Source organism: Lotus japonicus, chromosome 6, assembly GCF_012489685.1.
Source record: "Lotus japonicus ecotype B-129 chromosome 6, LjGifu_v1.2".
NCBI lineage: Eukaryota > Viridiplantae > Streptophyta > Magnoliopsida > Fabales > Fabaceae > Lotus > Lotus japonicus.
The window spans coordinates 9,914,394-9,980,911 of NC_080046.1; the positions used below are offsets into that span (position 1 = coordinate 9,914,394).

Here is a 66,518-nt window from a genome sequence, read left to right on the forward strand (position 1 = left end):
AGTGGATAGAATCCCTGACTGTCACTCAAGAAATCCTAATAATTCCTACTAGATAATCCTATCCTAGAGAGGTGAGTATCCCGACTTATCACTCGGTATAGATCTCTTTTCCAACTCATGATATTCATACCTAAGAGTTAAGGTCTCCTATTGTCACATAAAAAACCTTAACCCTACCTAAGACATGTCTTTCTTAAGATGACTCATGCAAGGGTGATTTCTCTCATAAACTAAATTTACACCAACTTCTCAATTGTCATGTAAATCCTAAAAAGCATCACATTGATAAAAGATACATGAACGAGCAAAGAGAATTAATAACCTAAGACATATGAATTTTTCCCCTTTATATGAACTAAGTCTACATTAACTCATATCAATTTCCCAATCTATTTACGAATTAATATAAACCCTTAAAATTATCAATCGACCAATAGAAGCGTTAAGCATAAAGAAAAACACCAAATAATGAAAATACATAATTATAATTGCATAATAGTATATTGAATAAGAGAAAAAATCAAATTATGTCATCACAAATACTAAAAGAGAGACAACACAAATATAGGTAAAGAGAAAAACAAAACCCAAAATAGAACGGATTCATGGACGTCCGGAGAAGCTGTCACCTCCTCCATGACCCTGACACCGGCCCTCAAGGGCCTAGCCTTCCTCTCCACCAAGAAATTGCCTCCAAGTCTCCCAAAGGTGTTTATTAGGTTTAGGAGAAAAGAAAAGATGAAAAAAGATCCCAAAAAATAGGTTTAAAACTGATTTTATTGTGATTTTCGTAATCTGGGCCTATTTTGTCTTTTCTGGCGCAGAAAATGATCCTGTGCAGTCAGGTTCATGCTAAAGCTGTGCACCCTCGCGAGCATGGAACGTTGGATGCGAATATGGCAAATCTGGCGTGTCTTGTGCATGATAAGCGGTGTACCGAGACACACCCTAGTGGAGCTTCATGGATCTCGTGAAGCTTCTTCCAGCCCCTGACACGTGTCGCGATCTCAGCGCAGGTGCATGGTAAGTTCGTGCACCTGCGCTACGCAGGATTCCAGCGTCCAAAATTCTTTAAAATTTCCGTTTTTTCCATTATATCTTCTTTTTTCTCCATATCTTCTCCTAAAATAAAGCATATAAAAAATAGATAAGATATAAAAATAAGATAACACCTTAAAATAACTTATCTAATCCTAAATTAAAGTAAGTAAATCCTAATAATAATTAGAAAATAATATAAAAAGTGGAAAAATACTAAAACCAAACAAAAATAATAAAATCATGAAATAATCCTAAAGTGTTCTAAAATGGCTGAAATATCCTAAAAAATATATTAAAATATATGCAAATAAACTAGGAAAATAGCCTTAAATCCCGGGTCATCATACCCCTATACTCAACAGCAGCTTGTCCTCAAGAGTAAACTTAAGGTTGCTTGTCCTCAAACTCAAGAAAATAGTTCAAAGTAAGATGCTAGTATACATATTTTCACAAAAGATACATGAGATGAGTTCCTCAAAATAGTTCATGCAGAGAATCAAGCTTTAAAAACTGAGTAACCATTAGTAAGGGCAAGTAAGAATTATAAAAAATACCAAGATGTGGGGTTTCACATTTTATTCCTAATTCCCCAACCCCATATTGAGAATCCACTAATGATGACCAACAGTCTTATTTTATTATGAGCACACACATGTTCTTTCCTTTTTAACTTAGCTTTGTCTCAACCCTTCACAGTTATTACCAACTCAAGGCGAAATTATTTTCTTTTATTTAACAATGTCAGAATATGATTGGGGGTATGCTCAGTGGTGCAAATACTTCCCATTCCCTTACTCACATTCTTTCACTATTTTTTCATTTTTAGCACTTTAGTTTTACTTTCACATGTGTGCCCTATTTTTAACCTCACAGCCAAAAAGAGTGTAGACTCAATATAAAGATTAAAAGGAAAACTACATATTTTATGCATTATCCCCATTAACCTGCAATCTTAATAACCTTACCGCACTTTCCAAAAACTCACTGAAGTCTCTATTACCTCACTCTCCACATGTTCCACAAGTTTCACTCACACTCATGCATCAAACACTTTTTATTATAACTACTAGCCTCAAACCCAGAACATATATTAAAAACAACAAGCATTATTCAAGCATAAAAGAGTGAATACCAAGAATTCAAGGCATGTGCATACTAGTGTGTGCAATCAAAATAACTAAATGCTAAATGCATGATGATGAAATTAAATGAGAGATGAGTGGTTCAGTAAAACTCCCTGTACTCAGATTAGGTGCAAACTTGAAAGCACCAGGACATGGTCAGCTGGGCCCTCTAACTCAAATTAATTTCTGTGAAATCACTTAGTCCTTGCAAAAACGAGCACACAAATTAAAATACCACAACATAACTCAAATAATTTAATGAGACACTATGACTCAAAATCCTATGCATCAAATCATGAATTCATGACTAATGAACTTAATTCTCATTAAATCCACTAGCTGATTCATTCTATGTCAGGTTCACAGAATTTCAAACCTCATATCATGTTATAGTTGATTAGGCCACAACAAACATTTTAGCACAAGAACAAATCAATTGAATTGGCATATAAGAAGCATAACAAAAAAATACATACTATAATAATGCTCTAAACAACACCCGACTAGCTTAACTAATAGAAGCGGAAGCACAATCCCCGGCAACAGCGCCAAAAACTTGATGTGCCAAACTGCAAGTGTACAGTTTCGTCCGGGGTTTTAATTATCGAACACAAGGATTGTGTTTGTTTACTTCTAAATTTACCAATTTAGTTGTAAGGACTAAAAAACAAAGATAAAAATAGAGAATTGATTGATTGTGATTATTGCGAAAAGAAATCAAGAAAAACAAAGAAACAGTTGTTGATTTGTAAACTTAGGGAGAAAAGCTGCACTAGGGAATTGAATCTGTTACCCTCGTTATGCCTGTATCCGCTCCAGTTACATATGAATTCGACTAAACCCGTTCAAGGCGTTATGTCTATGTGATTACTTACTAATTCCTTAGTCAAGTTCCCATTCTAGTTAATTAGTGATAGCTAATCCCTTAGTACCTAATCCTAATTAACTAGAGATTCAATTCAATATCAGACAATCACAGATTTATTGCTACCCTTATACCTGAGGCGTAGAGACCAAAATCCAATTTCTCTCTAGATCCCTAATTCCTATCAATTTCCCAATTATATAGAAACAAGTAAAACAATCTATGCGCAGTAGATAACAATCAAAGCAAGAGAGAAACTCAAGAACGAAATATAGTCATTCATATAAAAACCGAAACGAATCCAAACATAATCAAAGATGTAACTTCGTCTATCCCTAATGCAAAAGAGGATTAGTTCCTCATAGTCATGAAGAAAAAATCAAGAAGAAGATGACAAAACATCCAAATTACAGTAGAAACCTGTAAAGGAACTTAAAGAATTCAAAGCTCTGCCTCCAAAGAGTCTCAAAAGTGTGTAGCACGTCCAAGAATCCCCAAAATTAGGTTAAAACCGTGTTTTTATAACCTTCCAGCCGAGCTTGGCGCAATTGCGCCATAAAACACTGAAAATAGCATGGAAATTCGGGCAGAATTGGAAAAGCACGGAAATTGCGCGAAACAGGGAAGGATTTGCACGAGTTTTCGTGCAGAAAATTCCAGCAACCATGAAGCTCAAGCATTTGCACGAGAAACAAAGCTGAATTTGCACGGTTTTGATGCCAAAATCTCCAGCCACTCCAAATCTTAATCTTCTCTTGATTTCCTTCAAATCTTCCTCTAAAACAAAGCAAATAAAAACAGAATAGAGATAATTATAAGATAACAACTAAATTAAACTTATCTTATCCTAGAATAAAATCATTTAAATCCTAACAAAAACTAGAAAGATATCATAAAAACTAATAAGATAAATTAAAATAACAAAATACTAAAATAATGCAAATACCCAACTAAAACTAATGAAATCACTCAAATAAACTCAACAAAACATGCAAATTACCACACTAAAGACACATAGAACCTAGGGTTATCATTATTCTTTTTTCATTGAATTATATCTATAAATTATAATAATTTGTTGTAAAGTAAAGCCAAAATATAGGCCACAACGTAAGTGGCTTCTAAAACGGTGCTGTTTTGTCCCTTTGAAATTAAAACGCACCAGATCTGTTCTTCCCTTCTTCTGTTCCAATCGCTTGTGCTTGCTGCTCGCTGGAAAACGCCGCCGCAGAGGCCACCACGGTCGCTGGAAACCGCCGTTGCAGGAGGGTGGAAGCCGGCGCTCGAGGTAATGGTATCTGTTGCAGATCCTCTGTTCTTCACTTCTGCTGTTTGAACCGCTTGTTGTGCTTGCTTCTCGCTGGAAAACGCCACCGCAGAGGCCACCATGGTCGCCGGAAACCGCCGTCGCAGGGTGGGTGGAGGTCGGCGCTCAAGGCAAGGGTTTTAGTGGTGTTCACGTTGTTGTTCCCCTCTTTCAACCTTTCTATTTTTTTACTTTTGTTAAACAAAACAAGGATCTAAAACAACATCGTTCTGTCCCTTTGAAATTAGGTTTTGAATTTTTTTTCCCAAAATGACGTCGTTTGGCTTGGTTCAACAGAACAGAAAAAAACCGGGTGGTCCGCGGTTTTGACCGGTTTGGCCGGTTCTGCTTCGGTTTTTCCGGTTCAACTCCGATCCCCTATGTAGCCGGTTTTTATATTGTTCCGGACCGGCACTGTGCCTGGTTCCTGGTCGAACCGGTTGGACCGGCCAGTCCGGTCCAGTTTTCAGAATATTGGAAAAAAGTATTTAAATTTTGGCATGTGACTAATTTTTTGAGCTCTGAAAAAAAACTACAGTACTTAATTATACATTGATTTTGTACCACATTTTAGAACAATGAAGAAATAATAACGGATGCCAAGAAAATATAGGATTGGATGATTGGAGTTTAAATGACATTTTTATTTAGAGTAAAATTGGGGGACGTTGGATGTGTCTCATGGTGATCACGACATTTTTTTGGAAGGCCAAATAAAATATGCATTAAAAGAGAATTACTAGGGGTACTTCAACTCAATACACAAGAGAAAGAAAAACAAGAGAAGGATGAACAAGAAAAGAATAGAAAACATATTTACATGGTGATCACGACATGCATTCTGTTTCCACAAATCAATGGGTTCAGCAACCCATGCTATTGGATGTGGCAGAACACCAAAATCACAGTTGCCTTCTTTTACTTGGTGTGGTTTCCCAGCAAGGGCAAACTAGGCCTTTGAAAGAGAGCAATGACGCATACGAGGGTTGGAGTGCTTGATATGGGTAATGATATATGGAGTATCGTCTCCGGGTTTGGTAGAGGGTGGTGTTGTGGATGAAAGAGAGATGGAGTCGACTCATGTAGATCTCGTAAAGCTGAGACAAGGGAGGACTAGAACGAAGGGGTTTCATGAGATTTTTGCATCCGCGAAGAAGAGAGGCCGCCCAAAGGGGAGAAAAAAAAGCTAAAGGTGTTGGTTGTTGATTATAGTGGGGTTGAGTCGATTGATGGTGAGTCTAAGGTCATGCCTAAGCTGGTGAAACTTGGCAGCTTGGGAAGCATTTGGGATGGGGGAATATTGAGGTAGTAAAGATGTTTACATTAAGGGTTTAGCGGAACAAATTAGGCCAATCACCCTAGTTGGGCGTGGTTTTATTTCGGGGGGGGGGGGGGTCTTTCTAGTTGGTTGGGTTTTTTCCGGGGTTGGGTGTGGTTTGGCTTTGTTGCTTATCCAACTCACTTAACCAACTTGTTTAACTTGTCAGATAAGACATGCCGGGTGAGTCAAACAATATATTTCGTGAACCCGCATAATCTGTCTCGCTTAACTTGCCAACCCATGATTATATTTCTTTTTGAAAGAAAATATTTTAAATATTTTAGGCGATTTTAGTGTACAAACTTGAGGGTTGACCAGTCAAAAACATTCTTTTAATGCTTTTGCATTATAATAATAATAATAATAATAATAATATTATTATTATTATTATTATTATTTTGTAATTATTATTTGAATTGATTGCAATTGTTGACCAAGTCTCACCTCGTCCGATATGTTACTAAATGAAGAAAAAAAGTAGAAAAGTTATTGCAGAAGTATCAACATGGTCAAAACTTGTTTCTTATATGGATGCTGACTGGGGGGATGTCCTAACACCAGACGCTCTACTTCTGGCTACTGTGTTTTCCTCGGTGACAATCTCATCTCTTGGTCATCCAAGCGGCAACCCACCCTTTCTCGCTCTAGCGCTAGAGCTGAATGTCGGGGTGTTGCTAATGTTGTCTCCGAGTCATGTTGGATCCGCAATTTACTTCTGGAGCTTCACTTTCCTCTATCTCAGGCAACACTAGTCCATTGTGACAATGTTAGTGCCATCTACCTCTCTGGAAATCCAGTGCACCATCAGCGTACCAAACATATAGAGATGGATATCCATTTTGTTCGGGAAAAGGTCGCAGGTGGCCATGCTCGCGTCATTCATGTTCCTTCCCGCCATCAGATTGCGGACATATTTACCAAGGGCCTTCCTTAGGTCCTCTTTGATGATTTTCGTTCCCGTCTCAGCGTCGGTGAACCTCCCGCTTCGACTACGGGGGTGTGATAGAATAGAATATTCTTGTATTTATTCTTATGTAATTATGCCTATAATTAGGTTTAGCTTTTATTATTAGTCAACCATGTAATTGTATAAATAGAGTGTTTACCCATCAATAATATGGATGGAATGTAATTCCTTCAATATCGACTAGCTATAGTATATGCTGGAAATTAACACTATCGTCTTCCTTGAAAAAGCAAGGTGCATGGTGTGGAGTGATCGAGGAGAGAAATTCAAATTTGAAACTCGAATGGGAGATATAAATAAAGAATCTTGAATGAAAATTGAAATGCAAAAATCTTTTGTTCAAATTTTATTTTAAGACAAGTATCTATCTATAGGAGACAATTCTATTTGAGCCAGAAATTTTTATATCTCACACGATTGAATAACTCTTTTATTAAAGGTTTTTCTCATTCACAAAACAGCGTGAAACCTCACTTAGAAGACTCAAACAGACACTACTTTTTATTACGGTAAACATATACTACTTGAACTAAGTATCTTTTAATAATTTTGTTTAATTTCGTGCGCGAGAAAATGACATATTAGTTATGACTTATGAGCAGTGTTATTAAACTCGGCTCGAACCGGCCGGTTCGACCAGTTGAACCGGGACCGGACCCCTGGCCGGTTCGAGTCGAGCAACGGATTGGCCATGCAATCCACTCGGTTTGAACCGGATAGACCCGGTCGGTTTGGTAAAAAAACCGGCGACCCGACCTTCCACCGGTTGGACCAATGAATTATTAAAAAAAAACAAAAAATGTAAACGACGTCGTTAAACAGAAAGGAGGAAAAGCTGCAGCGTTTCACAGGCTTCTAAGGTATTCTTTCATATGGTTTCTAATTTTGCTCCAATCCCCTTCAAAGTTCAACCGCTCCGTTCTTCCGGCCGTCGTCCATCGCCGCTACCCGCTGGCCGCCGTCCGTCACCGCTCCGCTTCCGTCCACCACCACTTCGTTCTTCTTCTCCTTGCAAGGTAAGCGTAACACTTTCATTTGATAAACAACTTATATGATGATATTATAAAATTTACTTTAAAAAAAGATATTATAATATTTATGTTTGATTAGTTAGTTGCAAATAGTTTCATGATATTGTTTTTAAAATCTCATTGTTTTTTTATCGTTTTTGAAGTAGGCCCAATTATTTTCATTTGTATTGACACGGAGAAAACCCTTTCCTCTGGTGAAGCGACGGGTAGCGCACAGGGACGGCCGCCAGACATGACGGCGGGGCAACCACGCTCCTCCTTTCGAGATACTCTCATGGAAGAGGGCCAGAAGTCTCAACCTAAGGTATTGGAGAACCTGTGGGATACTGGGAAGATGAAGGTCACATATGTGAATGACAACACGCAGCTTCCTCAACTGCATGTTGACAAGTCGGTGATTGACAATATGTGTTCGCCATGGAAGGATGCTTTGGTGGTTGGGCTCTTGGGGAAGAAGCTTGGGTTTCGCACCATGAAAGATAGGCTGAGCAACATCTGGAAGTTAGTTGGAGAGTTTGATTTACTTGATATTGATAATGGCTTTTTCATGGTCAAGTTTGATCGCAAGGAAGACAAAAAGAAAGTGATGGATGGGGCACCATGGCTGATTTTTGATCATTACTTGGCGGTGGCTCCTTGGAGCAAAGAGTTCATTAGTCCTGCGGCAAAAATCACTCGAACTTTGGCTTGGGTTCGTGTTCCGGGACTCAACGTCACCTTCTATGATGAGTGTTTCCTCATGTCGTTGGCCAAAATAATTGGTACGCCGGTAAGAGTGGATGTCAACACCTTGAACGCTGAGCGGGGAAAGTTCGCAAGAATTTGTGTGGAGCTTGATCTTACAAAGCCAGTTGTGGGAAATTTCTTATTTGAAGGGTTTTGGTATAAAGTGGTCTATGAGGGACTCCATATTATTTGCCCAAAGTATGGGTGCTATGGGGATCGTGGGAGAGAATGTACTAAGCCACCCCCCACGCCGTTACCGGAGCCAACGCCGACGCCGAAGCCAGCGGCGACACCGGCGAAGGAGGCATCTTCTAATGCTTGAAACCCTAATTGCGACGCCCTCTCCATCTCCAGATTTGGCAAGTGCGGAAAATCAGGAGCAGCCAAGTCAAGCGATTAATGGGACTGCGGAAATTCAGGGAAAAACGGCTCAACCAATTATTGAGGTGGACCCCACGGTGCTTGAAGTGGCTGGTGATTGGATGACCGTGACTAGGAAACAAAAAAAGAAAAAAACAGCAGCAATCAAAGGGAGGAACCAGGTATAACTCCAAGAATCATGGAGTAGATAAGGTCAACATAATTATTAAAGGCCAAGGCAATATTCCTCCTAGCAATTTGCAATCTGGTACCATGGTTTTTGGCACAAAATACAATGGCTCCCAAGTGGCTTTGTTTGGTGGGCCCGCAACAGATTTCAAGTCCCAAGGGGGGAAGAATAGACTAAAAGGGGAGGATCATGTGCGTAGCCCACCCATGAGAGATAACATGGTCTCTAGTAATAATAAAAGGAAAGGGGGGCCCAGTACACTCATGGAAAAAATGCAAGCTTGAAGGATGGAATTTTTACTGCTAGTCCCGTGAATGCTACTAGCCAGCCGAAAATGATCCTGATGACGACAATGGCAGGAGCGTCTCATGTCAAGAAATTGGGTTCCAACCTGGAAGGTCCCTATGAGCCCTCCGGGCAGAACTTAATTTCCAACTAATCACCTTGGTGGTTACGGCTGGGACTTGTTGTGTATGGTTGATCATGTTAGACACAACTAATGTTTCAATCCTCTCCTGGAATGTTCGAGGGGCAGCCAACGCCTCTTGCAAGAGAAACCTTAAGGAGCTTGTTCGTCGAATGAAGCCTGATGTATGTTTTATCTTTGAGCCGCATGTTCAGTTTGTGAGCGTGTCAGCGTTCTAGCTTCGTCTGGGTTATAAACCTCTAGCTATTGAGGAGGCTCATGGACACTCCGGTGGGGTGTGGGCCTTAGGTCTTATTTCCTTACAGTTGCAGGTAGCGGTTGTAGCCTCTCACCCGCAAGCTGTCAGTCTCCGCTTCAGCTCAAATACAGCGTCTTGGGTGGGTACCGGCGTGTATGCTAGCCCGACTCCTTCCCTTCGCCATAGCTTATGGGAGCACCTTCTTTGGTGTTTCCAATCTTGTGCAGGGGCCTTGGGCTTTGATTGGTGATTTTATGATGTTGCTAGCGAAACAGAGGTTCGAGGTGGTGTGTTCAATCCGTCTCGGGCACGGGTTTTTGTGAAGCCCTATGAGTCATGTGGGCTTCTAGACATTGGGTCCTATGGGCTCTCCTTTACTTGGTACCGGCATGCTCAAGGGTGTCCCCCTCTTCATCGGAGACTTGACCGAGCTCTTGCAAATATGGATTGGAGGCTTGGTTTTCCTCATGGCTCCGTCGAAGTGTTAGCTCGCCAACATTCTGATCACAGTCCTTTGTTCCTTCGTTTTTGTCCGAGGAGGGAGGTCATGACTAATAAGCCTTTCCGCTTTGAAGCTGCGTGGATGGAGCATCCTCAATATCACCAGGTGGTTGCAGAGGCCTGGAGTAAAGGGACTCCTTGGTTGCCGGCGTCCCTCAGACATGTGCAAGAAGACTCAATTGCCTTTAATATAAATGTGTTTGGAAACATTTTTAAGCGAAAGCGTATGGTGGCAGCGAGAATAGCGAGTACTCAACAGAGGCTTGAACAAGTTGATTCTTCTTTACTTGCTAGGAGACTCCAGGACCTGAGGAGGAAGCAAGAGGATATCTTAGCGCAGGAAGAGATGCTCGGGTACCAAAAGTCCCGTGAAAAATGGGTGAAGTTTGGGGACCGGAACACTGCTTTCTTTCATGCCCAAACCGTTATTCCCAGGCGGCGCAATCATATTCAGGGGCTCATCTTGGAGGATGGTAATTGGTGTACTGATGGTGAGCGATTGAAGGTGGAGGCTTCTAGATTTTATGCGAATCTTTTTGCTACTTGTGAGAACGTGGATCCTTCTTGCATTTCTACTCCTCTCTTGCCTTCCTTTCCAACGGTTGGTATGGAGGACCTAGTGAAGCCGATCACGAAGGAGGAAGTGTCAGTAGCTATCCATCAGATGGGGTCATTCAAAGCTCCGAGGCCTGATGGGTTTCAAGCTTGCTTCTACAAGAGATATTGGGAGGTAGTAGGTGATTCTGTATTCTCTTTCATTTATGATGCTTTTGAGCTTGGTTATTTTGACCCTGTTATGGCAGAAACCCTCATTGTCTTAATCCCTAAAGTGGATAACCCCAAATCCTTTAAGAAGCTGAGACCGATAAGTTTGTGCAATGTCCTTCACAAGCTTATTTCCAAAATCATGGTGAACATGATCTGGCCTTTCCTTGATGACTTGATTAGTCCTTTTCAGAGCAGTTTTATTCCTGGGAGGAGCACCACAAATAATGCAATAGTGCTTCAAGAGGTTGTGCATTCCATGATGAAGACCAATCGCAGGGAGGGAGACGTGATCTTTAAACTTGATCTTGAAAAGGCCTATGACAGACTTGACTGGAGGTTCCTTGAGAGTACTTTTGGTTGAGTTTGGTTTACCTGCAAAGTGCATCTGCATAATCATGTTTTGTATAACTTCAACCATTCGTTCTGTGCTTTGGAATGGGGATAAGCTTCTAGGGTTCAAGCCGAAACGTGGTCTGAGGCAGGGAGATCCTCTTTCCCCTTACCTTTTTTTTCTTTGTATGGAGAGGCTTAGTTCGCTTATCTCATCAGCGGTTCAGGATGGCCGGTGGAAACCCGTGACAGTGAGGGGCTCTAATTTAAAACTCTCTCATCTTCTTTTTGCTGATGATCTTTTGCTTTTTATTCGTGCTAATGTGGAGCAAGTTACACTTGCCAAGGATATTCTAGCTTCCTTTTGTAAAGCTTCAGGGCTTCGGGTGAATGAAGGTAAGTCGAGGGCCATGGGTCAGAAGAACCTTTCTCAAGTAATGAAGAGCAGGTTGTCTGATCTCACTGGGATTAGTTTCTCTTCCAATATTGGTAAATATTTGGGCTTTCCTATATTCAGTACAAGAGCAACTATAAGAGACTTTCAATTTCTGGTGGATAGAGTGAATTCCCGGGTGGCTTCTTGGAAGCATCATCTTCTTAATAGAGCGGGCAAAACTACTCTTGCTCAATCTGTGCTCTCTTCGATGTCAACGTACTGCATGCAGCATGCTTGGATCCCTACTGGTGTCTGTGATGACATTGATGCAGCAATCAGGAGGTTTGTTTAGAAGGGTCAAGGGAATCATGGTATTCATTTGGTTAATTGGGACACTGTGGCTCAACCAAGGAAATTGGGTGGTTTAGGATTACGAAAGGCTAGAGATCACGTTACTGCCCTTCTTGGTGAAAATGTGTGGCAAGTTATTAATGGGGAGAGGAAGCCATGGGTTTCTTTGACCCGAGAAAAATATGGTGTTTAAGGGAATTTTTTGTCTGGTACTGTCAAGGGTGGCTCTACGGTTTGGCAGGCAATTCAGAAAGCTAGAGATGTGATCATAGAGGGTTTTTCTTACAAGCTGGGGAATGGTAGTTCTTCTTTTTGGTATGATGAGTGGCTTGGGAATTATAAAATTTGTGATTTGGTTCCAGCAGTAGATATCCATGATTTGCAACTTGGTGTGCGAGATGTTATTATTGGTGATGCTTGGAATTTGGACAACCTTTACACTAGTCTTCCAAGTGCTGTTTCTGAGGAAATTGTTAAGCGTGAGAGCTTTCTTAGTGCCGATGTGCCAGACTGCATGGTTTGGTCCTTTGATTCGTCTGGTGTGTATTCTGCGTCCTCGGGGTATCACTGGTTGATCCATCAAAGACGGGTTCAGGCAGCTGATGGGCTTCTTCCTCCTCCAAACGCCGCTGGTTGGCAATGGATTTGGCGTCTCAAGAGACCCTACAAAATCCTTTTCTTAATATGGTTGGGCTGTCACAATGCGTTACCAGTGAATCATCTTCGTTTTTCCCGTCATATGGCAGCGTTGCCGGTGTGTTCTAGGTGCAACCTATACCCTGAAACGGTTATGCATTGTCTTCGCGATTGCTGGTTTGCGCGCAGGGTTTGGCTTCATCTAGGGCTTTCCCCGAGACATGACTCTTTCAGCATGTTGGCTCTGTGTGACTGGCTCAAGCAAGTTCTTGGTGAGGCTGAGGCGACGTCGTTAGCTGCTATTTGGGAGATTTGGCAGCGCAGAACATGGCGATGTTTGATCAAACTGTGTTGCCGGAGGACCGCCTCGTACAGAACATTCTTGAGTTCAAGCGACTGATTCTCCATGCTTGGCCTGTGGGGCAACGTCCTTCTCAGCCGAGAATGGTGCCGTGGATATCGCCTAGTGCTGCTGAGATTGCCATTAAATACGATGGTAGCTCGCTTGGGGTCCCGGTTCGATCTGGTTTCGATGGTTATCTTAGGGACGAGCGAGGTAGTTGGCTTGCTGGTTTTATGGGCTATCACGGGCAAGCATCGGTGTTGCATATGGAGCTGCTAGCCATGTTTCATGGTTTGGAGCTCGCTTGGAACCTGGGGCACCGTCGTGTGGTGTGTTTTTCCGACTCAATGTTGGCTATTTCTCTAGTGCGTGCTCCCCCTACGCAACATCATGTGTTTGTTGTCCTCATTAGCAATATTTGTGGGCTGTTGAAGCGCGCTTGGGTGGCTCGAGTGGAGCAGATCCTTCGTGAAGGGAACTCTTGTGCTGATTTTTTTGGCTAAGGTGGGTGCGTCCCAATACTTACAGCTCCTCCATGTCCAGGATCCCCTCCCTGGCATGGAGGCTTTGCTCCTGGCCGACTCCTTGGGTACCATGGTAGTTAGGCAGTAGAGGATTTTTTTCTGTTTTGTTTTGCTTTGGTTCTCTTTGTATTAAGCATAAAAAAAAATATAAGTTGTAGTCATATAATTAATGAAATATTTTTGTCCTAACTTTACTTATAAAATCCTAATTTCATCATATAATTTTATTTATATAATAATTTTAATTATATGCCGAGTTAAGCGGTTCAACCATTGACTCAGTGGTCAGACCAGTGACTCATTGACTCGGTGCCCTGACCGAGTCGATCACCGAACCGAGTTTTATAACACTGCTTATGAGTATAAGAGTAGGTGTGGTTTGAGGTAATACACTTATGGGAAATGGTCTGATTCTTGGTCTCGGGTTTCTAATTCAGTACTAGTTGTGCATTATACTTTACTGCAATGCCAGCTCTGCTTCCAGATTTTTCTTACTCTCTCATCAAAGTCATCATGCCTTTGGTTTTTTATTATATGGACCTTCCTTGCTTTACCCTTTAGTTGTTACTTGGTTAGGCAATAGCTAGTCAAGTAAAAGAGGTAAGGAAATTAAATTACTATACTTTTCCGGAGCAAGGTGTTAAGCTAAAGTGAGATTTGTAAACCAAAGTCTGCTGGAGGACTTGGGGTGAGGGATTTAGATTTGTTTAATTTGGCCTTATTGGGCAATTGGTGTTGGTGCTTTCTTCAGGGTAAGGAGCAGGATTTCAAAAAAGGGTAAGGAGCATCTATAATGTCAGATTTTATTTGCAAAGTATGGTCATGGTAATGCTGTAAAGGCTTCTATTTGTTGGAAGGATTTAATCGGTTCCTGGGTTGGGGAGGATGCAAATCATTGGTTTGAGGGTAGCATTTGCCGGAGGGTAGGGTAGGGGAATGATATACGGTTCTAGTTGGATGTGTGGCATGGAGGAGGCCGATGTAAAGACAATTTTACTGAGTTATTTGACATGTCCGAACAACAACATAACCGGGTAATAGAGATGGGGTCGTGGATAGATAACAAGTGGGTCTAGGATCTGAGATAGGAAAAGGAGATTACGGGGAATCTTGTTGCTCCGAGGAATGAGTTGATGAGAATTATCTCATCTACTACTCTGATTCGAGGTCGTAAAGACTCTTGGTTCTGGACGCGAGAAGGAAGTGGAGTGTACACAGTTAAATCTGCTTATGAGGTATTGTTGGATTCGACTGTAATGAGGTTGATTGGATATTCAGATATTTGTGGTCTACCTCGGCTCCTTCAAATCCTATTTGCTTGAGCTGGAAGGTTTTACTTGACCGTGTACAGTCGAAGGTTAATTTGGTGAAGAGATATGTTTCTCTTTCTAGTGCAGTGTGCTCCCTATGTGCGACATCTCTGGAGTTTACTGACCATCTATTTTTTCCATGTCCTTTTGCGTGGCAAGTCTGGGCAAGGATTGTGAATTGGCTTGGCTGGTCCTGCGTCTTTCCTAGCACTGCCAAGGACCATTTGAGGCAATTTTTTGGGGACAGGACTGCTCACGAAACCAACGGGTTGTATGCAATTTGGGTTGCAGTAATCTGGCAACTTTGGATCGCTCGAAATTCTTGTGGTTTTTTTGGCCAACCTGCTGCTGTCTTAACTGCCGAAAAAAGTGCTGATTATAAAAAAATTACAATAGTGAGTTGCTTCCTCAATAAGCATAACTAAACGCCAAATAACTCCATAATTCCCTTAACATTTTTACATACTTCAGAATCAAAGATGAAACACTCACCCTCTTCCTTCTTAAACTTCGAAAAAGAAAATGAAAATAAAGACTGGAGAAACGTGGAGGACAAAAAAAATCACTATGCATGAAATGAGTGCACAACCGTGGTGGCGGTGGTGGCAGAGGAAGAACATTGATCAACCTTCACCTCTCCATAATGGTCTTGAAGCTTATCCTTCATAATAGGCCACATTGGCTGCGTGAATCTAGCATAGGCGTTGAACCACAAGTCCAAGTACACTTGTATACTCACATGATGTTATCAATCGACGTGCACTTGTTGGATCAGAATGAAACAGATCAGACTCTACCACTAGGACCTAGAAGGTTATGAGAGAGTACATGGTGAGGAAGAGTGTGAAAAATATGGTTGCAATTAAGGTAGAGTTGGAGAAATTTGAGAATAAGGCGTGAAACCAAAGCCAAATGACCTTTATTTCTATAGGACCAAAAACATATTTAAGCCTTCATTTTGTTATACATTATATTAGATACTATAGTATTATTTTTAATTTAAGGGATCGAGATTGATTAATGTTACATAATATCGAACAATTTTCAAAATATTCTTTTCCTCTATAAAAGACAGGGGACATTCACTTAGTGACGTATTTAGTGATGGAAAAATTAGATAAAATATATTTCATATGTATAGAAAAAAATCATTGCATCATGAAGAAATACAGAAATAACAGAATTAACTAGGAGCACATGTTTTTTCTCTGTTCTTTGTGCTCTTGTTTGCAACCATTTTCTCTCAGTCGTGGATGTTATGATAAAGCACCCCAAAGTGCAGAAGGTTGATCTCCTCAATTGAAGCACAGAAAAACTTAAGATCCTTTTGGATGATTCTTTGATGGGATATGGAGGACCTATCTCTAGTCCTTTTGATGAAGGAACGAGTAGAAATGATTTCTCGTATTAGGAAGCTTGCTTCAGTGTTAATGGTAATTGTGATTCAGATGATTTTAATGTAGTAGCTAAAGCCTAAAGTGATTGAGAATGTGGTCCTAACAGAAACAGAAAACTGAAGGAGAGAGAGAGAGAGAAGAGAGAGAGAGAGAGAGAGAAATTGTAACTGATTCAGTTATGAGAATGATAGGTAACTACAACTCTGTGTTGGTCATAGTATATATAGTACAAATATTGTATACTATTACTTATCTACCCTTGCTAACAAACTTGTTATACTTATATTCAAGTTCTACATGTTTTGTGCGAGCATGAAGAATGGGATTGTGAGCCACAGAGACAGTTGAGAGATTATCACAGTATAGGACTGGTATGCCATTAGGGACTGCTAAGTCGTTTAGAAGAGATTGAACCGAAAGGATTTCAGCTGAAAGTTGGGCCAAGCTTCTGTACTCTGCTTTTGTGCTACTTCTGGCCACAACCTGTTGTTTCTTGGACCACCATGAAAAGAGATTAGGACCTAAAAATATAGAAGCACCAAAAAATGATCTTCTATCATCCACATCTGTGGCCCAATCTGCATCTGAAAATCCTCTGAGTTGCAGGGAATGAGTTTTTGCTGGCTGAAGATGGAGACCACAGGAAGTGGTGCCTTTGAGGCATGGTAGTCAGTATCGTGCGTATCGCACGATACATATCCCGATACGATACGAAAATCAACCAAACGATACGTATCCCATGTATGTATCTTTTTGTGTTCGTATCGTGACCTGTATCGCACATATCGCATGAGTATCGCACGATACGTATCCCGATACGATACAAAAACAGTTTTTCAAATGTCGTTTCATCTTACTCTCCTAGAAAAATTAGGGAGTGGACATTTAATTTCATTAAAAATTAGTAACTTGCTCTAAAAAGTGATGTTTTCTTTGATTCTTTCACCCTTTCACGTTCAACTTCACTTCAGCAGCCCTTTCATGTTTCACGTTCAACTTCAACAGCCCTTTAATGGCTTGAAATTAGGGAGTGGGCATTTAATTTCATCTCTTTGATGTTTAGTACTTTAGTTTGGCTTATGGCTTGGAATTAGGTTGAACTTGAACTTTGTGAGACTATTTTTCTACTTATGACTTGGATCTTTGATTATTTTGAACTATATTTAGATGATATATTAGTATATTATTTAATTTATGACTTAATTTTTTTTGTGTCCGTATCTTACGATACACGTTACGATACGATACACGACACGGAATTAGGGTCTAGCGATACACGATACGTATCTCGATTTGACTACCTTGCTTTGAGGTATCTCAAAATCCTCTTGACAGCAGCCCAATGAGTGTCTAGGGGATGAGACATAAACTGGCACACCTTGTTTACTGGAAAACTTAGTTCGGGTCTGGTGATTGTAAGGTATTGCAAAGCACCAACAGTGGACCTGTAAAGAGTTGGATCAGAAAAGGGATTCCCTATATGCTTGGACAGCCTTGAAGTGCTAACCATTGGTGTGGAAAGAGGATTGCAGTCAGTCATCAGAGTCTTAGCAAGAAGATCTCTAATGTACTTTTTTCTGAGTGAGCAACAAAGAACCATCCTTAAGTGGCTGGACTTCCACCCCCAAGAAAATAATGAAGATCACCTAGCTGTTTCAAAGAAAACTGTGCATTAAGTTGATCAATAAACTGCTGAATAAGAAAGGAGGAATTCCCAATTAAGATAATATCATCTACATAAACCAAAAGATATACAACAACACCATCTTGAGTGTAGATGAAAAGTAAGGGATCACACTTGCTTGGTCTGAACTTGAGATAAAGGAGAGCTGAGTGGAGCCTTTCAAACCAAGCTCAGGGAGCTTGTTTGAGGCCATATAAAGCCTTATGGAGCCTGCACACCAGGGATTTGTCTGCTAATTGGAAGCCAGGGGGCTGGTCCATGTAGACCTCTTCTTGAAGAAAACCATTCAAAAATGCATTGTTCACATCAATTTGCTTAAGCTGCCAACCATGAGTAAGAGCCAAGGTTAGAATAACCCTTATGGTGACTGGTTTTACTACGGGTGAGAAAGTCTCAGTGTAGTCAAAACCAGGTTGTTGATGAAAGCCCTTGGCCACAAGTCTGGCCTTGTATTTATTTATTGAACCATCAGGATTTTCCTTGGTCCTAAACACCCATTTGCATCCAATTGAGGTTCTGTTAGGAGGTAAAGGAACAAGAGACCAAGTCTGATTCTTGAGTAAAGCATTGTACTCTTCCTCCATAGCTTTATGCCAAAGAGGACTGGTCAGGGCCTGCTTGACACTAGTAGGTTCTGTATGTGTAAGAAGGACTGAAGGATTGATCCTAGGTTGTACAATACCATTTTTGGATCTAGTTATCATAGGATGAGTATTAAGAGAAGGTTGTGGTGGTGCAGGGGCAGGTGACACTAAAACAGTGGGAGAAGAATGAAGTGGTTCAGAAACAGATGACTGGGAAATTGGGGCAATGGGTGATGGGGAAGGAAGGGAAGGCTCTTGAAAATAAGAAGGTGGAGAAGGATCAGGTGGTGGGGGTGTTTGTATGGATGGACAAAGAGGAATAGAGATGGTACTGGTGTAGAAAGAATTGGGGAAAGTATACCAGAAACAGAAGGAAAAAGTGTGGGATAAGGAAAATGAGTCTCATTGAAAACTACATCTTTAGAAATCAGTAGTTTTCCCTCAGGAGTAAGGCATTTATAACCTTTATGAGAGGGAGAGTAGCCCAAGAAAAGGCACTCTTGAGATCTAAAGGCAAACTATTGAGCATTATAGGGTTTAATAAGTGGATAGCAGGAACATCCAAACACTCTTAAAAAATGGTAATCAGGTGGTCTTTTAAAAAGTAAGGTGTATGGCACTGAATTTTGAATAGACTTAGAGGGTAATCTGTTTATGAGATACACAGATGCAAGGAATGCATGATCCCAATAAACAAGAGGCATGGATGCATGAGCTAAGAGAGTGAGGCCCAAATCAACAATGTATCTATGTTTCCTTTCTACAACACCATTTTGGCGGTGTGTATGAGGACAAATGACTCTATGTAGAATACCTTGGGTTTTAAGAAAGGTAGAAACTCGTCTGAATTCACCTCCCCAATCAGATTGAATGGCTTTAATTTTATGGTTATATTGCAATTCAGCCTTGAGCTTAAATTGTTGAAAAACAGATAGAGTTTCAGATTTTTCCTTAAGAAAATATATCCAAGTAAAACGGGTATATGCATCAACAAAAGACAAATAGTATTTAAAACCATTAGTGGATACACAAGGGGCTGGACCCCACAAATCACAATGTACTAATTCAAGAGGAAAAAAATACACAGTAGTAGAAAGAGAACTAGGTAGTCTATGTGACTTGCCTAAACAACAAGCAGAACAGAAATCAGTCATATCTCTAGAAGACAAATGAATATTACAAGATTGAAGAACAGCTTGCAAAGCATCCTTGTGAGGATGACCTAACCTGCTATGCCAGATTAGGAACTTATTAGTAGTAGTAGTAGTTATGGTATTGACAATGGGGAAAGATGGAGATCTAGCAACCCTGGAATGAGAAGCAAGTAAGCCAGGAAATGAGTATAGACCATCAGCTCCCACATGGCCTTGGAGAAGGACTTGGTGAGAAGCCTGAGATTTGACTGAACATGTGTTAGGATGAAATTCAAAAAAGACTCCATTATCTTTAGCAAATTTGCTAACACTAAGCAGATTTTTAGTGATTTGTGGAACATGTAATAGCTTGGTTAAAGACAATGTAACTCTAGAATTTAAAGGAGAAGGGAATAGAGTAGAACCACTAGAAGCAAAAAAATAAAAATAAAATAAAAATCCAAAGTAAAAAATCCAAGTAAGTTTGGGGATTTTTTACTTGGGTTTTTTACCTAGGGTTTTTATTTTTTTCAACCCTAATTTACTTACGTGACACCCTCTTTAATTTAATAATTTTCACAAAATATAATCCACGTCAGCGTCGTTTGCAGAATCATCAGAAATTAAACGGAACCTCACAGCAGGGGCTTATCACTATATATTATTTTCACATTAGGGGCTTATTCCACCCAAAATAATTTGTAGGGGCCTTAACCAAATGACCCATATTTTAGAAGGACCTCCAACATCTTTAGTATTTTAAAACATATAAAGAAGAAAACTCCATTTACTAAATCATATGCCTTCTCGTAGCTTAAAAAACAAGGCTGGAGATTTTCTACACATTTCTTCATGATATGCCTCACTAGAAACGACTACGCTATCAAGCATATTCCTTCCCCATCAATAAGTTTTATGAGTAAATTTCTGTATATCTTCTTTTTTGTTACATCGGAAAGATAAATTGCACCTTGCAGGAATTGATCATAGACCTCACCCTTAACCCATATGTCCCCCAGTTCCTACCCCTTGAACTATCAAATGGGACGCATATCTTCAAATGTATATGCGGCGTATTAATTTTATTAGTTAAACTCTCTTTTTTACAAGGTTAATTAATGAAAATTTATGGACCTCTTCAATTAATAACGTTGTGTACCATTAAAAAGGGTGGACATTGTATATTTTACCATAACGATAGGTTTATATTTCATTTTCTCTTCCATATTTTAACAATACTGATAGCCTTACATTTCATTTTACAATGTGAGGGAGGTGAGAACAAGAAAGAAAAAAATGTGAGATTTGATATGTGATATGATATAAAATGAAAAAAGAGATAGAAATATAATAAAGTAAATGAACTAAAAAATATTTAGTGTGAAGAATCAAAACTAATAAGTACAATATCTATCTTTGCCAACTCATTACTAACTTTGCAAACATGGGTGTGCTTAAAAGCACTATTTGCACGCGTCGGCATGCATACATTCCTTAACTGCACGCATATGCGTGCTATAACATTTCTATTTATAAACTATTATATTGTGTTTACAAAATGATCTCTCCTTCTATTATATAAAGTGTGTGGTACATTGTCCTATTATCACAAAAATATTAACTAATTATTACTTGTTACTCAAGAAATAATTAGATTCTTAGCGAGCTACGTGAGTAAAAAGAATAAGCCCAGAAAGTTACTATTTGTTACACTAGTATTGGTCAGGATGGGGATGTCGAGTTCTCGTGAAAAAAAAGACTATTGGTGTGAGGAATGTGAAAGGTTTTTCAAAACTAGAGGAGCTTATGGAAAGCACAAGCTTTCCCATGATGATGTTGAAGCTCTTCAGTGTGATATATGTACCCAAATCCAAATAGGCAAATCAGCATTGGCTATCCATTAGGCTAAGGTTCATGGTGTGAGGCGAAATTAAGGTGGATCCAGTAATGCATAACACCTAGATACATCGAACTCAAGTGCTTGAAGAGTGATGAAATCACATGAATACCTTATATGTAGGATATATTTATAGTTTTTTTTCTTTTAGGATAGTTTAGGAATTTAGTTTATTCTAAATTAGTGATCTAGTTTCATGGTTAATTTTCAATTGCAATGGTATTGGCTCTATGTATCTATGATGGTATCTTCAGCATTGTTATTAATATATTGTTTCAACTTTGTAATCTTTTAAATATTAATTTTGGATGAAGCTATTACCATATTTCATTATGGGTTTTCGTTGCACACTGACGTGTTCTTTAGTATTTCTCTAAAATTAGGTTCGTTGATTCAAGTTTTAAACAATCTCTTACACTCATAACTGCAATAATTAATAAATTTTAATGTATGATCCAAAATTTTATGGACAAGTAACGGTAGCATGAACACAATTGCATTTACAATTATTCTCTTATTTTTTAATATGTTATAGGATGCAAGGTTCAATCGTAGTTTTTAATTTATAGGAATTCGATGGATTCAAATTTTAAACCTTTTGTTAATACCTTCTTTTATAAGAAATTTGAAATTTTATTTTCACCCTCCCCCCCCCCCTCTACGTAAATTATTCATGATTCTCCTACATTTCTTGATGATCCACGAATGCATTTTAAACAAAGACACAAAGTATAGGGGAAGGGCTGATTGGTCAATTTTGATAAGGCAAATTCTTCCCCAAAAAAGATAAGGACTTCAGCCTCTAGATTGACAGTTTTTTTTCAACTTTCGGATGATAGGGTCCCAAAAGCATAGGCTTTGCAGGTTACTCCCACTGAGATCCATAAATAAACAAATGATACTATCATAAATCTACAGTGAAGTAGTGTTGCAAACCTCCTTACCTCGCTTTCTGCCACTGAAACGCCCGCAATCCTACTCTTACAAAGTTACCTTCAATCCAGACACTGATTCAAAACATCGAAGAATACAATTCAGGACCATTGCATTTTGAAGATTGACATCTCAAATGAATAGAGTATCGTCAGCAAATTGTAACAAGGATACATCAACCGCACTTCCGCAACCATGAAATGAGTGAATTTTTTTAAGGAGATTGCTTGTTTTAATATTCAGCATTGTTACTAATATATTGTTTCAACTCTGTTATCTTTTTAATATTAATTTTGTATGAAGTTATTCACATATTTCATCCTGGGCTTTTGTTGCAAACTGTAGTGTTCTTTAGTATTTATATAAAATTAGGTTCGTTGATTGAAAATTTAAACATCTTCTTACACTCATAGCTACAATAATTAATATATTTTAATATATAATCCATAATTTTATGGACAAGTAGGTAGCATGAACACAATTGAAATTGCAATTATTCTCTTATTTTTATATATGTTATTATAAGATTCAAAGTTCAACCGTAGTTTTTAGTTTATTAAAATTCGATAGATTCATATTTTAAACCTTTGTTAATACCCTTCTTTTATAAGAAATTTAAAATACATTTCTCTCGGCACTCTCGCTCTCTCTGCTTACCTTGATATCGTAGAAAAACTTGAATTTCATATCAGAATGTCATAAAAGCAGCTAAAACTAGTGGATACGTACATAAATTACTTTTCTCTTCAAATTCTCATCTTTATTTTTCCTTCGTATCTTCTTCATTTGCATATTCTTTATATCTGTCATTCTTTTTCTTTTATGCCTTTTAGGAGACTAGTGAAGATACTTTAGTTTCATAGAAGCAAGATTTTGGAGAAGCCACTACACTCTCACAACAATATAATTTTCACTCATCCATTTCATAACAAAGCATCAAGAGAAAAAACATTGACAAATAACCAATAGTTTACAGCAGCACATGCAAAAGGGAGAATGAGATAGCATAATCCCTTACAATGGCTCAGGGGCGGACCCACTCTAAGGCTGGGTGTGGCAGCCACATCAGTTTTTCTTTTCTTTTTTGAAAAAATTTATATGCTTGACAAAACTGGTTAGTGCTATCCTCTATAATGCTAGGTCCCAGGTTCGATTCCTTTCTTGTTGCTTTTATTTTTCATTATTTAAGATTTAACCAACCTAGTAACCATTGTAGACAAGAGCCTTGTTTTATTTGCTTTTCTTTAAGCATTTATTTAAAATTTCATATACATCTTTTTACTTATCCTTATTTTGATTATAATTTTTATACTATTAGTTATTAGTACATCTATCATACCAATTTAAAATGAATTGCATTGACATTTTTTAATTTTCATAAAAAATTCAAGAGTTTGAAATATTCCAATTTTAGAATTAAAAATTATAATTATATATAAATGCAATATGTTTAATTTTTACCAAAGATTACATCATCAGAAGGAAAAAAAAAATCAAATAAAAAGTAAAACAAATATTTTTTTAAGAGTCTTGTCAAAATAATTAAAAATGATTTTTAAAGGTAAAAAAAATATGGAGAGTACATTTTTTTTAAGATTACAACATTTGAATGTGATAAATTTCTTTGAAAAATTAATAACTAAGAGTAAACAATTACATTCTCTTTTAAATAAAAAACTTGTGAGAACAGTTATAAAAAATGTTATTTAGAGGTACAAGAATATTAAAAGAATCAAAAAATTTATAAACAGAAATGTAAAATTTTAAGATTATTATTCTAACTTATAATAAATTCTCACTATTTTTCACCGAAAACAAATCTCAATATTCATGTATATTAATTAGTTTATCTTTATTTTTATGTTATATATACATGAATTGAAATCTTATTTATTTTGGCCCCCGCAATTTTTATATTCTAGTTCCGCCACTGCTTGCCGGTAGCAACTACAAGCGTGGAACGTGTTTTTTCAGCTATAAAGTTTGTGAAGAGTCAGTTATGTAACAAAGTAGGTGATCAATTTTTAAATAATCGCCTTGTAACTTTTATAGAAAGAGATGTTCTTGGAACAATTAACAATGATGCTATTTTAGCTCATTTTAAAAAATTGGATAGTAGACGATTTTCATTGTATTTTCAATATATTTTAGTCTATAATTTCTTTTATGCTTAGTCACACTGATATATAAGGTCTGGATCCGCCCCTGCAATGACTATACAATATTCCCGGAAGAATGAATCAGAATCATCAAGTAGAACCTGCACAAAAAATCACACAATACCCACCTTGGTCATTAGAAACCAACAAATCAGTTTGCGATCTCACTTTATCCTCTAATTCAGTTGTATCTCGTTGCCTATCTTGCAGCTTAGTCACTGTTAGTTCAAGTCAAGTAATACTAATGCTATCTTTAAGCAGTACACTACCACAAAACCAAGAAAAATGATTTATACTCGGAGCAGAAGGTTTTAAAACTATTAATCTATTAATGCAGTAAACAAAATTCATTGTAAAACTCATACACAAGGATTCTATTCTTGCAAAAGACGCACACAAAAAATGCATAATCAAATTTTGAAGTTCCAAGAGGCAACCGTACTTAACATCCTTTATATCATAAATCACAAGTATTATTGAGAGTCACATCATAATTAATCAATATCTCTGCCACTTTAGTACAATGGGCTCCTCCAGTGGCACAGGAATGCAATACCTGATTTAGCATGAAAGTGTATCTTGTCAAGCAACAAATGAGTAAAATAAAACTAGTACAAATTTAGAGTAAAAAGAAATTGCCCAGGCTTCACGATTAGCAAAAATTAAAGACCATAAGCGACACCCATGTGAGAATACACTGGACAATTTGTTTGTGAATCCAGCAACCCCAAAGTATGACATTGAATTCAAGTTCTTGAAAGGTGCAAAATTATCAGTTCCCAATAGGGGTCATTGACAAATTAAAGAACAGAAGTCAAAACATAACCGAGTCCGCGAACATTCCATGAAACCCACGTCCTCCTCATCACAAACACAAATCTGAGCTGCTATATCAATCATCGCTGCAGTTGAAGACCATACCCAGTCTTTGCCCCATGAGGACTGTACTCCTGATGACCCTTGTCATGATGTTCCTGAAAAGCCTTCGGTGAGGCAAACAGGCCCAACTTCCAAGTGATCTTTTTTGTACAGCCCAACCTCAAGAAATCCTCCACTTCCAAGGCACTTCTTTTTTTATATAGAAAATTGAGTTTCACAATGAAATGAGTGTGGACAAATTTACGATATTCTCTTTTCTAAAATAGTGGACACTAAAGTATTCATATTAGATATAGATATGTTTTATGATTTTTTTTTATATAAAATTAGTGAAGATGCTTTATTTTTAAGGATTAGTGTATTAGAAAGATATCTCATGTTATTTTTATTATATCTTAGAGTATCTTATAATATTTGAATTTATATCTTAGAGCAATAAAGGTAATTTAGATTATTTTCTAAATTGATTTGTTACCTTATTTTTTTTAATCGAAAATCTCCTTTGATACCATATTTAATTAAGATTGGGAGTCAGTCCATTATTATAAATAGGATTGTACTCTTAGCTAACTACATAACGTGACTAAAAGGCATAAAAAGAAAATTACTAGTATTGTTCAAGATGTCGGGTTCCAGGAGCTTACGGAAAGCACAAGCTTTCCCATGATGATGTTAAGCCTCTTCAGTGCGACATCTGTATCGAAGTCCACACAGGCAAATCAGCATTGGCTATCCATAAGGCTAAGGTTCATGGTGTGAGGCGAAATTAAGGTGGACCCAGTAATGCATATCACCTAGATACATCGATTTCAAGTGCTTTTAAAGAGTGATGATATCACTTTTATTTAGGATATATTTCTATTTTTTTCTTTTAGGATAGTTTAAGTTAGCTGTATTTTTGCCTTCATGCTCCCTACTGTGTTGCGTTTTTTTTTCCCTTTTATTAGTTATAAGCTATGTTCTTTTCTTGTTGATTGCTTTTTATTTCATGAACCTTTACTTTTGGTAGGCTCACTTGGGAGAGCTTGTTCCCAAGACTTTTGATCTATTCAATATATTTTATTTTTCAAAAAAAAAATAGTTTAGTGATCTAGTTTAATGCTTAATTTTCAACTGCAATTTTATCCACTAATTTTACAGCTTTTTATAATATGATATAAATGGGATATTAATTGAAATCCTCAAGAATTTCTCCCACACCTCTCCCCTGTATTAATGTATGTTTAGAAATATTTATAAAATTGATTTTTAAGTCAAAATTAACTATAGGAAGAAGCTTATGTGAGTAGCTTCTGTGTTACAATTAATTCTGGGAAAAAAAAAGTTAATCTGAACATGTTAAGCTTACATTAGAGTGTCCCTGAATTAAGCAAGTAAAGATACATTCATCGTTGATTTAATTGAAAATACATTGTAATCTTAACAATAAATTCAAAAGTAAACACACTCTTATTTTCTCACTTTGGAGATAAGCTCACTTTAGAGGAGTTTTTGCTGCAGAAATTGAGCTCGTATCAAAGATTGGTCTATTCATTTCCTTTGAGTAAAAATTCCCACTTCAAGTAACCCAAAAATTTATACAAAAAAATTATTATCAGATGTTTGATTCAGCTTTTGGAAATCCCTTTGATTGCTTGGCTCTTAATCCAATTTATTGCCAAGCAAGTTTTGAATGCGCTTTAAACAGGAAAGATGCTCGTTCTTTATTTCAGGGGCATCAGCAACTGACTTCTCATGCACAAACTGTAGAGTAAGAGTAAAGTTGTGATAAAATTTCAAGATCCCTTCTCAAAGACATACATGAAAGATGTTCACATTCTTATTTGCAAATGCTGAATGTAACAGAATGCAAATGCATATATGATCTCTATTATCCAAATGTAAACAGTACTTTAGAATTCAAGAGCTGTAAAATTAGTGGATAGGAATAGTCTGGAAGTGAAGAGATGAAATATGTGACAAATATATGCTTGATCAAAACAATGTAAATGGTCAGATGCTGTGTTTAATTTCATGTTACATGTAATTCATGAAGCAACAAATTTGTATGCATACACACAAAATTAAGGAGATTCAAAAATAATTCCTCATCACCAATATCCATGTGTGCACCTTCATACAAATTTTCTTGATCAAATTTTCTTAGCATGTAAAATCTCTGGAATATCAAGAATTTAATGATCAACTACCTACTTTGATATCTCATAGGGATCCAATTACCCCATTGCCCATTGTATGCGAGTTCTGAAATGGAACCATCAATAGAACATCGCATATGTAAAACCTTATTTTCTACAGAACTTTTTTTTATTTTTCCGAAAAAACTTGAGATCGTAAATAAATTATGACACTCATCGTAACTTCTCTTCTTTCTCAATAAAGAAAAAAGTCTTGGCGAAAGTATATATCAATGCTTTCATCAAAGAAAAACAAAAAATTATCCAGTATTCCAAATGCTTAGGACTTCAACAAAAAGTGCATCGGGATGTGTTTTTTTCCCATTTTCATACTTTACCAAGCAGGCTCTAAGAATATTTCCTAATTATTCTGGTCCCTTTATGGTTATTGCTTACTATCTCAACTACCTATTATGAATAATTCGTGTAACAAATTAAGAGTATGCAATATGCATTGCTCACACGAAAAACTAGCACGTAAATAGTTAAAATTTACCTCCTTGTAAGCAGAAATGCATTGAACAAGTGCCTCCTTAGCCTCAAGGTTAATATTCCCTTCCTGCTTTGCAAAAGACATCAATATATAAACCAAGTACAAATATGAACTTTGTAATTTTCTGATTTCTTTGGACCTTAAATCTGGTTGCACTAACATTAAGCCTTATAATCTAACCTGAGTTTCCGTTAATTCTTCCATAGCCAACTCCAATGATGACAAAGTACTGAGTGATTGCAACTGTAAGAAAATTTCATTTCCATTATTGAAAACAAGAAAACAAGCAACCTGGTGCTGTAAAGAGAAGAGTACAATACAAATCACAAGTCTATAAGAGAATAGGAACAATGAGAAAAAGAACTGAACCAATATGAGCAACGCAGCTTGGCCTTCCTTTCTAGCATCTCCTGGCACACTGTATTTCTTCCGCTTATCTTTTTGTTTCAATATCTTATTGAGAAATTGGCGTGCTATTCTGAGAAAGAACAAGAGAAATGCATACAAGGAAATTGAATTATACTCTATTTTCGTGTTTCAAATGACAAGTAACAATTTTATTGGATTTAAGTTAGGAGGAGAGGGGGGACCAAACGGATTTTTCAGAAATTTTTTATTATTCTACGAAAAAAGCATTAATGAAAAATCGGGCACAACAAAGTTATTCTCTTGCAATGTACAACAACTATAAGTTGGGGTGACAGGGGGAGCCGAAAGCACCAATGGACCAACACCGAAGACCACCAAGAGATTTGGACACCAAACCTTTACCCAAAACCTTGAGGCATTGGGTTTATGGGTCACATCTCTTATATTGTCTTTACCTCACCCATACTTAACCAATGTGAGACTCCAACTCACTTGAACTCTCCACACTATATTCCCTCCTTATCTAAAAAACACTAACTTCAATATGGTATGAGAGCATTATCGTACCCTATGACCTCCTTAAAGTTTGGTATTCTACTATGATAATGTCATCTTCCTGATTCTTTTCTTTTCTTTTCCTCAGTTTGGACATGTCTCCTTGTAACAATTTCAGCTTTTTCTTGCTTTTCCTAGGTCCACTCTCCCTATCTCTTTTGATTTACACTTGTTTGGAACTTTGCAAAACCCGAGGCATGCTCCTTTGTGTTTCTCACCACTATCCCAGATGCAGCCTGAACCTACAACTGTCCGAGATAAATCAACCTGGCTCGAAGGTATCCCAAATGAAGTCGTACCGCTCTCCAAGAGAAATCAGCCAGACCCCGCAACGATCCTAGATAAATCAGCTTGGCATTGACGTTATCCCAGAAAAATAAATCACCTTGTCACATTCTTATTTGTTGACCTAAATGTGTGTTTGTTTTAATTTGATTTATGTGCAGCAGAATTTATAATCAAGATCCTGCTGATAAAGTTGTACTATTCTATATTTTATACATATCTAACAAAAATGCAGATGTGGGCTAGGACAAGGTGTGCTTCAACATAACTAATCACAAGTTCATCAATTTTCACGAGAAGGCTAGTAATGGTTGAGCAGGCCAAATTAATAAAGATATAAACTTTAGACCAAACACTAGCCTACAAAATATGATGGTCTTAAAAGTTAAAACATTATATTAGTGTATATAACTAAAAGCACGGACATAACAATTCAAATGTAATCAAGAAATTACTGTTGTAATCCTATAATATCGGGAAGAAATGTAAGTGCAAAAATCTACCTTAAGCAGTTATAGTATATGATAGATAACCGGGGTTAGCTAGTTAGTAGTTAAGTGGGGTCAGTAGTTTGTTAGTTAGTTATAGGGTTAAGAGGCATGTTGCCTATAAATAAGAGTGATTAGAGAGCATTAGGTTATCTTTGTTTTCACTTTGGATAAGAGTGATTAGAGAGCATTAGTTTGTTAGTTAGCCGAGGTGATTGCATGAACTTACTGACTGTGTGGACAGCAAAAGAAATGTCAGGTCGGGTGGTGGTGAGGTAGATAAGACTACCTACCAGCTTGCGATATAAAGTGGGATCTTCTAGAAGGTCACCTTCATCCCGTCTATACTTCACATTAACTTCCATGGGGGTGTCAACTGGGGTCACATTGGTGAGGCTAGCTAATTGGATCAGGTCTTGAATATACTTGTGCTGATTTAAAAATATTCCTTTGGGCTGATAATGTACCTCTAACCCCAAGAAGTAAGTGAGCTGTCCAAGATCTTTCATGCAAAAAGTTGAATGCAACAATTGTTTAATTGTAGAAATAGCCTCTTGATCAGACCCTGTCACCACAATATCATCCACATAAACTAGGAGTACCACGATACCTTTTGAAGTCCTTTGTAAGAAAAGGGATGGATCATATTGGCTCTGTGTGAAGGAAAATCCAAGTAGTGTGGATTGAAACTTCTCGAACCAGACTCTTGGTGCTTGTTTCAAACCATACAAAGAGCGCTTCAGTTTGCAAACTTCATTAGGGGAGAGTGTGGGCATACCACTCGGAAGTTTGATGTAAACTTCCTCCTTGAGATCACCGTGCAAGAAGGCGTTTTTGACATCCATCTGATGTAATGTCCAAGACTGGGAGGCAGCAATTGCAAGAATAGTACGCACCGTTGTCATCTTGGCGACAGGTGCAAAGGTGTCATCATAGTCAAGTCCATATTGTTGCTTATTTCCAAGAACAACCAGTCGAGCCTTGTACCGGTCTATTGAGCCATCCGAACGAAGTTTTATAGAAAACACAAACTTTCTGCCAAGATGTTTGACAGATGGTGGACACGGAACCACATCCCATGTCTGATTTTCTTCTAATGCTAGAAGTTCTGTTTCAACAGCTTTTTGCCAACATTCATGCTCCATTGCCTGTTTATAAGAGGAAGGGATAGAAACAGAAGATAAAGTTGCTGTCAAAGACAAGGGAGAGGTGAAACCATACTTTTCAGGTGGTTTACGAACGCGAGAACTGCGTCGTAGAAGGTCAGCCTGTACTGGATCAGCATGCAGGGAAGGATCTTGAAGAGGCTTTGGAGGTTCTGGTGGCAAATTTGGAGTAACATTACCACGCCTTTGATACGTCAAGAGAGGTCTTGCTGATTGTGGTCCTATAGCAGAGCTAGAAAACAATGACAAAACAGAAATTAAAGGAGAGCTATGGTCTAGGTGAGATGCAAAAAAATATTTATTTTCTTGAAAGATGACATTTCTTGAGACCCGAATCCGACATTGACTAGGATCATAACATAGAAAACCTTTATGGTGAGTAGAGTATCCAAGGAAAGCGCATTCAATAGATTGAGCAGTGAGCTTTGTGCGTTCTTGGGGAGGAAGATGAAGGTAACACACACAACCAAAGGTGCGAAGGTTAGTATATGTGGGTGGATGACCAAATAACCGAGTGAAAGGAGTGTCATTGTTCAAAGATGGAGAAGGCAAGCGGTTAATGAGATACACAGCAGTGGAGAGAGCTTCACACCAAAAACGAGTTGGCACAAAAGATTCCAGCAAGAGGGTGCGGACAACATCGAGCAAATGGCGGTTTTTTCTTTCTGCTACCCCGTTTTGTTGGGGAGTTTAAGGGCAAGACCTTTGAGATAGAATACCATTATTTTGCAAGAACTCTTGAAACAAATGAGATGTGTACTCCCCTCCATTGTCAGAGCGAAGAATCTTAATTTTTGATGAAAATTGGGTTTGAACATAAGCATGGAAGAATTTGAATGTAGAAAATACTTCAGCTTTTGAGCGCAAAAAATAGATCCATGTGAAACGACTATAATCGTCAATAAAAGTGACAAAATATTTGTAATTAGCATGAGATGTAACAGGTGCCATCCCCCATAAATCACTATGGATCATATCAAAAGGTTTTTCTACATTCGAATGATGAGTTGGAAAAGGTAGAATCTTACTCTTGCCAAGTTTACACGAACTGCAATCAAACCGAATAGTACTAAAAGATGGGATCTTTTTATTTTCAAGGAAACCAGATTTCAGCAAGTCATGAAGTACAACTGAGTTTGGATGACCAAGACGTTTATGCCACGTTTGGTAATCAACATTAGCAGAATTACAAGAAACGGAAGGCAATGAAAGACATTGAGACAAAGGGAAATGGAGTGGAAAAAGACGTCCAACTTTAGGCCCCTTCACGATCATCTTCCCCGTGTGTTGATCCTGCACAAGACAACCAGATTTTGAGAATTCTACCCGACAGTCATTGTCAACTAACTGACCAACAGAAATAAGATTACTAGTGAGACCAGGGGACACAAAAACATCTGTTAGAGTTGAAGAAATATCACCAGTGGCTGTAATAGGTAATTGGTTGCCATCAGCAGTATGAATCATGAGATTTCCAGAATATTTGGTGACATCAGTAAGGAATTGAGCATTGTTTTTCATATGGTGGGTACCAAGGGGAAGAGGTAGAGAAAGATTTACCTGAGATTCCCAAAGCAAAAAATGCGGAAATGATCATTTGTTGAACTATTTCAGGAGTCAGAGTTTGAACAGGGGCAGGAGCATTTTGTTGGACAAATGCTGAATTGGCAGAATTGCTAGGAAAAGAAGAACCAACCGAGGCAGTAAATGCTGTGACCCCCGCTTTGGAGGTCTTATTGGGCATTCTTTGATAATATGTCCATTCTTTTTGCAGTAATTGCAGTACTTTTTTGAACAATTTGCAGCAAGATGTCCAAAGCCTTTGCAACAAAAACATTGAACAGCACTCATGTCTCACCCTCTTGGCTTTCCTTGTGCTGCATATGCCACTGGAACAGAGGTGGACTTTTGTTGTTCCATGGATGTTTGAGTGAGGAGGCGTTGTTCTTCACGAAGTAGCTCATTGAGACATGAATCCAATGAGGGTACAGGGTTCCGATTCATGAGATTAGACCTGATGCCTTCAAAGTCAGATCTCAATTTCATAAGAAATTGATCTCGTTTAGTAGTTTCATGAACTAACTGTACCGATTTAAGACCATCAGCAGTCAAGTTCTCATGGACTATGTCAGTATATTCAGCCCAAAGATTCGTGAAATGAGAGTAAAATTCAGAGATCAAGAGACTTTCCTGCTGAGAAATGGCGATGTCATGTTCCAGTTGGAACCTACGAGCAGCGTTATTCTGACTATAGATTTTCTTTAGGAAGTCCCACATATCGGCAGCCGTCTTGAACGGTCGAAGATTAAGAACGATGCTGGGATCAACAGAGCTGATGATCCATGTCTTTACTTGAGCATCTTTTACCTCCCACTTGGCATGTTCAGTCTTATGTTTGTCTTTATCAGGAGCTGGGTCGCTGCGATCAACATGACCCCAAAGGTCCTTACCCGTGACAAATATTTCGAATTGAAATGCCCAGGTTGAGTAGTTCTTGCCATTAAGGCGAACAAATAAGACATCAAATTTTTCTGTAGCCATGAGGTTGAGAAAAAAAATGAAGACAAAGGGTGTATCGAGGATAACCACGAAGGAACGTGGTCTGAACTAGGACAAGGCTGAGAAAAAAAACATGGTCTAGGACAAGAGACTAGGAATTTTCTGGCTAGACTAGGATATGATCGAAAACCAGCTGTGATACCATGTCAAACTCAGGAAAATATGGAATGAAAATACTGTCTTGATGCTGAGTACACAGCATAGAGCTAACTTTATACTGATAACATATTACAAATATGGAAATAATATCTTTCCTAATTATGGGAATAATTTCCCTGATCTGTAACAGCTAATCAACAATTAATCCTAATTACAGGCTTGGTCAACTACAATTATATACAACAATTAATCTGGTCAGTAACTGTTATTCAATTGATTAGTCAATCAATTCCTTTGACAGTTGGGTCTCTCTGGTTCTTGGGAGGGTGTTTGGGATCCTTTCCTTGTATCTTTCCCCCAATTCCTATTTGGGAATTAGGGTTTTACCATTTAATAATATCAGATTTGGCTGGTTTCTATCATTGGTATCAGAGCACCGATTCAGGTGCCCTGGCAAAGAAAACCTACACTAACAACGTATGAAGCAGATGGGTAGTAAGAAGAAAGAGGATTTCAGAGGGTGTTCATTGGCACCGCAGGAGAAGGAGGAAATATGCGCACTTCTGAGAGATTGGATGATTGAGAACGCCGAGTTCAGAAAGCAAGAAGAGTTGATTAAAGAACGGTGGAGAGAACTCCATGAACGAAGAAAGAAGAAGGAACAAGAAAGAACTGAATCGGAAATCACAGCAGAGGCAAAGCGAACAGCGGCAGCGACATCGATGAGAGAATCGGAGATCGCAGTGGAGGAAGAGCGACACGCCAGGGTGGCTGAGCAAGCCTCTGAAACAGAGGGGAATTTAACCTCTGAGGTGCAGCAATTCAATCTTGAAGTGGCGAAAGAAAATCAAGTAACAGAGGAGGATCGGCAGAAGGAATTGGAGTCTGCATCAATGACGGAGAAAAACCTAACCTCAAAGATTAACGAAAGAGATGGTGGGGTGAGCGTTGCAATTGCAACACAGAATCAAACGTCCATGGAAATTGTCCAGGGTTGCACGAAGACGGCGAAGTTGGTGCAGTTTCTGCCGCAACAACTGTACTGTGATCGACCACCATTGAAACCACCATACCAGGAAGGTCAACGATTCTTTGATGATCGACCCGTCGGTAGAAGTGGTATTTGTCACCATGGGATCTGTGGAAAAGTTGTTCATTCACCAATTCCTCGAGAGGTTGTAGCAGATATTAAGTATCAAAGTGTGTTGGGGATTATTGGCATGGAGGGGTTTGCTTTTGAGGCTTTTTCTTTCTTGCTATTCCAATGGATAAAGGACCCCACCATATTTTTTCTCAGTTATTTGGAACACTTGCCCAAGTCCAGCCTGGTGTACTATTTGCAGTTTCAGCAATGGGATCCAGTCCAGGTGGAATAGCTGTGAATTTTCTGCAATTGGATCCAAGTCCTTCACCTTGAGGACAAGGTGAATTTCAGGGGGGAGTATTGATAGATAACCGGGGTTAGCTAGTTAGTAGTTAAGTGGGGTCAGTAGTTTGTTAGTTAGTTATAGGGTTAAGAGGCATGTTGCCTATAAATAAGAGTGATTAGAGAGCATTAGGTTATCTTTGTTTTCACTTTGGAATTAGGGTTTAGAGAGCGTTGGGTCTCTCTGGTTCTTGGGAGGGTGTTTAAGATCCTTTCCTTGTATCTTTCCCCCAATTCCTATTTGGGAATTAGGGTTTTACCATTTAATAATATCAGATTTGGCTGGTTTCTATCAGTATAATATAAGGCCATCAGGTTACAGCACAATAAGTTTCAGCCAAAAAATAATCAAGCAGTTCCTAGGATATAGTACACTGGATTCTTTTATATCCTCCATAACCTAAATGCTCACTCTGGTTGATAAATGCCAATTAGTTTGTTCTTTCTTGTTGAGAAGTCTCACATAAACTAGAAATATGGCCAAATAAACCTTCATACAGGGTAGAGCAACCCTTACCTCTAAGCTAGCATTTGGGATAGAGTTAGGACTAATCCGAATTCTAAGATGGTATTTTAGTCTATCCTAGATGTATTTCTTGGGCCACCAGAAGATGTCTATTCTTGCAAACTCCACGCTCCACATGTCCAACATTGGGCGTGAGAGGGTGTGCTGAGAAGTCTCACATTGACCAGAGATATGGCCAAATAAACCTTTATATGGCGCAGAAAAACCTTCACCTCTAAGCTAGCTTTTAGGGTAGAATTAGGCCTAACCTGAATATTCTCATTTTCAATTGAGGTCTTTTTATTTATCCGCATGGTCTACCTGTTGAATGCTCCCTGGTATTCCGTATATACATCATGTTAAAAAGGAACCTAAACAACTAAATCTTTCTTATTTAATACCTAAGTAGTTGGCTGAATGAAAATGTTTTTGTCCTTTCCTATAGCGGATCAACAATCTAAAAGCTGTGTATATGGAGTATCGTCCAATCTAAAAGATGTTGTATATGAAAAAGATTGGCCATTTGTAATTGTATGTATGGCCTCATATTCCACATGTCCAGAAAGTCTGGATAAAGAAACAACTACAGAAGAGGGCATTAACATGAAAACTGCATTCTAAAAAGAAGAATAACTGAAATTGAAAAAAGAAATAAACATGATAATTTCATTTAGTTTTGATGTGTAAAAATGGAAGAGTTAGGCACGTCAAATTAATAAAACCTTATGGAATTATGCAAATGGCCCTTTGCCGTCTCGAGCTCAGATTTGGCTCTAGAAACATCCCCTTTTTTATGTTGGCTGGAATCAAGCATTGCCACTCTTGCCAAATGAAGTAGGTTTGCACCAATCTGACCATATGAGTAAAGAAAGAAAAGTTCATGGCATTATCTTTCCTCTGGTAAATAAAGCATTGCCAGCATATTCATCACAAGGATAGATGTAATAAGAACAATATCTTCGCATAAGCATCAGTTTTGTAATCAATTTTAGTGGGATTTTGAAATCTAAACAGGAATTGCCAAAATCCCTGGCAAGGAACAACAAACCTGAATATGGTCACCAGGAAGTACTGCTTTTCGGGCATCAAGGCATCTGCAAGGCGAAAAAATGAGAATTTTGTTCACATAAAACCAAAGTTATTTCCCAAGTTTTAATAAATTAATAATACTGTAATAACCTTTCAAGAAGCTCTTTTGAATCTTTTGTATTGCAAGATGCTTGCAGGGTAAGAGCCAAAGCTTCAGCTGCAATAACTGTATCCAAGGAATTCCATCCCTGTACGCCACAAATTGCATGATGTTTTTATAATGACAAGTTGACAACATATTTTCAGGTACAACTGTTCTTGCAACACTTTCTTATTTTGTTGAGCATGATTATCACAAATTCCAAATGAAATGACGGAAAGTAGCAAAAAAGGGAAAGGAAGATTACAAAATGCCAGCCAAGAGACACAATAGAGTACCCATCTATTACTAGTTCAAAGTCAAAATACTTGCCATGATTGTCAAGTAAATATAATAATTCAACAAATTTTCAAATCATGATTGTTTCCTAAGAAATCCAACTCTTCAAGTGTTTCAAATTTAGAGTTCATTTTTCTATTATCACAATAATTTGTTAAAACAAATTTTAAATTCAAAAAGTAAAAATATCCAGCAAGAATATAATTAAGACACTATCACAGGCAAACATAACACCAGAAAATAACCATGCTCAAGTCAACCACCCTATCTCCAGTCCTGCTTGATGCATCAATGCAGCAACAGTAAGAAACGGTAAAAGAAATCAACTTAACTAGGCTGTCCCTACTCCCTAAACTAAGACAAGGGCACCCCCATCAATAGTGATAGAAAGAGTAGCATATAAGAAGCAATCACTGATTCGCTTGATTGAATTAAGAAACCAGACCAGCTTAGAGAACTTTATTTGACAAGTGAGGATCAGGATACTTTCTTTAGACAGAATTTTACTCCACTCACCCATTATTTATTCATATTTATAAAATACGCATGCATTACTGTTAACAAAGAAAGTCAATTAAAAAGAAAAAGGGAAAGAAGTTCACGAAAAGAACCTTTGACAATTCCATAATATGCAGGATCTTTCTCTGCACCATCTCTGCCTCAGCAAGACGATGTGATTTCAAATATATCTAAAAGAATAGAGCAATAAATAAATATATAAAAGTTAGGAGTGAAAATTTCAAAAAGACAAAAGTTGGAACAGGCCCACTTCAAAGTGTGGACAAAGCACAAACTCATTTTACCTTATGATGAACTTCTTAACTAAACTACACATGGGGGAGATCAAACTTCTTACCAATTGTAAAAGAGCCTCTAATACAATGCCAAGAACTTACCCTTCTCAAGGTTTAGTTGCCTGGAAGAGTTCCCAAAATGGTTTTTATTTAATATCTGATTTTGTATTTGAGAACTTATATGCACAACTATGTTACCTCTCAAATATACTTGAATGGTATGATTAAGGATTTGTTCAGGGTGCTTGTTATTTTCAAAATAAAACGTGTTTGGCTAAAATGGAGCTAAATTTGTTTTTAACTCAATTTAAAACACTTTTAGTTCAATTATTAAAACAAACAAAAAAAGTCTTCTTATTACTGCTTTTAGATTTAAAAAACATCTCACATGCATCCCTACCATTTTGTGCATCTCCTCTTTCCACCCTAACCCCCCATTTGCTACACTGGCGATGTTGGTGGTGATAGTGGTGACTGGTGAGAGATGTGGGGTAATGGTGGCGTAGCGTTCTCAGGGGGGCATTGACGGCAGTGGTAAAGGGTGCCACACAGCGATATAGGTAGTGACAATATTGGGTATCAATGGCGATGATAGTGGTGAAGGGTGCCTAGCAGTGGCGGTTGCAATGCTGGAAGTTCTGAGTGGCAGTGAAGGGGGAGGGAGTCGGGTGGTGGTGGACATGGTGGAGCCGTGGAGGGTCCCAAGTTGAGATGGTGAAGGGTACCACAAGGTGGCGGTGGTTGAGCTGTAGAAGCAGAAATTGTGGAGCATGCCTAACAGTGGTAGTGGTTGTGAAGGCCTGAAGGGTGCTTGGTGGCATCGATGGTGGTGAAATGATAGAGGGTGCTTAGTGGTAGAAAAGACAATGAAGGCAATGGTGAAGGGGTCTTAGTGGCGACAACGGTAAAGGGAGTCGGGTGGTGTTATTCAAAGTTGCTATGCTGTGGTGGTGGTGGAAGGTGCCGGGCTATAACGTTTAAAAAAACTTTAAAAAATTGGAAATCCGAAAAAAACTGACTCTAAAATTATAAAACTTGTGGCCAAACAAGTGCTTATAAAGGGTAGAGCAACCCTCAACTCTTGAGCTAGCTTTTGGGTTGAGTTAGGCCTCCCTAATTCTAATATGGTATCAGAGCCTATCCTAGATCCATTTATTGTGGAGACTTCCCATATTTGGGCCACCAGTTGATGTTAATTCCACGCTCCAAATGTCCAGCCCTGGGCGTGAGAGGGTGTGTTAGAAGTCCCACATTGGCTAGAGATGTGGCCAAATAAGTGCTTATAAAGGATAAAGCAACCCTCAACTCTTGAGCTAGCTTTTGGGGTTGAGTTAGGCCTCCCTAATTCTAACTGAATTGATTTTAGCTTTTAAAAATTTTAAAACTTGAAATTAAAAACCAAACCGAACAAGGCCTAAGGTTTTCGGTGCTTTTCACCATCTAGATGGCTTAAGTTTCTAATCGCATCATGTGCACTAACTTTGCCTCATTGGCAGTTGGCAGAAATTCAAGATAAAGATTGAAGTAAATTTTCATCTTGATCACCAAATTTAAAAAAGAAAAAAAAAACTGCTTGTGCAAATATAACTATTTATCAAACAAGTTTCATTAGGCTTTAAAATATGGTACAAAGACAACCTTTGAGAGGTACCGAAGTCTTTTAATGCATGCAAATGACTCCCCTTCCCCGCCGTCCTACATAGGTAAACAAACCTGATGAACAACAAGGAAATTCAAAACTACAAATCCCACTGCTAGGGGAATTTTAGTAAGAAAAAGGCGCACCACACACCTCTAGCATCCTTATAGAGTCTTGAATCAGTAACTCAGAATCTCTTTCTTTTCCTTCAAGATTCAGCACCTGAACACAAATAAGATCTAGCTGATCAGCAATTCCGACAAGCATCAAAGACAGGATGTGGGGGGAAATCACCAACAAAGCAATTATGTCCAAAAATAAGCAAGAAACCTATTACATACGTAATCCCCTTAAATCTCAGATTTCCTGATCACTATCAAGTTATTATGAACCATTTGTTCATTACACCAAAAAACAAATCTAAATTAAGGAAAAGTTTTATTTCAGTGTTTCTTGAGGTTTTACTTTAATATCCACTTTGTTTTTGTAAAAGAAGTTTATTAAAGATACAATGTTACTTCAAAATAATGAAAAGATAACCAACAATAAATAGCAAGAGTCTAACCAACAAAGAAGTAATGAACTACATATATATCAAGATTAATGCACGAAAATTCCCCCTTTAGATTTATGACAAAGCTGTATCTCACTTCTCCCCTAGATTCTAAAACAAATAGAAACTGTCTAGCATCCACATTTTCATTCAGATTTTAGGAAATGATGGTAGCAACTAGCAACTAGCATGCCTAAATTATGTGAAAATAGAAGTTGTTATGAAATCACAAGCAAGAGAGCTGAGAAATAGTCTACCAAGACTTATTGAATCTAAAAAGAAAAAGGAGAGAATGCTCCTATCAGGGGTTCCCCATTTACAAATGAGTTTATGCAAGGTTCAATATAGTAATTAAGAATGCAATCTCTTCTGCCTTTCCCCATTTAGGCTAAGCCCCTGCTATTTCCTTTCAATTGTCTAAACACCTAACATTAACTAATCCAACTGCTCTAACTGTATTGTATCACTTCTGTTGCCTTTCTTGTACTCTTCTGTTCTGTGTCCTATCAAAAGCAGTGAGTGACTCTTATGCGGCATGCTACATCTATCAAAATCTGTTTCTAACTTCAAATCATTTTAATTTTCAATCACCAGGCAAGGAACAAAATTTGATGATTTCACTTTAAGGTTTAAGTTACTACTTTGTCATATTCATTTATATTGTGGAAATTTTGAATTACAAGTTTTTGACTTTTGTTTTACCTAGTTATAATCTTGTTAACTAAGACAAAATGGGTGACAATTTGGAACACAATAATATTAATTATTTTAGTGAGTTTTTTAGAACTTCCTAATCCAAATGCAGTCAGTGTAGTGATATTCACAATGAGTTTTTTGGGTGGCTTCTTTTTCCATTTCCATTTATATGTTTTAATTTATTATTTCCAAAATAGCACCATATTGTCATATTATTTACATCCAAGATATGGTAAAGGAAATCGTGAAAACAAGATTTTGTTGTTTTCATTATTTCCTTTGTAAAACAAGGTGATCTTTTTTTGTACTTACTAATGAATATATATCATTCAGTAAATAAAGCAAACAACAATTTGTTTCAACCAACAAGGTGTTAGTCTAGTGGTAGGCAAGCTAGATCCCCATAAGAGTGAGGTCACAAGATCGAACACCGGGAAAATCATTTGTTGAGAGGGACCCCGCCACCGTATCCCGAACAGAATAACAAACAAACAAATCAAGAATAAAGAAGAGTGCAGTGAAAAATAAACAAACAAACAAACGAGAATATAGATCAGTGCAATGAAAGGACAAATAATTACCACCCCAAGATGATACATTGTATCTGAACATTCTGAATGGCCATATCCTAGAACACGCCTTTTTATCTGAATAAATAATCATGTCATATTCTAAAATTAAGACAACATACAGCCTCAATTACTAAACATAAAAATGACATCAAGGTATAGTAATGAATAAATGGTTACAAATTTACATTATGTTGAGGAAAATAACTGTCTCTGCTTAAGCATGATAGGTACATACCTTCAAAGCGCGCTGTTAAAAAAAATGAAAAAGGGAAAAAGTGATCAGTAGAACTGAAAGATCACAAAGGAATGGAATCATGAAAATACAAAACCAAGTTAGTGCCACAAAGAGTATATGTGAAAAACAGAAGGAGGAATTGTCAAGTAACCACTTATCCCAAAAGCTTAAGCTGTTGGGTAAGGGCCAAATGAATGGTTTTATATTATATTCTAACACCCCCCCCCCACACGCAAGAGCCCTTTGGGCTTGAAGCGTGGATAAATGCACAGGCCCACCTACCATGTGCTTAATTAAAATCCACTTTTTAATTAGAAAGTGAGGGGAGCAAGGATCGAACTTTAGACCTCTCGACCATAGAGGCTCTGATACCATGTCAAGTAACCACTTATCCCAAAAGCTTAAGCTGTTGGGTAAGGGCCAAATAAATGGTTTAATTATATTCTAACAGGTATAACCATAAAAAACCGATACAAACATCAACTTTCAAGATCCCAAAATGATGAAATTTGGTTCCACACTTCCACTAACATAATAATGCAAAAATATATTGAGTAAACGATCAAAAGACATCTATAAACGTGGAAAAGTGGCTATATATGAAATATTTTGTTAATGCACAAATTCATCACAATCAATAGCATTAGACTTGATGTTGGAACCATATGGCTCAAACTTCAAAAGATTTCTAAGATTACATTCTGACATTCGTTGGCACCCATGCAAACAGACCTAAGCATGCACCTCAAGACAAAATGAACGGAAATCTTTTTATGGATTGGGATGAAAACCTGTTCCCGTTGTACTTAAGTAGTATCCAAAGACAGTCTAGACAATTGAAAGAATGCTTTCGTTTCTTTTTAAGTGGTCATTTAATCCTTATTCAGGCGCTTTTCTTACAGAGCTTGTTAAGGCCTTATGGGTTTTAATCCAACTTTTTGTTTTACAGGTTGCTCAAAGGATTAAAAAGATTTCATGGGACTTTCTTTGTTGGTTGTAGAGTTTGCTAACCGACGTGATTGGTTCTTGGAGATGAATCAACAAGTTTGCAGATATACAACCCCATCTCACGGGACAAGTACAAGAAGAAAAAAAACTGCCAATTTCTTAAATCAATTTTTCTTCAATCCATTTTTTTACTTTAATTAACTGATTTTTTCTGTTAACATTTTTCATTAGTCCATAAATCATTAGATGATGATATGTTCATGTTCATATATATAGTTAATATATATATATATATTATATAAATATATGATCTTAATCACCATATGTGCAGATAATCTGAATACATATTATTACAGAAGTAATCTCATGTGAAATCTCCTCTTCTCTAATGCTTATTGCCAATTGGTTTTAATTAAAAACTAAGTTCACTTATTGAATAAAAGTATAAGGCACCAAAAAAGTTGGTCTTAATCATCGTATAAAGTAATGGCCTGTTGCACAAGATTATAGTGTCCCCAAAATGCTGGGACTTGAAGGTTTGATTTTCTATAATTGAAAGTACAGGGGAACTTAAACGAAAATGGGCTAAATGGCTAAACCAGACAGATAATAATTAAAACTGATGAATAAAGTTATTCCCTGTTCAGCAGATGGATTAAAAAATTAGCAGCTATTTTGCCAAGGCAAAGATAGTTAAATTCAACAAATTACCTCATAGCTAAGACGGGCTTTTTCCAACTTTCGCAGTCCAAGGTAGAACTGCCCAAGGTTATGAGCAGCAGCCCCAACCCTGCATGATCACAGTTTCAAGCTGAAACCACCATGCCCACAAAATTCCGGCACTATATATAATATATCGAACATACACACACCTATATAGGCTTTAGATTTTAATTAGTGTTAGAAATTTAAAATAAAGTTATCCATGTGTCTTCACCTAACAACTTAAGTTATTAGGATAGTTGGTTAAGAACATGGTATTAAAGTATTTATGACCAAGGGGTATGGAGTTCGTCCTTGCTAACCCCCATCATTCTAATAAAAATTAGTGAATTTGTGCATTGTCCACGCTTCAAGCCCAATCGGATCTTGCGTGAGAGGGCGCGTTAGAAATATAATATAAAATCATCCATGTCTTCACCCAACAGTTTGGGTGAAGACTGAAGACACATGAATCTTTTATCATATTTCTAAGATCTATTGTCAATGAATAACTATTTCCTAGAAAAAAATAAATTTTATAACAGAGAAAAGAGGAAAAATCAATTTCATTTGTGAAGATTTTTATTTGATCCACTGCCAGTGTAAGACTCTGTCTCTTTGCACAATCAATCATTAAAAAGTTGGTTATGCCAGATGCCAAACAAGCTCATACGAACCTGAAATCAAAAGTAACACATCTGAGGACCTACTCTAGGCTTCTAACCTTCCAAGAAGTTTGATGTGTTTTTGTTGAGATCCTACATTAACTACATATATGATATGGCTAAAGTAAAACTTAAAAAGGTTTGGGAAATCCTCACCTTACGAGCTAGCTTTTAGGGTTGAGTTATGCCCAGCTCAAATTCAAAATGGTACCAAAGTGTATACGAGATCCAGTGATCCAGAAATTTTGCCTTGTGGGGGCAATTATACATGTGATCTTTTTTTGTCAAACACATTTTTCTTTTTGTCAAAAAGAAAATCATTGAAAGGGAGGTCAAAGGCCCAAAAACAAAAGTCCTAAACTAGCACAGACCTCATGAATGAAACTCGTCCCTAAAATTCCAAGGAGGATCATCAAATACATGCAAACCAAAATCCAACTCAATGATTTTCCATCTAACCAGTTAACTACTCTTTAGGTTCTCATGAAACAAGATAACACCGGATAATGATCCTCTCAAGTGAAAATTTTCCCATGTTCTTTCATGTTGATATTTGTTGAATATCTATTAAGATTTAGTTTATTATTAGTCTTATCTCATAGAGATATAATTAAGATTTGTTTATCTATTTTAGATTAGTATCTATTTAAATAGAGATGATATCTATTTAATTAGAGATAGGTTTAGATAGATTTAGTTTGTTTTTATCTCTTTGTTAGTCTATATATATTGTAGTCTATAGTGAAGTATTAATCAATGAAATACAAGTAATATTTTCATCAAATTCAAGTATATTTAGTGTCTATATCTTCATAAACATTTAAAATATCTCACATATACCTATTTAATACATACATGAGAAGACAAACATACAATTTCAACATGAAAAGAAATGAGAAGATTTCAACCCATGAGAAGGCCGAAAGTCAGAACTGCACTAATACCAATAAAAATTTATTAATGTGATGATGTATAAGTGTGTGGGGGCACATAGTGTTTGGTGGGGGCGGCATAATAGTGTGAGGGCATCTATAATATTATTACAATAAATTAGTGCCTAATATACTATTACTATAATATATCATTCGTACAATATATGAAAATGTTGTGGGGGTGTGCCCCCCCCCCCCTCTTCTATCAAGTAGATCTGTCCCTGCCTAGATCTGATATTGGACCTAAATCTCCGCCTTCATTGCGGATCCCTGGCCACCTTCATTGTGGTCTAACTCCGAATTTTCACCTTCTTTGTGGGCCCTTAGCCGCCTTTATTCCGGCCCACCTAGGCTGCCTTCATTGCAGCCTTTACTTGTACAAACTCCAAGCTCCAAATGTTTAATATTGAGCATGAGGGGGCCCAGCCCAAATTCAAGAGTTTGCATTTACTTCATAGCTCATACAATGAGACTAAGATGAAACTTTATAATACATATCTGTCCATTCCTCCTATTCGGGATTTTATTTTCCCAAAATCTTGGTCCATGCAAACGCTAGATCATCATATATCTTAGAATTCGGGTTAAGCCTAACTCTACCCCAAAAGCTAGCTTATGATGAGGATTGTTTTACCTTTATAAGGGACTATTTCAGACATATCTCTAGTCAATTTGAGACCTTAACAACTCCTCACATGCTAGACATCTAGAGCATGAAGTTTGCAAGACTAGACATCTATGTCTGGCCCAATAAATGGAAATAGGATAGGCACTGATACCATCTTAGAATTCCAGTTAGGTCTAATTCTACGCTAAAAGCTAACTCAAGGGTGAGGTTTGCTTCATCATTTATAAGGACTATTTTGGTCATATATCTAGTCAATGTTGGACCTTAGCAATGTGTTTTCCTTAATCCATGCAAGCTCGATATCATGTCATGAATATTTTTGGTTCCTAGTAATGATGTTGTACTGATACAATTTCAAGTAGATGAAACATTACATATGATGTAAATGCAACCTACCGTATATCATCAGGACCAAAAGACTCCTCTAATATGTTGATAGCTTCCAAATACAACGGTTCTGCTTTGTCAAATTCCTTTCTGATCCTGTAAAACTCTGCCTGAAATGACAATAATAAGTCTGAGTTGTGTATTAACAGGGTCACTTACTTTTTCAATTAACCTAAACAATAGTTACAAATTCTACAATGTCTATCCTCAGCCAGTTTCAGCAGTTTCTTGTAAGGAACAACACAACTCAATGGCGGTAAAGAATCATGCTCATGAATAATTTAGCAATCAGAATACTTCAACAACAAAAGTCTTTTCCTACCAGATAGAACCAATCAAAATAATTTAAAAAACCAACACAGGACGATTAACATTGCAAGAAGCTGAGAGTGTTCATCATGCATCTACGGTCACTATCACCAAATTATCGAAGATTTGTCACTTGACCATAGTAAATTATGCATCAAATGCAAATATCATGAACCTACTTGGCATGTTATTCATTGTTCCTATAAGAATTATGATAGATGTACCAGTATTGCTTCCCAGAAAAAATCAATTAATTCAGAAATAATTCAACAAATTTCATGAAAACAAAAGAAATACACTAGGTATGAAAGTACATGACAGAATTTCGTAAACAATAAACGATAAGAATCCTCCAAAGGCATCAACTTAATAAGTGTCTCAGAATTAGAATATTGCATTTATGGCCTCTTGGAGGTGGCCTGGTATGATTGCTTTAAAGGAGATATCCTGCCTGATATGCAGAGAGCTTAGAAAGTTTTGTTGCATTCAGAAGATTCTTTTGCTCTCTTTTTTCCTAGTATTTATCAAGTAGGAGGTAACCTTTCCCTCCATGGTTGTATTTTTCTCTTTTTCTCTCCAATCACATTTCTAGATCAAAAATATAACAGAAAAACAATGGTCTCAAGGAAAAGTCTCCAGCATCTAATATACTACAGTTCTTATAACAATTAAGAAAGAAACAAATATCAAATGCAAGTAAAATGACCAGATTGTTGCATGCAGATGCAACATGTGGATCTTGCTTGCCAAAACCTTCTTTAGCTTCTTGCACAGCAGAAAGGAAGAGTTTTTCAGCTTCATCTAGTTTTCCCTGGCAGAAATGGACAAATAGTACATAGTCAATAACAAAAGTTTTCTCTAACTAGGTGGTGTTTATAATAAAACTAAATAGAACTGAAAAACAAAGCGACAGGAAGAAACCACATGCCTGTAGGAAAAAATCTCTGGCTTTATCAGTAAAGATTCTCCATTTTGCTGTGTGTGTATTTGATACTACAGAACCATCCTCAATTTTTCTGAATCCATTTAACTCATCCCCAGAGTCATTATCAATGGAAGTTTCAGTTGATACATCTTCAGCAAAAACAGTGGAGGCACTAATCCCCAGAGTCACCGCTGCACAATAATCAGAGTAGTCAGTTAAACTTCATGACAATTTGTTAATCAACTTCCTATCCTGACAATGACCAGTACACTGAATAGTTTTCCATGGGATTAAGTTTTCAAAAAATAACCATTTCAATTTCTTTCATCATATAGATCATGTAGATCATGGCGTGCCCATAAATTTTACATTAATTTTACTCTGATATGCCTTTCAAAAAAAAAATTACTGAGATATTATATCATAAGCTTAATGAACAGCATGATTTCAAAAACAAAAGGAAACAAACAATTTGAACTTTTTACCTTTTTTCTTCTGAATAACTATGAAACACTAAAAAAATATGAAAATGTTTGTCCTGTACTTCTGGATTTCAGATTATGAAACACAAAGAGATCAGGAAAAAAAAAATTCAATGTGGTAATTATACTAAGCGTTGCATTGAGACAGAGTAGACCAAAAGAAGTGGTGATTAACCCCGTAAAAAAAATTAATCATTTTGTTTGCTTTTCTCAATCCAAACATAGATAACTACTAATTATATCCCATAGTACAATCAGGAGCAGCAAGTAGCTTTACTACCCCCATTGAATCACCAATGCCCCTAAGTGTAAACAGCATGGAAAGAATTGTAGAAGCAGACAATAACAAGACATGTTATAGATTAAAAAGACCGATCAACATGTGTGCACCTAACATCTTAAATTTTTCAGGTGAATTGGTTCCTCTACACAGTATCAAAGCCTCTTTTGTCAAGTTTTCAATATTTCAATACCCAAAGTTCTTATTATCTTAGAAAAACAACAACCCAGCCTTTTCCCACAAGACAAGCCTTACTATCTTAATTAAATGAAATTTTCTATGGAAGTTGAAGATGGGCCTCTGCTTTATCCATGCTTCAAGCTTGGAGTCTTTCACATGAGAAGAGTGTCAGAGCTGAAAAGTGTCTCTAGGACTGCATCTAAAGACTTGCTTTTGGGTGACCAATGAACCAGTTTGCTTTGACTATATACAAAAGTAAGACATGTCAAGTAACCAATTATCCCAAAAGCTTAAGTTGTTCGGTAAGCTTAAGCTTTTGGGATAATATAAAACAATTCAAGTGACCCTTACCCAACAGCTTAAGCTTTTGGGACAATTGTTTATTTGACATGGTATCAGAGCCTATCCTAGATCCGCTAAGTGGAGACCACCTGATGTCCAGCCCTTAGCGTGAGGGGCTGTGTTAAGAAGTCTCACATTCTCTAGAGATATGGCCAAGATAGCCCTTATATATGGGACGACAATCCTCAACTCTTGAGCTAACTTTTGGGTTGAGTAAGGTCTCCCTATTTCTAATAAGATGATTCATACTTCTCCGGAATTATTCTATAATCCTATGAACTAGAAGCTAGTAGAAGCATGAAACATGTAGGTTAAAAGGAAAACAAGAGAGAGGGAATCAGAAATTACAAGCTCGGCAACAATTTTCACCTTGATCGGCGGTCAAAAATGAAAGACGAATTCAACTTTACTACGTAGAGATCTCGAATCGAGAGAGAAAATGAAAGCCAAAGAAGCTATGATTGTATTCTGATCTCATACACGTTACAAGCCACACTTATATAATACCAATCATGAGTAACAGAATGATAACCACGAGTAACAAAAATACAACTGAATCATAACTACCAAAACTAACTAACTGTTAATTGAAATTCTAACTAACTTTCCCTTACATTTACAAAAGCATACCTGCATATCCAGATACAACAATCCAAAGACAAGGATCTCTGCAACTGTATGCTCTAGTTTGATACCAGTGGGAAAGTCTAACTTTACCTGAAATAACATAAAATGAATAACAAAGTTTAGAATATGCAAATATCATCTTAGTTGTGCCGTGCAGCACGTATCATCGTTCATGCAATTAACTAACAATAGATCTGCCTATTCAAAAAAAAAAAAAATCAACCATTCAGGCATAAAACCTGTTGATGTGCAAAAAATTCAACTTCTAAAGAAAGTTCCTTTCCTTAAAATCTAGAAAGGAACTTTGTGGCTAATTTGAAGTGACAAATATATATTCTGTTTTGAATTCCAATAAACACCAAATTTAAATAGAATAAGAGAACCCCTTCTTAGAATAGTACAAACTAGCATGGATGCATCATGCAATGCAACACCCCAAATAATGCACCACAGTTCCCATTTGGATTTGCCTTATTAGCAAAAATAAAAAACTTACTATCTGAATCATCAGAAAAAGTTGAATACCCAGAAATATTACAATATAAGGGGGTGTGATCAAATTACAACAAGAGTGGCATTGAGAGTTTTATGCGTACCAGAAAATGAGATGGGCAATGAATTTGTGGGTACGGTAGAGGCAGGGAAGGCTCGAGAAGAAGGAAAGCGAAATTTTTTGAGCAAATTTGCTGCTGCTACCCGCAGAGACATAGCTTCTGGCGAGGAACAACAGAGGCAGCTACTGTAGAGTTCAAAGAGGATTTAGCGTGGGTTTTAGTTGAGTTCTTCACTTTTCTTAACATCCATTTTTTTTTTAATAAAACTTCTTTTTGTTGCATAGGAAAAAATTATAGGCCAGGACTATTTGTACCATCCCTCTTTACTATCCACAACATCCTCTTAAGTGCAAAAATACACTTATACCCCCAAATATTTTAAAAAATAACTGCTCCAATGAAGAAAAAAAAAACCTAATCTACACGGCTGCACCATCTCCCATCTCCCTCCTCTCATTCACGGCCCTCATCTCCTCCTCTTCATCTCCTCTCATTCTGACGGTCATTTCCTCATCTCCTTCACGGTTTCCCCACCAAAGTCCCAGCCTCCATCACGGTCCTCCTTCACATTTCCCCACCAAAACCCTAGCCTCCATCACGGTTTCTCCGTTGTCCATCACCATCACGATTTCAGAAGGAGAAGAAAGAAAGAGGAAGAAGGACTCAATTTCAGAAGGAACCTTGACTCTGGTAAGTCCCTCTGAGTTGTTCCCTTTGGTTTGCTTAAAAACCCACACACGGTTTTTCCCTCTGAGTTGTTCCCTTTTCATTCCATTTGCCCAATGTTGTTCCCTCCGAGTTGTTAGCCTGTTTAAAAACCCACACAGTTTCACCTTTCCGCAATCAAGGATTGCGGTAGTGTGGCATCGCGGGTTAGTTTCCGCAGCTATGATAGCGGTAGTTTCCACAGCTATGATAGCGGTAGTTTCCGCAACTATGATAGCGGTAGTTTTCGCAGCTATGATAGCGGTAGGGTAATTCGATCAAGAAGCACAGGAGTTATAATTTGCAGTATTAATATGTGATTTTCAAAATTAGTAATATTCTAGCACAGGTCTGTTTCCTTTGTAATATTCTCAGGTCTGTTCCCTTTATTCTAGCTTGTTATAATTTGTAATATTCTAGCTTGAAAGGGCAATCAGACTTTTTTGTTCCAGTTTGACTGCGTTTTAACACTTTAGCCGCTGGTTTGTACTTCCCACCACGTTCACATCCCAATGTTATCAAAGGCTTCCTTTTTGCAGATCCGTAGTCAGACCTAATCACAATAACAACATAACCATTCTCTTTACCTACACAGCGAGCCCAATCAATAAGATCAGTGTGGGATGCAAAAGCCTGCACATACAAAAATTATAAATCATTATCTCATCACATAAACGTATCTGCAAGTCCTTACTAAACAATTTTAATACTTACTTTATCAGTAGTAAAGGCCTTTGTGAGATCCACCCTAACAACAATTGTGCATCATGTTCATTATCAACCTCAGAAGTTCCAGCTTCCATAATGCTCCTAATAGACAACAAACTTCACCAAGTCAAACCCCAAAACCAGAACCTGCAACAATATCCGTAATTTAAGTTTTTGTAACTTCCGCTATCTTAGTAGCGGTAGTTTCCGCTATCTTGATAGCGGAAGTTACCGCTACTAAGATAGCGGAAACAAGACAACGTCCGCTATCTTGACAGCGGAACGAACCAGAACCCATATATTCTACCCAGATTTACGCGAAAAAACAGTACAAATCTCAAAAACAAACCTATTTTGCGCTTTGATTCTTCCTTGATCTCACCCACTTATTTTCTACACTGATTTGGAGCTTCAAATACCTCAAAGGTGTGTGATGTCTTGATTTAGAAGATGAAATAGGGATGGGGAATGTGAGAGTGGAAGAGGAAGAAGGAAGAAGAAGGTGAGTTGTGAGAGTATTTTTTTTTTTTGCTACTTTGTATGTTTTTTATGTTGGGGGTATTTTTGGGATTATAAAAAAAGGGGATGGTGTGGATAGTAAAGAGGGATGGTACAAATAGTCATGGCCAAAATTATATTTATAAAACTGACAATTTTTTTTTGTTACAAGAGGAAAATTAACAAGACAAAACTAGCTAAAGCGCATCTAAAAATAAAGAGTCATAAACAAAGGAAGGTGGGTGCTTCCAAACTTGGGCGGGAGAACCTAGACGACCAGCTTCCCGAACTAACTTGTCTGCAGTGTTATTCTTGACTCGATCAATATGCTGCAAATTGACATCCTGTAAAGTAGCTATGATGTCATGAACACGACATATTTTCTCCCTGGTCCAATAGCTGGTTATGTTGGTGTCAGCGTGCAAAGCTTGCAGTGCTTGTGAACAATCAGATAAACAAAAGACATATATGTGCCCAATGTCGAGTGCATGACGGATTCCCAATTTCACCGCTAGAATTTCAGTAAGAAACGCTGAGCCATAGTTGTAGCATACTAAGGTTGCAGACAACCAAGCACCACGAGAATCCCTTACTACTGCTGCACATCTCATTCTGCCCACTATAGAGACATTTAATTCTACTTTGACGATAAAAAATAAAAATAAAAATTGTCAAAATTTTCATTTAATTATTAGCTTCAACAATTACTTACCCTTCCTCTTGTGAAAAAAAGATTAAAAAAAATATTTAAAAAAAATTCAATAATTACTCAATTAAAATTGCACAATATATTAGAACAGGACACTATTTTGTTCGCAAATGCAATCAATACAGAATACAAAATAGGTGATTGAAAATTCCAATTATTATGGTTTGAGATCCAATTACATGGCCGAAAGCCATTCGGCCGGGTTCTGACGACCAAGGTCCAGCTCTGTGATTAGTTGCAGCTTGGCCAAAGACAAAGCTTCTATTGTTTTTAAGTTGTTAGAACAATCATCAAGATGTTTCAACTCGAGTTAAACTATTATGTCAACTATGTTTTGGATTAGGGTTCAGCCCCTCTTTTAGTTTATTTTTTATATATAAGGAAATAATAAGTAAACTTATTTTAGAAAAATGGGGTTGCTTTTTTTAGTCTGATGGGCCTATTGGCCCAGACCGTTTTTTTACTTAATTGGTCATTTATTCTTTTAATCACTTGGGCCACTATATCCACTTTTGACTTTTTTAGTAGTGTTATGTTGAGCAAAAAAAAAAGTAGCGTTATGTTGTTTTTTTTTTTTTGAAACTAGTGTTATGTTTTTTTTTTGAAAGGAAACTAGTGTTATGTTGTTATATATGCAATGTTGGTGGTGGCGATGAAAATAGAAAACAAAAATAAACCACTATTTTAAATTTGTAGAGAATTGAAAATAAAAACAATTTTTTAAAAATGAAAAGAGTTTTTCAAACCAAACAGTCCCTTGATATTGGTATATTTTAATTTGAAATATTGCTGTTATAATTATTTTACTCCAAAGTCATTTGAAACCCGTTGAGTGCGACCAATAGTCAGTCGAACACTAGTTTTAGTATATACCGGCTAAGTCTGACCGTTCTCACCAGTTCGTTTGCATGACCAATCTGACTAAAAGGAGATCAACTGATAAAAATGTAACAAACAACTTCTGCCAGGAATTGAAGCAATTGCACCAGAGCTAGTAACAACATAGATTACCACTGGGCTGGCTTCTCTTCTGGTCTAATGTTGCTCGTTACTATGATTGATTAATTAATATTCTTACCATTTGCTACTTTTATATTACATTTTTAGAGGATATTTTCCGGTTTCGATCAAATATAAGCATTAACGTGTAATGTGTGTCACATCTTTTGGATTTTTCCCATCAAATAAAAACATGTTTTCAAAGTTCAAACATCTCAAAAGATTTGCACATGTTGTGTTTCTGAAATTATTTTTCTTTTAAGTCACTGCATAATTGAACACACAATAAAAAATTATGATAAGCCAAAATTATGGTGGAAAGTTGCAATTTCCTTTAATTTTCACTTCTATTCACTATAATTTTAACTTTTTCGTGATTTTCTATTGCGTATTCGAACATACTCATAATCGTTTGATCTGACCCCACGTTCCAAAAAATCCAAGCTTCGTTACTGTTCCTAAGAAGTAAGAACAGAGACAGCAAAACTTAAGCTAAATGCGACACTCAATACCTTCTTGATCACAAGAGGCTAAGTCTGAGCATTCCTTTTAGCAATCTCCTCTCCTTCCCTTCTTTGTCGTCACAAATGCAATCCAACAACCCCAGTAGTCTCACATGTCCCTCTGCCGGCAGCAACCCCAATTGTTTCTAGCTAACAAAACCCAATCCCACAATGCAAAAATGTATTATTTTCTTGTTTTCATACTTTCTAACAATCATCCGAACTGACTCTATTCAATGAATCCTCGATCAACAAAAATATCAACACCAAACCATGAACATGTCAATTTCATATATTATTCATATACTCGACAATCATCTTTTTCATTGATAACCATAACATTATTATTTTGATGCTTAAATCAGAAAATGAGGGAGAGAAATAGCAAGCAATGAACTAGCCTTGGTAGTTGGTACCAACAAACAAGGCCTCACACCATGTGCCAGCCATAACAAGAACACAAAAGTAAAATTATGGAAAAGACAATAAAAACCAATGACCAAATCCTAATCAGGAAATAGAAACAACCATGACTTTCATAGGCATGCAGCAAATGGTCCTGTAACATTGGCTCATGGTTTCCAGAGAATGGTTGTGTCTGCAATCATGGAAGTGACAACATATGGGTCCATGTTAGATGCAGGCCTTCTGTCCTCAAAGTAACCCTTCCCTTCTTTCTCTGTGTCCCTCCCAACTCTAATAGAAGCACCACGGTTTGCAACTCCCTACACAAGTCAAATAACACAAACCGTGAAAACTCGGCATTAAGTCAACAATGAGAAAATCAATGTTTACCCGCAAGGAATCGAAAATTCCATTTTCTTGCTTACCCATAAGAAAGTGTTGATGTCAGCTGTCTCGTGTCTTCCTGTCAAACGACGCTCGTTGCCTTCTCCATAAGCAGCAATGTGCTCCTTGTGTCTCAACCCCAACTTATCAATTGCTTTCTTGATCACTTCATAGCCACCATCCTCTCTCATGGTCTTAGTGCTGGAACATTATTAAGCACTTGTCAAGCATGAAAGCAAAAAAGGGTTAAATTTGGTCTTTTTGTTAAAAAGTAACAAAGATTACCTGTAATTTGTGTGAGCACCAGCACCATTCCAATCACCCTGGTTTTGTAATAATAACCCAAGTCAACACCAATTCAACAGCAAAAACAAAGTGTGTTTGAATAATCGATTTTAATAAGGTTATGTATTTGTGGAGGGGAACACATCAATTTAATTTTTCAAAATTTTAAATTCCTTAAGACTTTCTGATAGATTCAGCCAATGAGAGAGTAAAGGGGTTGGAAAAAATGTAACTTGATGTTAAAAGGTGGAAGAAATGTCAACCTTAATTGGCTTGGGGTCAAAGGAAAGGACCACCCCAGCAATCTCAGTGATTCTCTGTTTAAACAGAAACAAAAGAAAGTTAGGTGGAGAATCATACAATTAGTTTAAATAGGTGATGCTGACAATAGCAGTAGTCATGTGCCACCTACCTCCAAAATGTAACGAGCAACCCACACCTCATCACCAGCTGAGATACCTACTGAAGGGCCAACTTGGAATTCCCACTGCAACAAGTATGTGTTGATTAAAAAATATTTGTAACAAAAGTAAAAATTAGAATACTAGGGTAGGGTAAGACGAGTGCTAGTAACACTCACTGTAATATCATCTTTTCCAACACTTAGATTAATTGAAATTTAAGTGAGCCCCATAAATTTGGACGCCAGACCCATATGTTTAGTGGGCCCTATATAAATTTCAACGAACCAATAAGTAAGTGTTGGAAAGTGAGTGTTGCTAGCGGGTAAATAATTATGAGCACAAAACTAAGTGCTAAGCTGTTCCAACTTACCTGGCCAGGCATCACTTCTCCATTGATTCCACTGATGTTCACACCGGCATAAAGGCAGGCTTTGTAATGTGCGTCCACAATATCACGGCCAAAAGCCTTATCAGCTCCAATACCACAGTAGTATGGTCCCTGCTCATCAAGTAAGAAAAAGAAAGATGTTATTTCCAAATAAAATTGAATGCATGTAAGCTATAACAAAAGAAAACAATGACTCTTGAAGAAAATCACTCAAAAGAAAAGCTTAAATTGGGTTAGTCATCTCATCTATCATAAAAAATAAAAAAATCTACCCCTGTGCTGATGGTTAGCCGGTCTCAAGCCCGGGAAAAGATGGAGGATTTTGTTAGACTTGCGGCAACCAAGGTAAAACCAAGGTGTATCTTAGGTCAAGCGATTCATATAGCCAATCTCACTTTGTAGAAAAAGAGGATTTTATCGTCATCATCAATCATAAAAAATGTTATGGGGCAAACAAAATTGAAACAACTCAGGTTAAGTGATATGTACTGATATTTTTAAGTGGCTACTAACCAGAGTCTCAATATGAGTAAAATTTGATGCTAGTAACATGTTTGGATCGACTTCTCTTTTTACATAATCAATTCTAAAAACCATAAAATACAAAAATTGATTATAGAATGATTTATAAATATGCACTAACACCCCAAATGTGGCAAAAGACAACTCATCCACATATGATGATACAATAAAAAAAACCAGACTGTTTGCTTTGGTAGATGTGTGAAATGGACCACATGAGTTTGTATGGGTAAAGTAACAAAACTGTTAAAAAAATAAGAACAAAGGTGAAACTGTGAATATGAGTTTTCACCTGTGGTCCAGGGAAACCACCAATAGGCCACCCAACAGGCCAGTTGACCTCTTTCTGCAACAAGGTATATTCCTGCTCAATACCATACCTAATAACACAATCACAAAGCAGTTCTTAGTCATGAAAGCAGAAACTAGTGGCAAAAAGGTTATTACAATCAGCAATGAAGCAACAAAAGATAAATACCAGGGTACTTCAGCTACAACATCAGGATGGCTGAAAACCTTGGCAGCAGCATGTCTCTTGTTAGTGGGAATGGGTTCTCCAGCAGGAGTGTATGCATCACAGATAACCTAAAAGAAATTGGGTTTCAAAAACAAAATAGGATTACACAATGTAAAAAGGTTCACATGCATAAACATGAGGAAAACCAAAGTACATGTTTGGTTTCGCGATTTGCTCATAATCCAAGACACTTAGAAGCCAATACTCAATAGCTTCTAATCAGAAATGATTTTAAGGATTTCAGCTTCTTGCAGTTTGGGCAATCCTACATTTTAGTAAAGTAAATTTTAACTGTTTGATCAAGAACAGTCGGCTCATATATTTGAACTCTGATCTTGATCTAACATGTCAGATTCTATGACGGTGTAAATTTAGGAATTCTCTGACGGAAGAAATTCCAAAACTAAACATGCTACAGGTTGTATTAAACAGAGATGGCACATTAGACCAAAAATCTCACCAGGATATTGCTGCCCCTTCTGAATGGATCTCTGAAAATGGCCTGTGGGCTGTATTGAAACAAGCCCAAATAAGCACAGAATTCAATATCCAAGAAAATGGAAAACAAAGATTCACATACATACTTGTACAGGTTAAGAGGAAAACTAAAAAAAGATTAAAATTTAAGAGTCATACTATAAGATCACTTCACTATCTTCTCCAGGAGCTTGACCTGTGCTGGAACCATCATAATTCCACTTGGGCAGTTGTGAAGGGTCGCTCACTGGTCCTGGGAGGGTCTATACACCAAAAACATTATAGGGTCCCATTAGTCAAAATGAAAAAAAAAAACACTTATTTTCTAGTTTGCTACAAGTAGTGAATCAAATAACTACCCTTGCTTTGCTCCTCATGTCCAAACCTGATCCACCAATCCTACCATAGTGAAAGTAAAGCAAGTTAGAATTAATCAAGAGAGAAAAATCTGATATAAAAAAGTTAGGTACAAGAAGCTAAAAAAATCATTTGGGATTGAGTAGTATTGGATATAAAGCAAACAGCTAACAGGCAAAAAACAAAAAAGGGAAAAAGGGTCTTCCTTTTTTCAATTTATTGCATACAAACAAGCAAAGTAGCCTTTTGATTGAAAAAATACTGAAATCAAACCATAAACACCACCAAAAGCCAGAGTCAAAACAGAGGAAATCAGTGATTTCTCATGTGATTATACTCATAATAGTGAGATAGTATGAATTTCAAGACTCTCATATCAACAAAACAGAGTGATGAATCAAAAGAACAAAATCAATCACAAAAAGACATCATCATCATGATAATCATTCAACAAAAACGTTCCAACACACGTAAAATCCATGCTATGTTTGCTTGTACGTACAGAACAAAAACAACAACAACAACAACGAGTCTTTGAGAGAGAGACTAACCATATGTACTCAGCGATAATCTTGTCTGTGGTTTCAGAGAGGTTGAGGTTGATGAGATCTGAAAGCAGCGACATCTTCAAAAACGAAGACTCTTCTTCTTCTTCTTCTTCTTTCTCTCTCTTTCTCTTCGAATCCTCGTCAGATTCAATATATTGAGGAAAACGTGAACTCCGGTAAAGCTTTTATAGTGGCTTCGCCTAGCTGGATTGAGTGGATTCTAATTGGAAAATGGTTGGTGGGGTCTTTTTACAGATGACAACAAGAGAGAGAGAGAGAGAAATCCTGATGAGAATGATTAAAATGATTTGTGATATTTTTTTTAATTTCCTAAAGGAATCTCTAATTTTGATACCGTGAGATTAATCCGCTCGAGATTCTGAAAATGGGTAAAAAAAAAATTGTAATGATAACATGAGGTGTAATTAGTTTTGGGGTTTTTAGGAGTTGTAATCTGACAGTTATAAGAGTAATCAGTTGGAGATTCTGGAATCACGTTAAATTAGTTTAAAAAATATGTATAATATGAGGTGTAATTAATTTTGTATAAAAATATGTATAATATGAGGAGTAATTGATTGTCATTATTATAATTCCATATTGGAAATAAGGTTTTTGTTAATTATATTCTGAAATTAAAAGAATCTTTTGACCAAATTTTTTGATTTAGAAAGAGGAATATTTGATTAATTTTCATTAAAATTTTACAATATTAATATTGGTAGAAATACTATCAGGTGGTATTATTGTATCATATAATAATAAACAATAATTTTAGTATTTTGTTAATAAGGAACAATGATAACTTTAAAGAAAAAAAATGATATTATTGGAATAATTGTGCTTATAAAAAAAATTATTGGAATAATTGTCAGTTCCGTTTCAAAAATGTGTTTGGTCTTTTTTGGAGAAAGAATCTGAATGGAGGGGTCCATGTCTGTGAGTCACCGTTCACCGGGTAACTCCTGAGCCGGTTTTGGTTATTTGTTTTAACTTATATATGAGATTTTATTACTCACTTAAATAATTAATTAATTAATTATACAGTACAAATTGTGTTTAATTCTTTAAAGGTTACGTTTTTTATTTTTGGTTACGATTATTATCAGACTAGGTTTCTGTGCTAAATAAAATATATATTTTATTTTATTTTTCAATTTAAAACTATTAAAAACGCCACAAAAAGTGTCAAATGGCGTCCTTCTACTACTTCATGTATTGTTTACACAAGAATGAATGAAGAATAAAAGTGATCAATGTGATGAGTCGTACCATAAAACGGAAAAAAAAAAATTAAAACTCATAGAAAGTGTGAATAATGAGACTCATTTATTGTATATTAATTAATTAGTAATGAGAAATAGTCAGAAACTATTTATGGTATGTTTACCCGTGATGAAGTATGCACAATTATTATAATTACTAATATGAGAATAAAATAATGATTCGTCTGACATTTTGATTCTTTTAATTTCCTATTTAATAATGAGAATAAAATACCGATTCTTCTAACCTTTTGATTCTTTGAATTTGTTTGGTAAAGATACTGCTCAGGATTCTCTCAATTCTATGTCCGTTTGGTGGTTAGAACATGATATGATATGTGAACATGATAGCAACAGGATAACATAAGGGCAGAATAGACTTTTATCTTATCTTATGTTTGAGGTGCACATGATAAGGACATGATATGATAAGGAAAAATGTATCAAATTTATATTTGAATAAAAATAAAATTTAAAAATGGATTATTCTATTAAATTTAATTTTTTATACATTTTCATGAATGAGTCTATATTTTAAAATAACTAAAATAAATTTAAAATTTATTAATTAGTCTATTTTATTGTTTTGAAAATACCTATATTTTAAATAAAATTATGCAGTTAACCAATTGTTTTTCACTTAGTTGTGACATGTGATAATTAACAATAAAAGTTAACAAAATTAAGGATATTATTATTTCAAAAGTAATTTATATTTAAATTATAAATATTATATAAGTAGATAAGAAAATATAAATTAGTCTATTACTGTTAAAAAATCAAAATTTGTATCCAATTGGTTTTCACTTAATTGTGACACGTGATAAATAATAAAAATTAACTAAATTAAAAATATTATTATTTCAAAAGTACTTTCTATTTAAATTATTATATAAGTAGATAAATAATTTTTAAATAATAGGAGATAAAAATATTAAATTAGTATATTACTATTAATAAATCAATATTTGAAAGTGAGTAGTCTATTTTACTATTTATGAATAATAATTTTTTTATTTTCTTTAAATTAATATTTTTATATTTATTAATTAATATTATTATAAATTATATAATATTAAAATAAATTAATTTGGAGTTAGGATACGGAAAGAAAATATATAACTAGTATCTTATCCTGTTAGGATAAGTTTTATCATAGCTCCCCCTCAGATAACTTTTACACGTGATGGACATGATAGGATATGAGACATGATAGTGTTATCTTATCATGTTGGTGCAGCAAACAACATGATATGATTAATATCATGTCATATCTTATCTTATCTTGACCACCAAACGAACACGTAGAGTCAGATCCAATTTTCTAAATTGGAATTTTATATTTATTTCATTTATATATATAATAATATTTTTTTTCTTAAACAAAAGAAATTTATTAACTGGAAACAATGTATGAGGACACCCCCTCAATTAAGGCCCTACAATATATCGTCTCTTAAGGCCAGAAAAAAAATTTATAGGCAAATGTTAGTAAATTAGTCATCCTTAAGGTGTCAATGTTAGAGAAACTCGAAACTATAAAAAGTGTTTCTCATTGATTATTGAAAAGCTAAGAGATACAAGTGTTTGATTACAACTTATATAGAACTATAAGGCTTGCTCAACAAGCTTAACAAACTCTATATGATTCAGTTTGACAGCTAAGCATAACCGCCTAGCCTAACTGAATTGCCAGCTCATCATAACAACCCTAGTGTTGACTGTTAGTACAGTCAGCAACTACTAAAGTGTACATTCATACAGTGTACCCTAATATCCTCCCGCAAACTCAAGGTGTGTGAGAAATTAATTTCTCAGTCACATTGAGTTTGGTTTTAAGAGTCTCAAAACGTGTAGGTGAGAGGCCCTTTGTAAATATATCAGCAAGTTGATCAATAGAAGGCACATGTTGCACATGAAGAGAGTTGTTGAGGACCTTCTCCCTGACAAAGAAAATATCAAGCTCCATATGTTTGGTTTTTGTGTGCAACACAGGATTGTGAGTTAAAGCTACTGCCCCCATATTATCACAGTAAATTCTGGGAGTAGAGAATGGAACTTGAAGCTCATGAAGGAGAGATTGAATCCAAAGCAATTGTGCAGAAGTATTTACCAGATTCCTATACTCTACTTCAGTACTAGAACGAGCAACCAAAGTTTGCTTCTTTGAAGCCCATGAGACCAGATTAGGACCAAAGAAAATACAAGACCCTGAAGTGGACCTCCTATCATCAGGATCTGATCCCCAATCAGCATCACAAAATGCCTCCAAAGGGTCTAGGTTGGACAAGGAACAAGGCCTGATGCGTAAACCATGATGAATAGTGCCTTTGAGATACCTAAGAATCCTCTTGACTGCCTTCCAATGCTCTTCCAGAGGCTGACTAAGAAACTAGCAAACCTTGTTGACTGAGTAGCTTATTTCTGGTCTAGTTAAGGTGGCATACTGCAATGCCCCTACTATAGATCTATAGAGAGTAGGATTGTCAAAGTAATCAGCTCCAAATTTGCTCAGCTTAGCACCACTGACCATAGGTGTAGAAATGCCCTTAGCATCAACCATTTCTGCTCTTTCTAGCAAGTCACCAACGTACTTGGACTGAGTTAAAAGAAGAGACCTGTCCTAGAGATGGTGAACCTGAACACCAAGAAAATAATCCAACTTACCCAATTGCTTTAAAGCAAATTCTGAGATAATAAAGTGGTGACTCAAAGAAGTCCCACATTGCTTATATTAGCAAGTGCACAAGTGCATATATAATAAAGAACACACACACGTTGTTTTAAGCCTAAGGTTTTGTGGTGTTGTGTGGTTCTAACTTAGGATTTCTAACATGGTATCAGAGCTGGTCTGATCCAAGCCATGACTTCCGCTTTCAAAAAGAAACGGGAAAAAAAATTAAAAAAAAAATCCGAGAAAAAAAAATTGAAAAAAAAGAAGCAAAAATGGTAGTCCCATTTGCGCAAGCCAAGGCCTCAGACTCAGACGAAGGAGCACAAGTCCAAGGAACTCCGATGTTCCCATTAGAGTACTAGCCCAGACAAAGAAATTCGAAAGGCAGACTCAAACGAAGGAGCACAAGTCCGACGACCATTGATGTTCCGCTGGAGTGCAAGGCACAGGCCAAAAAAAAAATGGAGTCCCAATTGAGGGCGAGTAATAGAGATAATAAAGTGGTGACTCAAAGAAGTCTCACATTGCCTAGATTAGCAAGTGCACAAGTGCATATATAATAAAGAACACACACACACTCATTGCCTTAAGCCTAAGGTTTTGTGGTGTTGTGTGGTTCTAACTTAGGATTTCTAACAGTTAATAACGACGGTGGCACAAGTCATCCCATCCTATGTTATGTCATGTTTTATTTTGTCGGATAGCTTGTTGATAAGTGCTCATTTTACGTATATTTAAATATCATTTTAAGCACTTATTTGACTTGTATGCTTGCATTTTTTATCATTTTATCCCCAAAGTAATTGATTTAGTAAGTACTTAGTTTTAACTTAGAAATAGTATAAATATTATATATTTCATGAGCCTAACTTGGACTTTTGATGCAAGGAAGAAATTCATGAAGAATCCAAGTTTAAAGTGAAAAATTGAATTTTTAGAGAAGTAGAGCGCTGAGCACCCAAAAAGGGGCGCTGAGCGCGCCCAAGTAGCTGAAGAAACCCAATGCTGAAGGAAGCAGGGCGCCCGACGGCCTCTGATGAGCGCCCAGCACCCTGTGACCGCCCTAAACACTTATTAAAGGGCAGAAACTCGATTTTTGTCCCATCTATCCCATTCTCTTCGATTTTCTCCCAATTTTGGCACCATAACAAAGCAAGGGAGCTGGGCTTCATGGAGGAGGGGTCCTTGGGCTAGGATTGGAGCTTCAAGATGGTGATGGCAACCATGGGAGAACGGTGACAACCTCCCGGAAGCCATGGAAATCTTGGGAAAGCTTCCATGGTCGTGGTTACGTCGTCTTCTCTTGGGTTTCGGTTCTTTTTTTTCCTTTCCCTTGTAGGTTTTGTTTCTATTTTTGTATTTAGGATGTTATAACTTGGTGCTTTGATTGTTGTAAGCTCTTTCATCAATGTAAATGATAATCTTTCATGTATTGTGTTTCTCTTTGCACTTCATGCTTCTAACCAATCAATTGATAATCAAAAGAGCTTCACTAATTCATAGATAGATCGGGAGATTATTGTGAGTTTTTGTATGCTTAGTTCAATGAGAGTAGACACCTATGTCTTAGGATTTCGCTTTCTGTGCTTCAAGAATCGATTGATCCATGTAAGATTTCAGGGGACTAGCATTAGATCGAGAGATTGGTGTGGGTCCGGTCCAAGAGAGAAACTTCTTAGTGTATCAATTGTCTTAGGGTGAGAATATCTTGGGTAGGAAGAATAGTGAATTTCTACGTGACAGGTGGAGTTCTGAGTTCTAACAGGAGTTTATGGAGTGACAACGGAGACTTGCAAGCCTAGGGTACCTTGTCTTAGGATGAATTGACCATTGAGAATGTCTTTGAGAGAGAATTTGGGCTATATTATTCCTTTTGGGTTTTCTAGATGATAAGGGATTACGTCTAGGAATTGATAGATTCACTTAGGCTAGGGATAGTTAGGTGGATAGCTCTCGGCATCATAAATAAAATGAACCATTATAAAAGTGTTTGAGTTGAAAGCAATTAGAAGATTAGGTGAAAATGCATTCTAAATATGTTTTCTTCTTTGTTACATCAGTAAATCTTCTTTTACCGTTTTCTTTTATATTCAAAAACCACAAAACAATTTATCAAACATCTTTTTATCCGCTCAGATCAATATTTAACTGGTGGAACTGATGTTCACACAATCCTTGAGGACGGTAAACCCGTATCTGCTTTACTATGATTAAATCTTAAAGGTTTAAGCCAAAAGCAGTACAAACAACGAGAAATAAACCTTTATCACTTGTTTGAGGAGATTGAGAGTATGATCTCTTGTTTTTATTGTGGTGGGGATGTTACTCGTCGTGGTATCCATTGGACCAATTTGAAAAGTTTGTACCAGCCCAAACGCATGGGGGGTCTTGGCTTTAGGGATTTTAAATCCTTTAATATGGCCCTGGTGGCCAAGAATTGGTGGCGCATTCAGAATTGTTCGGACTCACTTTTGGGGAGGGTGTTTAAAGTTGTATATTTCCCTTCTGGTAACTTAATTGATGCTAAAAAGGGGTTATCCCCCGAGTTATGCTTGGAGTAGCATTCTTAAAACTTCATCTATGATTCAGGAGGGTAGTTGTTGGAGGATTGGTGATGGTACAAAGGTTAGAATATGGGAGGATAATTGGCTACCTAATGGTCCTCCTATTAGTTTTCGCCAAGAGGTTGGTGATGAACAGCGGTTAGTTAGGGTGGCAGATCTTTTTCTCCCAAATCATGGTGGGTGGAATACTCCTCTTGTTGAATGGACATTTTGTCCTATCACGGCTGCTCGAATTTTGGTTATCCTTATTCGACATCAGGATGTTGTTGATTGTCTTTTCTAGATGGGCACTGCAAATGATGTTTACACGGTTAAAACAGGATATGAATGACTTCAACAGTTGGCAAATCAAAATTGTCCATCTTCATCAAATGAGGTGGGACTTGAACCAGCTCAGTGAGAAAAGTTTTGGAAAACACCCAGTTTGCCAAGAGTGAGAGAAGTAGCGTGGCGAGTGTGCATAGGGGCGGTTCCAGTGCGAGTCAAGCTTCGTCGGCGTGGCGTGGACGTGGACCCAAGCTGCCCTCTATGCGGTTTAGAGGACGAGACTGTGGAGCATTTATTCCTGAGTTGCAACGTGAGCCGTGGCTGCTGGTTCGCTAGCAATTTGGGCTTGCGGTTCCTATCAGGTATGAAGATGGCTGAGTTCATAGGCTGGGTTGTGTCGGAGATGGAGCTCGAGGTGGTGGATGATGTGCAGCGGCTCTTGTTTTCCATGTGGGAGGCTCAAAATAAACTGATTTTTTAGGAGAAAACTTGGACTGTGGATGCGGTTTTGGCACGGGCAGCAACGCTTGTTTGCCCCCCGTCTTCATCGTTCTCCTTGGTGAGCGGTGGGCGGGGACAAGGACCAGGGAAGTGGCTTCGACCAACGGTATACATAGTTAAGGTAAACGTGGATGCTGAAGTGGGGAGGGACAAGTTGGCGGGGTTTGGCATGGTGGTGAGGGATAACGCCGGTGAGGAGCTCGCATCAGCTGCAAAATTCCCAACGCTTGCTCTTTCTCCAACGGTGGCTGAAGCTTTGAGCCTTAGGTGGGCTATGGAATTGTCTGTGCATCTTGGCTTCAGGCGGGTTCAGTTTGAGACGAATTGCTTACCTCTCTTTCGGGCTTGGAAGAAGGCGAATGAAACTTCTTATTTATTTTCTATTATTTATGATTGTCGTAGTTTAATTTCAGTTTTTGATCATGTTAATTTTTCTTTTGTACGTCGTCAAAGGAACTCTTGTGCTGACTATCTTGCCCGGAACGCCTCTACCTTTTCCTGATGTTGTCTGGATAGACGAGGGTCCGTCGTGGCTTTCTAGTTTTTTGCGTTCTGATGTATTGGCTTCTATGCCGGATTCGATTTAATTTAATATAAGTATTTTGTTAGGTTAAGAAAAACAATAATTTTTTGTATTACATTATTTGTTGAAGAATGGCATGTGTATGAAGACACAAAATTTGAAGAAAAAATTATCATAAACTACGCAAAAGTTTGTAAATATTTAAATGAACTTATTTTAATAAAACATAATTCATTTAATTTTATTAAAAGAATTTAATAATCTACCGCTTAGTGCGTTGACTGTTAGATAAGGGATTAGTCTTACGGCTGTCGGTTGTGGGGATACCTCGGTCAAGACAACAATAAAAAATTTAATAACATCTTCATAAACTCTTGTAACAAACATTTTGTAATGTATGAGCATGAAATCGCTGTATGTAAGTGTTGTCGCAAAGTTCCGATCCAAAGGTGAGATAACGATAAAGTTAACTACTTGAAATAAAAAATAATTGAAATAAATTAAGGAAGTTACCATATATTATATAAAATAAATCATATTATGAGATATTGCATGGGAGAGTAAGTAACACTTACATACTCTCAAAAAAAAAAGTAACACTTACATATTTTTTTTTAGTGGCAACATCATATCCATATTATGGTGGGGATAACTTTTCTAATGAAGTTTTTCATTTATCTTGGAAAACTAGTCAAACAACCACCCACACTACACAGTTAAAATAGAGTCCCTCAACACAAGGTCATCAACCTCAAATGGGGCTTATCCAGACCCGCCGGAAAAGATGAACGAGCTCTCCACCTAGCCAACCATTCCGCCGAAGCATTAGAATCCAGGTGAACCTTTGCAAGAGTCACCGTCTAATCCCTACGCA

At 37.1% G+C, this 66,518-nt stretch overlaps 4 protein-coding genes and 1 long non-coding RNA gene across 6 annotated transcripts; 2 read left to right on the forward strand and 3 right to left on the reverse strand.

The window, feature by feature from the left end:
• Window positions 1-457: 457 nt before the first annotated feature.
• On the reverse strand, window positions 458-4,572 carry LOC130724384 (uncharacterized). Its single transcript, XR_009014489.1, has 2 exons — window positions 4,193-4,572; window positions 458-3,807 (listed from the first exon to the last, which is right to left on the reverse strand). It is a non-coding gene; the product is annotated as an uncharacterized LOC130724384 (long non-coding RNA).
• Window positions 4,573-7,887: 3,315 nt separating this feature from the next.
• On the forward strand, window positions 7,888-8,703 carry LOC130724864 (uncharacterized). The gene has a single exon (XM_057576133.1). The coding sequence runs from the start codon at window positions 7,888-7,890 to the stop codon at window positions 8,701-8,703; it is 816 nt and encodes a 271-aa protein (XP_057432116.1).
• A 2,557-nt stretch (window positions 8,704-11,260) lies between these two features.
• Window positions 11,261-12,958, forward strand: LOC130724865 (uncharacterized). The gene is made up of 3 exons (XM_057576134.1): window positions 11,261-11,913; window positions 11,983-12,082; window positions 12,164-12,958. The coding sequence occupies exons 1-3, from the start codon at window positions 11,261-11,263 to the stop codon at window positions 12,956-12,958; spliced, it is 1,548 nt and encodes a 515-aa protein (XP_057432117.1).
• A 13,750-nt stretch (window positions 12,959-26,708) lies between these two features.
• On the reverse strand, window positions 26,709-49,688 carry LOC130722793 (uncharacterized). Of its 2 annotated transcripts, XM_057573640.1 has the most exons (18): window positions 49,484-49,688; window positions 48,891-48,977; window positions 46,980-47,167; window positions 46,758-46,862; window positions 45,752-45,852; window positions 43,140-43,218; window positions 41,481-41,492; window positions 41,255-41,320; window positions 39,578-39,646; window positions 39,424-39,480; window positions 37,603-37,680; window positions 36,703-36,800; window positions 36,572-36,617; window positions 36,246-36,373; window positions 28,441-28,549; window positions 28,252-28,314; window positions 28,075-28,137; window positions 26,709-27,144 (listed from the first exon to the last, which is right to left on the reverse strand). In XM_057573640.1, exons 1-18 carry the CDS (start codon window positions 49,593-49,595, stop codon window positions 27,043-27,045), a joined length of 1,563 nt encoding a protein of 520 aa, XP_057429623.1. In that variant the 5' UTR covers window positions 49,596-49,688; the 3' UTR covers window positions 26,709-27,042. The 2 variants fall into 2 exon arrangements, with proteins under 2 accessions (XP_057429623.1, XP_057429624.1); XM_057573641.1 differs by lacking the exon at window positions 41,255-41,320.
• A 4,149-nt stretch (window positions 49,689-53,837) lies between these two features.
• Window positions 53,838-58,014, reverse strand: LOC130722232 (glutamine synthetase cytosolic isozyme). Its single transcript, XM_057572900.1, has 12 exons — window positions 57,854-58,014; window positions 57,305-57,344; window positions 57,105-57,208; window positions 56,929-56,977; window positions 56,430-56,536; window positions 56,244-56,331; window positions 55,412-55,540; window positions 55,050-55,124; window positions 54,901-54,954; window positions 54,638-54,675; window positions 54,394-54,553; window positions 53,838-54,288 (listed from the first exon to the last, which is right to left on the reverse strand). The coding sequence occupies exons 1-12, from the start codon at window positions 57,925-57,927 to the stop codon at window positions 54,136-54,138; spliced, it is 1,071 nt and encodes a 356-aa protein (XP_057428883.1). The 5' UTR covers window positions 57,928-58,014; the 3' UTR covers window positions 53,838-54,135.
• Between the last annotated feature and the right edge of the window lie 8,504 nt (window positions 58,015-66,518).

What these genes read in the sequence shown, in the direction of transcription:
- LOC130724864 (XM_057576133.1), top strand. Translation starts at nt 7,888, where the DNA reads ATGACGGCGGGGCAACCACGCTCCTCCTTTCGAGATACTCTCATGGAA.
- LOC130724865 (XM_057576134.1), top strand. Translation starts at nt 11,261, where the DNA reads ATGTTTTGTATAACTTCAACCATTCGTTCTGTGCTTTGGAATGGGGAT. An exon ending in ATTGATGCAGCAATCAGGAG is followed by an intron (nt 11,914 to 11,982) that starts GTTTGTTTAGAA and finishes GGCTCAACCAAG; the next exon opens with GAAATTGGGTGGTTTAGGAT. An exon ending in ATGGGGAGAGGAAGCCATGG is followed by an intron (nt 12,083 to 12,163) that starts GTTTCTTTGACC and finishes ACGGTTTGGCAG; the next exon opens with GCAATTCAGAAAGCTAGAGA.
- LOC130722232 (XM_057572900.1), bottom strand. Translation starts at nt 57,927, where the DNA reads ATGTCGCTGCTTTCAGATCTCATCAACCTCAACCTCTCTGAAACCACA. An exon ending in TTGCTCGTTACATTTTGGAG is followed by an intron (nt 54,955 to 55,049) that starts GTAGGTGGCACA and finishes CTGTTTAAACAG; the next exon opens with AGAATCACTGAGATTGCTGG. An exon ending in TTGACCCCAAGCCAATTAAG is followed by an intron (nt 54,676 to 54,900) that starts GTTGACATTTCT and finishes TTACAAAACCAG; the next exon opens with GGTGATTGGAATGGTGCTGG.
- LOC130722793 (XM_057573640.1), bottom strand. Translation starts at nt 49,595, where the DNA reads ATGTCTCTGCGGGTAGCAGCAGCAAATTTGCTCAAAAAATTTCGCTTT. An exon ending in ACTCTATAAGGATGCTAGAG is followed by an intron (nt 39,481 to 39,577) that starts GTGTGTGGTGCG and finishes TTACCTATGTAG; the next exon opens with GACGGCGGGGAAGGGGAGTC. An exon ending in TCAAAAGAGCTTCTTGAAAG is followed by an intron (nt 36,618 to 36,702) that starts GTTATTACAGTA and finishes TTCGCCTTGCAG; the next exon opens with ATGCCTTGATGCCCGAAAAG.